This window comes from Molossus molossus, unplaced genomic scaffold (genome assembly GCF_014108415.1).
Source record: "Molossus molossus isolate mMolMol1 unplaced genomic scaffold, mMolMol1.p scaffold_m16_p_13, whole genome shotgun sequence".
NCBI lineage: Eukaryota > Metazoa > Chordata > Mammalia > Chiroptera > Molossidae > Molossus > Molossus molossus.
Window position 1 is genome coordinate 84,561,840 of NW_023425348.1, and position 57,832 is coordinate 84,619,671.

General features: G+C 35.2%; 5 protein-coding genes and 1 pseudogene across 5 annotated transcripts; 5 read left to right on the forward strand and 1 right to left on the reverse strand.

Annotated features, from left to right (window-relative positions):
- The first annotated feature begins 2,912 nt into the window (after positions 1-2,912).
- LOC118628691 lies at positions 2,913-3,796 on the forward strand (annotated as a pseudogene).
- Positions 3,797-9,105: 5,309 nt separating this feature from the next.
- LOC118628692 (olfactory receptor 8K3-like) lies at positions 9,106-10,065 on the forward strand. The gene has a single exon (XM_036259627.1). It carries the CDS (start codon positions 9,106-9,108, stop codon positions 10,063-10,065), a length of 960 nt encoding a protein of 319 aa, XP_036115520.1.
- A 6,803-nt stretch (positions 10,066-16,868) lies between these two features.
- LOC118629006 (olfactory receptor 5J2) lies at positions 16,869-17,807 on the reverse strand. Its single transcript, XM_036260101.1, has one exon. It carries the CDS (start codon positions 17,805-17,807, stop codon positions 16,869-16,871), a length of 939 nt encoding a protein of 312 aa, XP_036115994.1.
- An 8,946-nt stretch (positions 17,808-26,753) lies between these two features.
- LOC118628267 (olfactory receptor 8K5) lies at positions 26,754-27,695 on the forward strand. The gene has a single exon (XM_036259109.1). It carries the CDS (start codon positions 26,754-26,756, stop codon positions 27,693-27,695), a length of 942 nt encoding a protein of 313 aa, XP_036115002.1.
- Positions 27,696-32,887: 5,192 nt separating this feature from the next.
- On the forward strand, positions 32,888-33,838 carry LOC118628219 (olfactory receptor 8K1). The gene has a single exon (XM_036259038.1). The coding sequence runs from the start codon at positions 32,888-32,890 to the stop codon at positions 33,836-33,838; it is 951 nt and encodes a 316-aa protein (XP_036114931.1).
- A 10,756-nt stretch (positions 33,839-44,594) lies between these two features.
- On the forward strand, positions 44,595-45,542 carry LOC118628371 (olfactory receptor 8J1-like). The gene has a single exon (XM_036259279.1). It carries the CDS (start codon positions 44,595-44,597, stop codon positions 45,540-45,542), a length of 948 nt encoding a protein of 315 aa, XP_036115172.1.
- The last annotated feature ends 12,290 nt before the right edge of the window (positions 45,543-57,832 follow it).

A 57,832-nucleotide genomic window follows, 5' to 3' on the forward strand; every position in this document is an offset into this window, starting at 1 on the left:
TGGGTGCACTGGAAAAGACTTCACCAAGAGAAACTGAGGAAGAGTAACTAACATAACTATCTTTGATGAGAATATAAAGATGGCCTGTCATTAGCAGATACGAATCCCATTGGCTTTGTTTGAACTTTCCAATGCTTTAAGCATAATTAACTAATTGTATCCTTTCTCCTCAGGGAGAACTCAAAGGACTAAAGAAACCCATAAATTCTTCTTGTTGAATTATGTTCAGAACACATGGGGAGCACAGAGAGATTCTTTATTAGAGGTGAGTGGACTGTGCCTGCTTCTGTAACCTGCACTGGAGTCCAGGGACTCTTCATGACCCATCTCCCTATTTTTTTTTTTTTTAATTTGATTTCCCTTTATTGATTTTAGAGAGAGAAGAAGTGAAAGGTAGAGAGAGGTAGAAATATCGATGAGAGAGTACATCGATGGGCCGCTTCCTGCGTGCCCCTCACTGGGGAACAGGCCCACCACCTGGGCATGTGTTCTGACCAGGTATCGAACCGGTCAACCACTGAGCCACACTGGCTGGATCCACCTCCCATTTTGACTGTTAATTTCCAATACCTCACCTCAGTGACTTAGCCATACCTTTAACCACCTGCTTTAATAACTGAAGGTTCAAGGGCTACTTGATGTTGTAAACATCTTTATTATGATTTGTGATGAAACCTAGACATTTACATTGGTGTCCTAAGTTTATACTCTTTGAATAATAAAAAAAATGGAACTTCTGAAGAGTGACTTAGCATTAATAATGTTCACCCTCAAGACTCTAAGATTTGTTTTAACTTAGACCTTTAATCAAGATACCAAATACGATATTGCTATTTAGAGTTAATTGGATGTGTTTCTGAATGTTGAACCTCAAATGACAACATATATTTATAATGTTTACCAGTTAGCTCTAAATTAAAAGTATTTTTTCAATATTTTTATAAACCATGTAATTTCTCTGTTTAAAATTTTCCATGTGTAGCCCAACTTTACAAATATCGTTGAAAAGGTCAATGTTATTTGAAAGGCACCACCTTTAGTGGGAAGTGAGACCAAAGCAAACTATCAAAGCATAAACTGCATTTCATTGTACCTCCGTCTAACCTGTCCAATAAGAGGATTTTCCCTGCCCCTCATATGCAACCTAGGAAGAGTCTTAGACATGCCATAAAACTGTATTTTGAGTGACAAAATGCACATCTAATGTAAATTGGAAATAAAAAATTAAAGTGTGCACAAATACAGATTTAAGTAAAGAACCGTCTTTGCAAAATAGAAACGCAGGAATGTGCATCATGCCTAAAACCAAAGTTTCTTTTCCACTATTTATTTACTAGCACTTTCTAAAACTTTCTTCCCACTCAAAAATAACATGGGTGTTTAAATAGTTGTATTTAAATTAATATTTTGTTGATCTCTCATTGTAGAATTTATTTATTGTCACTTATTTTAGTGTTGAAAGCTGTATTTGGTACAGAATTGGGGAATAATTTAACTTGTATAAACTCCTAGGATAGCTCTATAGTGAAGGTCCAACGCTAAGCTCTGTCTATTGCATTTGTTACATATTTTGAGTCTTGTGTAAAAACAAATTTAAGAGGTCAGAAACAAGTAATCTTTAATTATCATATAAAATAATAATATAAATATAAACAGAGATCCATGTAAAAAAACAGTTTAGCGTTTCACTATCTCCTATATTTTATCTCATATAGGGAAACTGATATTTACTAGCATAGATTTAGAAAACAGCCCACATTTTTAAACTCTTATATATTCCATGAGATTTATAATGCTTTTTATTTCCACTAAAAATAGGTCTCTACATATATTGTCTCTTGAGAATTATTTCAGTATTCCTGAACAAGCCACAAATATTCTGGTTTCTGTCTATGAATTTCCTGATTCTGGATATTTCATATAATTCGATTGTATAATATGTGGCCTTTTATAATTGGCTTCTTTCACTTAACATAATGTTTTAAGGGTTCACCCATGTAGTGGTATGTATTGATACTCTTTTTATGGTTGTTAATATTTCATTGTATGGATATACCATATTTGCTATATCTTTTTGCAAATTGATGAACTTTTAGGTTATTTCTACTTTTGAGTATTATGAACAATGTTGCTATGAACATTTACGCATACTTTTTTGTGTAAACTACCCAACGTTTTCCATGCTTTTGTGTATGAATCTAAGGGTGCAATTGCTGTGTCATACTGGCAATTTTTTGATGAGCTTATTGAATAATCTTTAAAATGTTATCATAGTGGCTATTCCATTTTAAATTGCCTACAAAAATGTTCAAAGGTTCTCATCTTTTCACACCTTTGCCAGCATTTGTAATTTTCCCTTAAAACAAAATCTTAGAGTATGTAAAATAGTATCTCATTATAGTTTTAATGTGTATGACTAATGTTGTTAAACAACATTTCATGTGCTTATTGACCACTTGTGTGTTTTTGTAATAAATGTCTGCTCAAGTTTTTTGCCTTGTCTAAAAAAAATATGTGGGTTGTTTACCTTTTTGTTACTGAGTTGTATAAATCCTTTGTATGTTGTATATACTAGAATCTTGCCAGATATATGATTTGCATTACCTTTTAATTCTTTGATCATATTCTTTGGTGCAGAAAGTTTGCTTTTTGATAAAACTTCAATTTATTTATTTTTACTTTTGTTGTTTGTGCTTTTTTGTCAGATCTAAGAAACCTGTCAAGAAACCTCTCAAGAGCTGAGAGATGGAATTGAGCTGCCAAGTGTCAGGGTAGCCAATGAAAGCAACAAGTCGTAAATGAAAGATTTAGGCTTTGAATCACTTATTACAATATCAATCTCAGTCATAGCTCATGAAATGTGTTGATTAGGTTTATCTTTCTGTCCATTATAGGTTTCCTGAATGGCTTGGATGGAAAAACACAATCGAACAACGTTGAATGAATTCATTCTAATGGGGATCATGGACCTCCCAGAGTTTCAGGCTCCATTGCTTGGACTCTTCCTCATTGTTTACATGGTCTCCGCGGTGGGTAACCTAGGCTTGATCTTCCTCACCAAGATAGACTCCAGACTACAAACACCCATGTACTTTTTCCTTAGACACTTGGCTCTCAGTGATCTCGGTTATTCTACAGCAGTAGGACCTAAAATGCTCGCAAATTTAGCTGTAAATCAACATACAATCTCTTATAATTGGTGTGCTATCCAACTCACTTTCTTCGGTATATTTATCACTTGTGAAATTTATATACTGTCAGCAATGGCCTATGACCGCTATGTGGCCATCTGTAACCCTCTGCTCTACACAGTCATCATGTCACAAAGATTATGTCACTTGCTGGTGGCAATACCCTATCTATACAGTATCTTTTTATCTTTGCTGGTCAACATTAAAATTTTCACTTCATCATTTTGTGGCTATAATGTCATCAGGCATTTCTACTGTGATATTTTGCCCTTGATATCTTTGCTCTGCTCAGACACACATGAAATTAAGTTGATCATTCTGAATTTTTCAGCTTTTAACCTAGTTTCATCTCTTCTGATAGTCCTTGTGTCCTACATTCTGATCCTGGTTGCCATCCTCAGGATAAACTCCTCAAAGGGCAGGCACAAGGCTTTCTCTACCTGTGGCTCTCACCTGATGGCCATAGTCATATTCTATGGTACCCTATTCTTTATGTATGTGCGGCCCAAGAGCAGTCATTCATTTGATACTGATAAAATGGCTTCTTTATTTTACACTTTGGTCATACCTATGCTGAATCCCTTGATTTACAGTTTAAGGAATAAAGAGGTAAAAAATGCCCTAACTAGAACCTGGAACATGTGTACAAATTTTCTACTTAAAATTCACTGTAACATACACTAGCAATAGATTATGTATAAACCAATGTAACTTATAATGTGATTGCTTTAACCTTGTACTGTTACCTCCGTGGGATGGGCAAGAATATATGTATAAGTCTAGAAATAAACAAAATTCTTCATTGTTGTCAAACTTAAAATGTGTCACTAATAGATAGCTATTTCCTGCTCATACTTCAGATATTAACCTACATTTATTTTCAAATCAGATTGATACGATTCCTCACATATAGCCAGTTGCATTTCTCTACTACTAAACATTTATTTTTATAAAAACAGGGACTCCAGATATTACATTCACAGTTGTATCTTTAGAGCCTAACATGGTAAAAGGCATTAAAAAGAATGCATAATAGAGTTTACATAAGTTGGATAACCGAACTGTACCATCCATCCCATGTAATACATACTCAGCAACAATACAGAACAAATGATACATACAAAATCATAAATAAATCTCCAAGATTGCAAGTGGTATGATATTATTTATAAAACATTCTTTAAGTGACACAATATAGTGATGGAATTAGATTATTATCTGGGAAATTGGCGTATCCTATTCCCCACTGAATGCTGGGGAGAATTTTCTGAGACTAGCACAAGAGAATGAGTGATTTTCATTTGTGTGGAACTACATCTCTGTCTTTTTAAAGTCCCATTCCAGTCATAGAAATGGAGCTGGGGTTTCACTGGAGGTAGAAGCAAAACCAGTGTCCCGAGTTTTCTTTCCATCTCGCAGTTGGGTCCAGTTCAACATCAGGCTAGTTACAGTCCATTAGTCCATTGCATTTGGCATCCACATGACCGTGGACCATGTGGGAAAATTCAGTGGAACCCAGAGAGTATACCCTCTGAAACAAGAGTCCCAAGACAGCCAAGAACACAAGAGCACAAAAGAAAAAACCTTTGTTCAGGGGTTTAAGTATCCCAAATTTCTCACTTCTGCAGTGGCCACGCCCATTCTCGCCAAGAACCTTTTCCAAGTACCTTCCCAATGTCACCTCAACTTTACAGGGCATGCTTCTATTCTCCTCTCTTTCCAGTCCCTTCTCCCAACAATCTCCTGGAATAAAGTGGTGGCTCCCTGTGGAAGGTAAATCTGTAGCTTCCTGGTGAAGCTGATCCAAATGACATGCCTATCATAGTTGGTCTTCCCTTTGCTCCTTGTTATTAATAATTAGGTTAATTACAGCACTATCAAGATTAGTGATTGCCAGGATTCAGAAAAAATTGGAGAGGAGTAGTAGGAAGTAGGCATAGTATAGTGTAAATCCTGGATTTTTTTTTTCTTTTTTCTAAACAATTACCTGATTTAACCTTTGATTGCCCCAAGCCTATGTTCTCTTCTTTGTCTTCCCTTTTCTCCCTCCTCTCCTGTCTCCTCTACTCCCCTCCCCTTACCTTCGATTATCTTCTCTTCTCCTCTTTCCTTCTCTTCCCTCCCTTTTCTTCCCCTCTACTTCTTTCCCGTTCCCTTTCTTTCTCTCCCTACCCTTCCCTTTTCCCACCTTCCCAGAACTTACTGTATGGCCCAGGTATGCTGTGTAATTTCCAGGTTTTGTAAAAAATAAATCTTTATCTTTTCAAAGTTTCCTGGAAGTTATTGTTGAAGGATGTCTCGAAATCAATCATAAAAACGACAAGGGCTAGTTCAGCCACAACACTGATTATTAATAGGCTGAGACCACTACAAACATGAGCTTATAAAGGGTAGCCAGAGGGTACTTTGTGGTGATGGAATAGATCTGTATTGGAGTGTGTTTGTACAAAATGGAATTACTGAAATGGTTCATGAAGTTGTAAAATAAAAAAATTTTAAAAATTAGCAAAAGAGAAGTGTTGAACACTCACAATGAAATGAGAAATAACAGTAACTAGTTTCTGTTCCCAAGGTAAATAAAAACAAACACTACATTGTAACAAAGTGAGTACTGTCTCTCTCTGATACAGTCTCATTCAAGCCTGCTTTGTTCCCATGGTCTTCAGGTGAATACCTCCTGCTTTGTCTTGCATACAGACATGATAATAATTAGAGGAATCCTGTTTGAGGCTTTAGTTTTCCAAAAACAGCTGGTTTTATCTTCTCTTTCTTGACATAAAATAAGCCTGAACCCTGTACTTTCTTAAGTTGGATCTGGACTCCTATATGCTCAGTGACACCTTCTCAAGCAATAAAACATCCTTACTCCAAACTCTGATGCTTTGAGTTGTGGCCTTTAGAAGTGTCAGGCACATAGACTTTAGCAATAACGTGAGCAATAAATCAAGAAAGCAATGTACTATTTTAATTCCCTAAAAGTTTTAAAACAGTAGAACAGTATCTAAACATTTCTACACCACACTGTCACTCATTCAAGGAGACCACTGTGTAAATGCAGACTCTTGATGGGCATGTCTATAGATACAATATTGTGGTCAAGAGTCCTGTGTGCTACAAAAGGAAAGTTATCCAAGAGTGGAAAATGGAAGGAAGGAAGGAAGGAAGGAAGGAAGGAAGGAAGGAAGGAAGGAAGGAAGGAAGGAAGGAAGGGAAGGGAAGGGAAGGGAAGGGAAGGGAAGGGAAGGGAAGGGAAGGGAAGGGAAGGGAAGGGAAGGGAAGGGAAGGGAAGGGAAGGGAAGGGAAGGGAAGGGAAGGGAAGGGAAGGGAAGGGAGGAAAGAAAATCATGGGGAATGTAAATTATCCATGACAATTAAAGGACAACCTCCAGGCATTTAATTGTGCTATTAAATATTGTAGGGACAATCAACAAATTGCTTGGCATCTCCTCAGGGACAGCATCAAAAGGTGAAAAAAATCCATAAATTGTTCTCACTCAGCCATGTAAGAAACACATGAGGGAGTCAAGAGAGAGGCTTCATTGAAGGTAAAAGGATAGAACATTTCATGTGGTGTTTTATGTTACCAATATTGACGCTGCTTCAGTGATACATCCAAAGTTTCACTTTAATTAAATGACAAAGCTCTAGCAAAATGTTTGCAATTCTGATTTAGTTCTTTTTGCTTTCCACTTCTCCTTAATACCTGAGCTCGAAGGGGACCCCTCCTCATCTCAGCATACTAATGTTTTTGAGTATTTTCACATGAGTTGACAGACTAAATATTCAAAAGCATCTTTGAGATACCATCATAGTATTGCTTATAAAAGGTTTATTTTATATAAGTAATTATATCTGTAATACAGGCCAAAACAGTGCAAATGAAGCCTAACTAAAAAGACATAAAATTTTAAAAATCTGCAGTTACAAAGCTGCAGATATTCAATCTATCATTTTTTAAAAATCAATCATTTTAATGTCCTTTGAAATTTTAGTTCATTAGTGGTTCTAGGCTCTTTTTTGTGACACTCTAGATGTAATCTAAACTTTAATAATTATTTAAATAAATGTATAAAATTGATTTTTCCCCCTCATGTTGAGATGTGAAAAGCATTATGTGGATATTAGAAGACTTTTAAGTACCCAGTTTTATAATAATATCAAAATATTCAGCATGTTTTTTCATTTTAAGTGGAATCTGATAGAAAGCTATAATTACCTCAAACAGTATAAGTTAAAAAAAAAAAGTAACCACAGAACTTATATGTATGTATGCATGAACAATGGACATGGACAACAAAGCTGTGGACAGGGCGGGGAGGGAGAGGGAGTGGGGAATCAGTGGGGGGGGGGGGGAGGAGAAACATCTGTAACAAAAATAAGTGAATAAATAAATAAATAAAAAGTAAGTTGGTATTTAACAAAGATGTGAACTATGAAAAAGCAATTTGGTTCTTTCCATACAACATTAGAGCCTGTGAGAATAAAAGTCTCAAACACTTTTATCTTTTCTTAGAGCACAGAAAAATTGGAACTTACGAAATATAATTTCTTTCCTTTTTTCATATTGGCAAAAAGAAACAAAACACACAAAAATAAGATTTATGTCACTTCTTACTAAATTTACTGAGGATATCTTTCTGAAATGACTGTTTACTGATCCACATGTCCATCTTTCTGACATGAGGAAGGTGTGTTCATCACAGCAGGGTATACTCACGGAAGTGACAGAATCATAAACAGCATTTTAAATTATTTCAATGCAAACTTAATGTAATTACTTTATATTTAATGTTATAAAGTTACAGTTTTATTTTTTAGACCACTCAGAAACTGCTGTCACTGTAATTTTTATTGTAACCAGTATTATTTCTGGTTTTTAAAGGTAGCATTCATGCTCACAATGTTTTACATCTAATAATTTTTTACCTTAATCTGCCACTCAGCACTCACCTGGTATATCCTTAATCTGTGTATTATTAGGAGCATTCAGATACATTTTTATTTGATTATATAAAATACTTAGGTGTGTTTTATATTATATCGTAGTTTGAAGGCATTCCTGTGGCCTTAAGGTGTAGAGGAATTTAAAGTAATATCCAAGAATCCATGGATGTGTCACCTTTAGTGTATTTTATTTCACCTCTATAGTACTGGGTAACATAGTGACTTTAAACTATTATGCTCGATGCACAGGCCTTTAAACTTTCATTAAAGAGTATAATATCTCTTTATCCAAAAAACATTTTATAAAACTTCATTATATGAAAGCAATGCCAATACTTTCCTACAGGCTTGTGGAGAGATAAACAAAGATTAAATGATCCAAAGTATTGGATTTGTATATGAGAACAATGAGTTTTGATTAAGTTAAATCGTTGGCCAAATTCTTGTATGTAACTTAAATGAAGATATAACTGACATTATAAAATTTCTGTCCATTGTATGAACTGTTTCACTGTTTCAGCCTGTGTCACCTATAGGCATAAGAAAGTTTGCAGGACCAAGTGCTGAAGTAGTAGGTTCTACACATTGTTGGAATTTATAATTTAAAATTATTATATTTTGGATTAGATATTGGATATTGTAGGATATTTAAAAGCATAACTAACTTCTAACCCTACACACCAGTCACACCCTTCCTCTGAGTTGTGACAACCATAGTGTCTTCTAGATATTGACCAATGCTCATTGCTCAGTAAAATCCCCTCCAGTTGAGAACCACTGGCTGTCTCAAGCTCTATTTATGAATATTATTTTTGTAGACATAAGTTACTTTTCATATATTTTAAATGGTAAATTTGGATGTATCTTATTTATATTAGCGTTGCAGACTAAAAATCTCACAGGTAGAATACATGAAACCTATTGACTATGCTGATGTCTCTTTCCAGAATAGGTTTCCTGAAAAACCTGCATGGAAACACAAAACCTAACAGTGTTAAACGAGTTCATTCTCATGGGGATCACAGACCGCCCTGATCTGCAAGCTCCATTATTTGGACTCTTCTTGATCATCTACATGATCTCAGTGGTGGGCAACTTGGGCATAATCATCCTCACCAAGGTGGACTCCGGCCTCCAGACACCCATGTACTTCTTTCTCAGACACCTGGCTTTCACTGATCTTGGTTATTCAACAACTGTAGGGCCCAAAATGTTAGTAAATTTTGTTGTGGATCAAAATACAATCTCCTATTATTTCTGTGCTCTACAACTAGCTTTTTTTCTTGTGTTTATTGATGGTGAAATTTTTATTCTATCTGTCATGTCCTATGACCGCTATGTGGCCATCTGTAACCCTTTGCTCTACCCAGTCATCATGACACAAAGGCTATGCCAGCTGCTGGTGGCTGTCTCCTATCTCCACAGCACATTTGTTTCTCTTCTAATCACCATAAAAATCTTTCGCTCATCTTTCTGCGGCTATAATGTTGTCAGTCATTTCTACTGTGACACTCTCCCCTTGTTACCTTTGCTCTGTTCAAATATGCAGGAAATTGAATTGATTATTCTGATTTTAGCCAGTTTTGATTTGATTTCATCCTTTCTGATAGTCGTTGTGTCTTACCTCCTCATTCTTGAATCCATTCTGAGGATGAACTCTGCTGAGGGTCGGCACAAGGCTTTTTCTACCTGTGGATCCCACCTGATGGTGGTCGTAATATTTTATGGGACGTTGATATTTATGTATGTGCAACCTGAGTCCAGTCATTCCTTGGACAGTGATAAAGTGGCTTCCATAATTTACACCCTCGTTATTCCCATGTTGAATCCCTTGATCTATAGCTTGAGGAACAAAGATGTAAAATGTGCACTACAAAGAGTCTGGGAAAATCCATGTAATACTTTTTTCCTTAAGGTTTACACATTATAAGATTTGTATAAGCTAGGGTATGGGCTTTAAATCATGCTGTATGTGCCTCCACAAGAGAAATAGCAAGCAGAGATGAGGTCAATAGGTATTCATCAACTGTCTTATAGATGCTCAGCACTTCTAATTTCCGTAAATAGATTAATGAACAAAATAATAAAAGTATTTTCTTTTCTTGAGGGGAAAGATAGATTATACACTTCAATTACATAATTGTTATAGCATAGTAGAATGTGTTAGGTGAATAGAAGGAAAATCCTGTCAAGGATTCTGATGTTGCATCTATAAGAATAAAATCACAGCGTGTTTATGTGTGAGTGTGAGTGTGTTTGAGTCTGTGTGTGTGTGTGTGTGTGTGTCTTTTTCTTTGGTTTTTACCCTTAATACTCTTCCTGATATGTTTTAGAATTTCACTTGTTAATGGCTGTGTCTATGATATCTAATGTTTTGACATACCAGTCATATTACTTTCCTCAAATACCCTGTCCGAATGTTGGGGTTCCACTTTTTCCTCGTCATTGGCTCCCTTCCATATTTGAGTCTATTAACTGAACATGGTTTGCAATTCGGCAATCCAGAGCTTCTGATTGGCACCTAATTTTGTCTTAATTAGTCCATTTTGTTGATATCAGATGATACTCAAGTTGAGAGAAATTTCTGAGGCCACCTAGAAGCTTTTAGGTTTGTACTGTTTTCCCTCCCAAATAGTTGTACTTAATAACTGATTGTTTGATGTTTGAGATTGTAGCATTTTCTTATCTCTGACTTAAAAAAAAAACTAATTTTCCACATTTAAAAGTTGTTTTTTGTATCCTTGGGTAAGAGGACTATCCCATGATAAATTAACTGTACTATCTCTCTTTTCTCAGGTCATTTCCCAGTTTTTATCAATATTGATTATGCACTTTGTTTTAACAGACTTCATTGTTTAACATTGATCATCGTAATTGTGGGAAGCAAAGGGAAAGAATCCTGTTGCTCACACAATGCCATATTTCTAATGTAAGTGAATCCTGATACATGCCAAGGACATAGTTATCTTGCCTTTGTATATAGTTGTTCCAAATCACTCTCTACATTTTCCTATGAGCTTACTTTTATTTTTTTACTTTTATTCTTCTTAACATTTCTGGGACATTATTAAAGCTATTTTTCTACAATATTTGCTTTGTTCACTATCATACAATTAAAATTGTGTTCAGCCAATGAAATAAAATGAAATAAAGTATTTCATTGGAATAAAATTTAGAAAGTGCATAATATAAAGCAACCAGGATGTCCTTCAGTAGGTAGAGGGACAAATAAACTATAGCACATCTGACAATGATATTTTATTCGACACTGTAAAGAAATGCACTATCAAGCATGAAAAAATGTAGTAAAACCTTAAATGCTTGCTACTAAGTGCAAAAAGTTAATCTGAAAAGGCTACATACTGCATGATTCCTACTATGTGACATTCTGTAAAGTGCACAACCATGGAGACAGTAAAAAGTTCAGTGGTTGCCAGGGGTTAGGACATAGGAAAGGATGGACAGGAGGAGCTTGGAGGATGTTTACGGTAGGGAAAATACTTTGTATGAAACTATCATTGTGGTTACAAGTCATTATATATTTGTTCAAACCCATAGAATGTACAGCACCAAGAGTAAACCAAATGTAAACTATGGAACTTGGGTGAAAATGATGTGCCAATGTAGACGCATGGGTTGTAATAAATATACTACTTTGTGAGGGGCTGTTGATAATGGAATGGGGGAGGATATGCATGTGTGAGTCAGAGAATATGTGGGAAATCTCTGCACCTTCTTCTCAATTTTGCTATGAACATAAAACTTCTCTGAAAAATAAAACACAATCTTATAATACAAAAAAGTACATGATACAATGTCATGTGAAGACAATTATCAAAGTGTTAATGTAGCCAACAGTAATCTTTAAGATAGTCATTATTACTACCAAGTAATAATATCTCAGACTCTTGAGCATTCTTCATGTCTTGATGAAGTTGATTATCACAAACAACTCTGTGAGATACGTTCTATTAAAAAATCTGTTTTTTAGATTAGAGAAAGGTGATTCAGAGAGACTGAGTAAATGGTCAGAGTCCACCAAGGTATTAGGTGTTAGAATCAGATTTCAAACCAGATAGTCAAGGTAATGCTTAAGACTTTGTACTCTTAACAAGGTCCCTAAGTTGTTTCTAAATATAATTTGTATACTTCACTACTATAATCCAGAGATGACAGGGAGTAAAGCTTCACTTTGTCAGATGCAGGATAGAAGAGGAGATATAGCAGAAACATTAGAACAACAGTGAAAGTCATGTCTGGTACAGAAAATAAACTCAAGAAAGATATAACTGTTCAATTATATATAAAGAAACAAATTCACATACATATAAATTATTCAGTCCTCTTTTAATGAGTGATTTTAGTAAAATAGAAAGTCAAAACAAAGTGAAGGCAGGGCATAGTGTGAGAAATAAAGATTAAGGAGAAGCAGTATTCCAAAAAAACCCAAATGTCCATTGCTAATGATTTGCAGAAGGAATTCTTCCAGGGAAAATATTAGATAAGTGTTCTTTCAAAAAAAGAAAGGAGGGGGTCTATGAGGGAAATATTTATTCTCTATTACCTTCTGCTTCTCAGACTTTTAAGAACCTTTCTATGAGCACTTCATCCATTTGGAAAATTACTGTAAATGCAGTAGAATACATTGACTCTGATATTGTTGAGCTACTGAACCAAGATATGCCATGAGGGACAACATGTGATTATTTTCTATTTTAAATTAAGCCCTCTTTTTTGCGGCAGTGTTTGTTTTTTTACCTCTTACATGCATGAGAGAAAATATCCTTAAATGATACAATGAAAAACAGTGGAGCAGTTGTGAAGGTTGAACACCATGTTATTTTAGGGTGTGCCATTCACATGGACAAAGATGTGAAAAACCCCTCCCCAAAGACATGTAATTTATAGAGCATTGTCTTGATTCTTGTACACACTCAATGAATGCCCATCCACAGTGATAAGACTGATAAAAGGAAGAACAGACTTCTCAGGAATATGTGTCAACCCTATGAGGGTAAACTTCACTAATCAACATCTAGAGTTTGTCATTGAAAGAGCTCCTGAAATACAAGAGAGAGAGGATACTAATTGAGAAGTATGAGTATGAAAATTAAATATCATCTTTAGAATAAGGAATGATCTGTGATTCAGTGAATCTTTAATTATTCACAATAATCATAATATTACCAAGTGTCAAATTACATATGCATATGGTTTCTTCTTTTTTTATTCTCACCCGAGGACATTTTTGCATGTATCTTTAGATAGAGTGGGAGGGAAAGAGGAAGGAAGAGAGAGAGAGAAACATCGATGTGAGAGAGACACATCGACGTGAGAGAGACACATCGACTGGTTGCCACCCACACGACCCCAACAGGTGCCGGGGACAAATTGCAACCTAGGTACATTCTCTTAGCGGGAACCGAACACTGGACTCTCTGGTTTGTGGGACAACACTCTAACTGCTGAGCCAAACTGGCCAGGGCTGCATATGGTTTCTTATTGGAGAAAGGAATCATTGTAGTCCCTGGAGAATATCTCTGTCATCTCTAACTCTATCTCTATCTCTGTCTCTGTCTGTGTCTCTATCATCTATCTCTATCTTTGTCTCCATCATCTATATCTATTATCTGTCTATCTCTATATCATCTATAGCTCTCTATTTCTATATCTATAGATTCCCTGGTGAAGTAACCACTGGAGAGCTTAAAAGAAATGCTATGAGGTAGAGAGGTCTCAGAAGTCAGGTAACAGGAGGAGCTATATTCTAATGTCTAGTGTGTGAGTGGTACACGCTGAAACAGTGAGGTCCATGCCCTTCACAAAGCCACCTGGTGTTTCTCCCAATCCCTGTTGTGTCAGAGTTGAGACAAAGTTTACAGTCAATCTTGCCTTTATTAGCTCCTTGATGATAAGTATTAAAATATTTTTATATTATTCTTTTTTTTTTCTTTTTTGGTACGTGCCCCGAGAGGGAACTGAACCTGGGACTCTTTAGTCCACTAAGCCAAACTGGCCAGGGCTTATGTTATTCTTTAAATCACAAGTTTGTATGACATAAAACATGAGATAATAGCAAGATATATGATGCAGTGTATCTGTCTATTTATGTGATTCATAGCTCAATATATTAGTTTATACTTCAGAGTAATGGAAATCGGTCAATCATAGAGTAGAAAAGTAAAATTCAGTATTTATTCTGTCATAGAAAATGTTGACATTTAAAGAATTTACCTCTTCATGGAATTATTTCTTAGCTATCACAGTCAACTTTAATTCTATAGAAATGATAAAATCATTTTTAAAAATTGATTTAGAAGTAGAACAATACAGAAATTTCTTTCAAGGCTTTAGTTTATTATTCATTAAATTTTATATATTTTGTGTAGCCGTAAAACATTTAATACCTATTGAATAAATGTGGTCTCTATCTCTTGTATAGGTGATTATACATAGATTAAACTCCTTATTTCATATCTAGTAACAGTCACATAAATTGATTTTTTCCTTGTTGTTAGTTTTAATTTTAATTGTATAGAAACATTCACAAATTATATATGAGGTTTATCTTAGAAATACAATCCCACCTCAGCATTCAAATACCATTAATATAATTTATCACATCAACAGAATTAAGAAGAAAAACTATGGATTTATCAATTGATATGGGAAAAGCATTTAATGAAATTCAGTATCAACTTATAGTACATAAGTAAACTTTCAGCAATCTAAAAATGAAAAGAAACTTCCTAAAAATTGACAAAAGGCATCTACAATAAAACTTACTGTGAACACCATATTTAACCATGAAAAAATGAATGCCTTCTCACTAAGACTGAAAGAAGAGAAGACTTTGTTTTCTCACCACAACTATCATATATCATAATGGAGATCCCAGCCTATGCAATAAGATGAGAGGAATAAATATAAGACATAAAAAATTTTTTTTAAATAAATAAAATGGTCTCTATTTGAAGATGATACAATCATTTGTGTAGAAAGGGAATCAGCACAAGTTACTATAACTAATAATTGAATATAATAAAGTCACTGTAGGGCAGGCCAACACACAGAATTCCATTACACTTCAGTATATAAGCAATAAACAGTCGGAAGTTTGAATAAATATATAATTTATTACTCTAAAAAAACAAAAAAAAACGTGAAATATATATAAAGCTTAAAGTTTACTCCTTGGTTACCAGTTTATTACAAAGGATATCAAAGAAAATGAATCAACAACCAGATGAAGAGATACATAACATTAGTTCCAAGTGCAAGAGCTTCTGTCCTTGAATTTGAGGGCCAGCAGGGTGGCACATGGAAGCATACCCCTCCTTGTGGGTTTTTATGGAGGCCTCATTACATAGGCATGATTGATGAAATCATTGGCCACTGGTGATTGATTCAAACTCCAGCTCTCTCCCCTCCCTGGAAATCAAGGGGTGACACTAAAAGTTCTGACCACCAATTCATGGTTGGTTCCCCTGGCCACCAGCCCCCATATATATGGCCTTTCCAAAAGCCACCTCATTAACATAAGACAAGACACTTTCAAGGCTCTCCTCAGTTAGGAAAGTCCACCCAAGCTTACTGTGTGTGTTAATGAGTTAATTGTTTTACATATCCATGACCTAAGGACCAGCCCTACACACTTCCTCTTAGGGCCACACTATGCAGCAAAAGATTTGCAGTAGCCACATAACAATCATATGCCATTACCGACAGCAAGAAATCGTCTGTGGTAACAAACACCCCAGAACACAAATGTTATACCATGCAAGCGAAAAAAGACATGGCTCCCTTCACACCGGGACTTTTATCAGCATTTTGGGTGATAAAAAGATTCTAAGAACTATGCCAGGACTAAGACCAAATATATGTTTCTTATTATAAATTTCAATGTCATAACCACTCTTTAGACCAATTGAACTGTAAGTCAGTGAAAGCAAATGTAATAGAATATACATGTTCTTGGAAATCTGAGAACCAATTACTTTTTTCTTTGTAAGTACCCTATTTTTATGTCATTAAATGCAAGTATTATTCTATAATTGTTTTCTCCAAATAACAGAAAAATATAAATGTAATATTGAATTTTGTATTGATTTAGAGAATAACAACCTGGAATATCGGGAAGACCTGTGAGATAGGCTATCGATTCTGCGATGCAGCTACATGGATTAAACAACTTTCCCTTTCTGGCCACCTCCTCACGTGACAAACAAGGGTATAGAATAGAAAACTGTGCAGGTGGGTGCTTAGGGAAGCGGTGGTCCACTTTGTAGAGTGCACAATTTTCCAGGCACTTTGTTGTACATCTGAAATTTGCGCAGAATGGTATTGAAGGTGTATTATGTTTGAAAAAAATTTTTAAAAACTACAAGAAAAAAATAAAATTAAATAAAACTCTGTACATCCTCAGAAGCTTTACATTCACAGAATTTTTAAAAATGAGAACCAACTGGTACAATGTGGTAGGATTTACAATGACTTTAAACTAACAGGGGCCAGTTGGTCTGGCTCAGTGGTTGAGCATCAACCCATGCACCAAAAGGTCACCAGTTTGATTCCCAGTTGGAGCACATGCCCAGGTTGTAGGCCCAATCCCCAGTAGGGAGCATGCAGGAGGTGACCAATCAATGTTCTCTCTCATTAATGTTTCCATCTCTCTCTCTTCCTCTCCCTTCCTCTCTCTCTAAAATCAATAAAGAAAAAAATATTTTTAAAACACTAACAGGAAAAATGTTTAATTTCCACGGCCCTTTTTACAGCATCTTTTACCTCTTTGTTTCTCAGACTGTAAATCAGTGGGTTTAACATGGGAATCACTAGTGTGTAGAACACAGAAACTACCTTCCCCTGTTCCACAGAATACTGAGAGCTTGGCTGAATATAACTAAAGCTTAGGGTACCATAGAATATGGTCACAGCAGTCAGGTGAGAAGCACAGGTGGAGAAGGCTTTCTGCCTGCCTGCCGCTGAGCGGATCCTCAGGACAGCGAGAACAATGAAAATGTAGGAAATCATCACGGCCAAGAAGGTAGCCACAACAATGACTCCAGAGAAGATTAAGAGCAACAACTCATTCATGGAGGTTTCAGAACATGACAGCTTTAGAAGTGAAGGAATATCACAGAAAAAGTGGCTGACAACATTCAGCCTACAGAAGGACAGTCTGCTTAAGCTTACTGTATGTGTTAATGAGTTAATCATTCCACACGTCCATGACCCAATGACCAGCCCTACACACCTGCTCTTAGACATGACCACGCTGTAAAGCAAAGGATTTGTAATAGCCACAAAACGATCATATGCCATTACTGACAGCAAACAACCTTCTGTGGTAACAAATACCCCAAAACACAAATGCTGTACCACGCAAGCGGAAAAAGAGATGGTTGCCTTCACAACCAGGAGATTTATCAGCATTTTGGGAGCAATGGCAGACGCATAGCAGACATCTACAAAAGAAAGGCAGCTGAGGAAAAAGTACATAGGTGTGTGGATCTTGGGAGTGATTCGGATTAAGAAGATCATGCTCAGATTTCCCACCAAGGTAATGACATAAATCACCAGGAACAATACAAAAAGTACGATTTTCAGTTCAGTGTGGCCTGTCAATCCCAGAAGAATAAACTCAGTCACAACTGTAAAATTCTTTTCAGTCATCTGTTTGTTTCTTTTCACAAGATCTGTTGAGAAAAAAAGATACAGAGATTACATTAGGAAAATTACATATAAGTATGAACACAGATACTACCATTATTGATGTCAGTCTTTGAATAAAAAACATATCCCTTCTTTGAAGCTGAGATTTTTCATCAATAAAACTAGCAAGTGGACTCGGTGGTCTCTAATTTCATTCCAGTGATGTTGTTTTATATGATTATATTTCATAGAAACCAAAACGTCAGAAGTTTGTCTCTCACAGCTCAGTCTGCCTCTGAAATGCCCACTTCAATTCCAAAGTTATACTGGCCCTAAGAAGACACTAATGATGATGGAAACTAATAGCATGTAAAACTTATACCATTAGACAAGTAGTCATTCTATGATATTCTCTTCTTATTTATTTGTTGGTCTATTTTTAGGTATGAAATTATTTAATGAGAAGGGTCTGTAAAATTCTATTTATTTTGAAGTTATATGTGGCAATGAACTACAGGGACATTATTATAGACAGCAAAGTGGCCACATCATGAAGTAAGAATGCTCAGGTACTTAGAGTGATGATTTTAACAAAAGTCAAGGATTCTGGCTTTTGTGACTGTGGGAGGCATTGGGTGCCAGCACCTAACTCTGAATCTTATGAAGCAAAAACCTGTCTCTTGCATGATACCTATTAAAAGTAGCCATGAGTCTTGATTCAGGATAATTTTCCCCATGTTTATGGTAGAAGATTATCCTTGAGAGGTCATTAACTTTGACACCTAGAACACAGAATCCCATATCTTATATATCTGGATCATATGGAAGCTTTCAGCTTTTCCTGAGATCTCAAATTATTTTAGAAAATTTTAAAAACACACTATTTCAGAATATGAATATATGTGTATGTATATTTAACAAATGCTCTATGATACTTCTTCATATTTTCCATCCTATAATAGATAGTTTAAACAATTTAAGTCTTTCTAAAAATATAATTTCCATTGGATGGTTAAATACCTATACTTTATATTCAAAACTGTTCATATTTGTTTTAGAATTTACTGTTTCTTATTTTCTATTAAATTGTCATTTTAGAAATTATAATAAACAAATATTAATGATTTGGGTTTATCTGTGATTTATACCATTTATCTATTGTAATTAAAACACTTTAGTTGCCACAATGATAAGGTAGGAATCCATTTATCTTGGGTCAAATCCTATTGTTGACAACAATTGGTTTTATTTCATTGAACAGGTTACTTAACTTCCCAGATCCAGGGTGTAATTATATTAAGATTGCTGAGGGGACTGAAGAAAACAACACTAATAAAGTCATTACTGTCCTTTGAGTATAAATTAAACACTTAACAAACTAGATACATAGTTGCATAGCTATATGAAATACAGCTAGATAGAATAGTAATATACATTTAGCATCTGATATCTTTTGGTACATGGTGATCAGTATTAAACTTTAAAATCATTGCTATTGAACAATTCCTTTTTGGAGTATTTCTGAAATACTTAAGCGCTATTTAGTTTTATTTATTTGTTTTAATAATCAAACATATCAAAGTTATTACCTACAAACTAGCCTTGTTAAATGTGAGATAAAGAAAATAAATACCTATGTTTTTTTTCATGATATCTTATATGCTCTTTACAGATTACAACAGACCTGACAATATCGAAGAACACATTTAATATTCAAAATTGCATTTTTTACTCGTAGATCTATCTCACACATGCTCTTCCTTCTACTACTCTTAAAGACTTAACTGAAAACTTTTTGTTAATAAAATATCACTTATAGATATGTATTTTATTATATACTATAATTTAGGAAATAGCATATTTAAAAGGTATTAGAAATTAAATTAACGATCCAAATATAAAACTAATAACTTTAACAGAAAATTTTGATGGCAACATTGTAAACTGAATTATAAAATAAGATATGGACTTAAATTACATGAACTTTAAGAATCAAAATATTGATAGGATTCTACCACACTTGAAATTTTCAATTATTAGTCGAATGAATGCTAAATATAAAAATTGAAAGAAACAAAAAGACATTAAAAAGAATGCATTTAACTTACCAGATATTAAAAAGTTTAGAATATTAGTTTCTTTAGAATGCTCATATCTATCTTCAAGTTTTCTTACTCTCTTCTTAGAAATAAAATTAGTTAATATATTTTTCTGAGATTTAGAATAATCAATATTTTAATGGTAGATAACTGATTCACTTCAGTATATATATATATGTATATGTATATATGTCAAGTAAAACAACACAAACAAATGAAATTTTAAAAAAATAAACAAACAGTGGCGTTACATCTGTAATTCTTTCCTCAATGAAGACAGATTTGAAAGAAGATCAAGTATATATATATTTTATTCTAATGAGACCAGAATCCCTATGGTTTAGACACTTATTATACTAAAAAAAACAACAACAAAATTACACTCTAGATTGGATTCTGGTTTCTCAAGAGACTCTCTAAGTTACCTCAATAGAATTGGTTTCTCTAAGATGTGTAGTATAAAAAATGTTACAAAGCATAGAAGGCAATATACAGTCAAGGGTGAGAAAGCAGTAGAAATATTGGTTGTAAATATACAAAATTAGATAGTATTTTATTAAGGTATAATATAGACTAGGCCTGGCCTTGTGAGGCAAAAATGCATTAAGTGAAATCCAGTTTGATAATGGCTGTTATTTCTAAAATGTTGGGAAGTAACACCCTGCCTCCTTTATCCACACACTTCTGTTCAGATTCCAATTCTGCATTCTATCTAACTGGTAAAATGACCATGTGTTACTCCTATTAGATATTACATTTAGTTCTAATATTCTCATTTATTTAATGAATAATTCTTGAAGAACAGGACAAGCTAGACAGTGTATTCAGCACGAGAAAGAGAAAGATTTCAAAAACAAGCAAACAATCAAAATGGTTAGACTTTTATTTCTAGCATATGGAAGACTAGATAGAGCTTTACCTTCCTCAATAAAACATATATTAAAAAGAATACATTGAAATAGTGACTATAAAAATAAAACATATTATAATAATTGTAGATAACACATAAATAAATAAATAGTTTTTCACAAAAGGAAGAAAATCAGAAGTAAACATAGACACTGACACCATGACTCTCACAGGGGCATTTGCAAAACTTTGTGAGATTCAAATTGTTTTAAAAAAACAAACAAAAACAAAACAAACTTAAGCCTTTGGGCCCAGAAGCAACACAGAATTCCACTAAAACCTGTATATAAATTTAGTTTCTGAAAAACTGGCATTCTCATTAAAATCCTAACTAAATAAATCTGCTTATCAGCAAACATTATAAATAAAGTTGCCCACCATGATATGGCATCTTGTTAAAAAAATAAATAATAATAATAATAATAATAAGAAGAAGAAGAAGAAGAAGAAGAGGAAGAAGAAGAAGAAGAAGAAGAAGAAGAAGAAGAAGAAGAAGAAGAAGAAGAAGAAGAAGAAGAAGAAGAAGAAGAAGATAGAGGAGGAGGAAGAGGAGGAGGAGAAAGAGAATTGTCCCTCACATTTTCTCGCTAGGGAATGTGTAGGGTGTCCTGGGTAATTCGCAGGCAGCACAAGGAGAAGAAAGAAGAAGGAGGGGAGGAAGGAGAGGGTGAAAGGGAGAAGAAGAAGAACAAGAAGGAGAGGCTTCATTCTTGAATCAGTAACCACAACCTTTCCTCACGTGGGTTGAAATTTGGATTTTGCTGTCTGCACAAGTAAGGAAGCTTCAAGCTAAAAAATTGACATACATTGGTCTAAATTAGTAGCACTGTGGCTACCAGAAGTGACCTTTCAGAAAAGTCACAGAGAAGGTTCTATTAAAGATGAACTTACCATCCAATTTCAAAACATAATGAGAAGGAACATCTCCATAATCAAGACTCGAGAAAGCAATAAATACATTTTAAATATTTAAAAGAATAAAAGTCAAATGAATAAAAGGAAAAAGGGCAAAATGGATAAGCCCTTTACCAAAAAGACCAGGGTTATAGGCTGACTTACTGACAATGATCTAAGTAAGGGATCAGGAAGAATGAATGAATAATGAATGAATGAATGAATGAATGAATACCTATGAAAAAATCTAGCTAGTCAAAAAGAAGCTGTGTCTTTATATGGGAAATAAACCTAGCCCACTGTTACAAGGGGATTGGGTCATAAGAAGTAACTATTTGAGGAAGAGATGTTGAAGCCAGCCACTAACACTTTTTTTAAGAATCCTACAGAAAACGAGGAGCAGTTTCTTATCCCTCCACAAGTGCCCACCACCAACTAACACCTGAGTCTACCCAGCTGGCAGCCAAATGAACCTAAACTGACCTCCAGAGCACAGTGGAACCATGGAACTCAAGTAAAAGAGGTGCTGCTGTTTGCCATTCGGAGCCCATTAGAAAGGGAAAGGTCCACCAATAAGGAAGATCCAGTGCCCAGACCAAACATGTACACATATAGGACTGACCAATCAGACTCTGCTAGATTGAAATTCCTTTGTGCCTTATAGTGCTCTTTCACATTCCTTACCTTAGGTAGCTTAGTTCCAAGACTATCCAATCAGAACCCCTGAATTAGAATTAATAAATATGTATAACTCCTCCTCATCTTAATTTTTGAATTTGGCTCAAGGCTGATTTGGGTTTTCTTCCAAGCTCCAGGTTGTCTGCCTCATTAAATAAACCCTTACCTTGCTTCATACTCAGTGCTTTGTTGATTGGCTTCACATCCCATTGGGCATACAAACTTGGATTCAACAACAAAGTTAAGTTGTTTATTTTTCCCCCGTCCCAATTCTCTTGGCAGTATTATTATTCAGTTTATCACCACTGATTCTGATATCAAGCATGGCTAACCTAGTTTCTGCCAAGTATGGGAAAAGTTGCTGTTATTAGCAAAAAATTTTAAATGAAACCCAAAACGAAAACATGAAGGAAGATGGGGAAAAAAGCTTTCTCATATTTCCATGGTCACCCGAGTAGATGCTGTTAGACTCATAAGAGATGCAACTGACCATTGATCACCAGGAAGTCTACAAAGGCAGACAGAGTCACAGCTAACAAACCATAGAATACTGAGGCTATATTGTTAAGGAGGTAGACATTTCTGCAACTTAGATCTATGTTTAGCTGAAAATTTCCCTCAATCCTTACACATATGAAAATCATAGAGGAGGAGGGTATGAGTAACATTTATGAGAGATTGATTATACTATTTTAAATTAGATTTTGCTCTCAGTGAGGTTGTACTGAACACTATCCAAGAGTGCTGAGATCTCAACTCAGAAAACACTGCAGTCGAGACAATCATTATAGTAATACATTGCATTACGATCATTGTTACAGGTTTGTCATATGAAAGAACAAGGCATATAGATCACTCATTTAAAGATAAGGTGTTAATTTCAAATGTCCTTATCAATCATGTGACTGAGCAAATCACATGGTTTATCTGAGCTCAGTGTCCTCTGAATATGAGAATAGATTATCTATCTCATACAAGTCAGTGATCTATCTTTAACCTAGTGCTTACTACATATTTTTATTTCAATAATGAATTCAAAGAAAAATTCTATGTAATACAGTTTATAAGTTTATCATGATTCTTGGAATTGTGCTGGTTTCTTCGGGATAAGGTAGACGTCAAAGTGTTTTCGATGGTTACTTTAATCATTGACTCTGTGAGTGAGTACCTTTACATCATGTAGGTCTTCAGGGACTGTTCAGATCATTTCTGTTGTTTTGTTTCTTTCCTTGAATTGTCCCTCACATTTTCTCACTAGGGAATGTGTAGGGTGTGCTGGGTAATTAGCAGGCACCACAAGGCAATATTTTTAAAATCTCTCAGATGATTTGAACATAAATAACATACAACTTCTTCAGTAAGCATCTCAAAGAAGGATAAGCATAAATTTTCCCTACTTAAAGTTAAAGTAAGAGTAATTTAGGAGAAGAAAATTCAATTCTTCATTAAAGGTGAGTAGATAGGAATTGTGTTTCATTATTACCTGAGTGTTGATAATTTTTCATGATTCCTGTCTTATAATTATGAACCTTCTTATGGTCACTGACAGCTGATTATAAAATATCACAAAATTAATTTTCTTCTTTGTTAGCTGGGATTCCCTGGCATAGAATAGTATTTTTAGGGTCTTAAATCTTATGAATTACCTAAATATCACAGATCTATTTGATGGTAGCATTTGGGTATTGCAAGTAAAGAGGAAGTTAGGATTTTCAATAAAAATACAGATTCCCAACTACACTGCATTTCAGATTAAAATTACAAATAATTTTAATATGTAATATTTGATAACTTATTTTATGTAAAAATATTCTATGTGATTTTGGGGAAAAGTATTTTAATATATGTATTACCCATGCAAGATTTTATAAACTGCAGATAATTTTACTACAAAGATTTATATATATATATATATATGTATACAGATAAACTCCCATGATAAACTTGCATATTGTTTTCGTTGTTTGCTTTTTTTCCCTACTGGCTGCTTACTACTCAGTTTGCTTATTTTCAAAGTAGGCTTTACTCACTGACTATATTGTACATTAAAAGTCTTTAACAGGGTATATTCCATATTAAGTGTTCTTACCACAGTAAAATTAAAATGTAAATTTCAAAAACAAAAAATGAACAGGGTCAAGGAATCTGGACATCTTCCAAGAGAGGTAATGACTGACCTTAACAATGGAGATAAACTCAAATGACACTAGAATCATTCTTAGCAAAGCAGCGAAGACTTCAGTGTGGTAGGATTGGCACTGGAATTCTGAATTCTTTTGCTTAAGCCAGTGCATCTCTCATTCTATAAAAAAACCCACCTTACCAGGTCCTGCAATAGTTCTTATTTGGAGAGAAGAAAGAACTTGAAAGCAGAATGGGATCAATGGAGAAAGAGCGCACACCTTCATCTAGGAAAGAAGGCTAGAAGTAGGAGGGGGCTCATAAATGTCCATAGCTTCCTCCCCCAGCCCCTCCCATTTGCTACTCTTTAGATCAGACTGGCTAAATGGACACAAAAAAGTGATAGAGTCCTAGAATTCTGCCACCAGCCAGAGGGTGGCTCCTGGCTCAGCTGCTTTAAATTGTAGGTTTGGACTTTGTGCTGGGCTCCCAGAAGTTTCTGCCTACTAGTTGTCCAGTCTAAAGCTGAGCATCCCGTTACATAATTCTGTTTTGTATTTTGACTGGCTGAATATTTTGAATGCCATTTACTCTTCCAATTGAAAATCATACTTACAGAGTTCCAGATTTTCACTGACGAGAACTCAGTGGGAGAGGAAGAGAACACAAGTGGATGAGCTGAAGCAGCCTGGCTGTCTTCAGTCAGGGCAGTTCCATGTTGTTTTCCTGACTTCCCAGGTCAATTGTATGAAATGAAGAGGTCAGGACTTACTACCAAAACCTTTGAAAATCACAGTATTCTACTCTATATATATTCCACTGTGCAATTGAAGAAATAAACTGATAGTAAGATGAGCTATAATAAACGCTCAAATAAATATTTTAAATGCTTTACATACCCTATCATATTCACAATGGAGGAATAAATAAATGCACATAAATAGCATGTTAGAAGAAAAGGCCATATAAAATTAAATATTTAAAATGCCTAAATATTGATATAAACCATCTATTTTAGCAGAAATAGATCCAGATCTTATGCTTCTTGAAGCATAGACTAATTTGAAGTTTTTTTTTTTTTAAAAAAAGGTCATGCATGTAAGTTAAGTCATTAATGTGAATATTTATTTAGAATGGAAAAAGAATTTAAAAAATGTTAGTTGTCAATAAACAAGTAGTCACAAATATAAAATTTTAAATATAATATTTTTATTAGTAAAAAATATTGCATCTCAGTGTATTGGGTGGTAAGAGAGTTCTTAGAAGCCATTCCAACACCAGAATACATAGCATCACTCAATGATAAATTTGACTCTTATAAATACACTCACTAAACATCAAATACAGTATTATTAACTCAGTATCTCCTTCGCTAGACCCCACAGGTTTGTACACAGGGCATTGCACTATGGTATTAGTTGAATATGATGGAGTCAAAGTTGGAATGGAAAGGGAAAGTAAGCTTGATTGAGGTTAAAATATCTTCTTACATTTGCAACTTTTACAAAGATGGACATATCACTTTGTGAGTGTATTGCTAAGGCCCCAACTAGAAAAGAGCAAATGAGGGACCCAAAATCTTAAACTTTATTAATGTCATATTATTTGTCTCTTTTTTAAAAATATGTTTTTATTTATTTTTAGAGAGAAAAGGAGAAGAAGAAATAGAAACATCTATGAGAGAGAAACATCATTCATTGGCTGCCCCCAATGCACCCCCTACTGAAGATCGAGTCTGAAACCCGGGCATGTACCCTGAACCAGAATCAAACCAGTGACCTCTTAGTGCATGGGTGATGCACAATCCACTGAGCCACACCTGCCAGGCTGGTCTCTCTCTTTAGAAAATAAAAATTCCACAAGAATTCTCAGACAGAAATGTAAGTATACTAAAGAAAAATTTTGATGTCATTGTATAGATTAAATAAATGTGTATATATATATATATATATATATATATATATATATATATATATATATATATATGGCTTTTTAAAAAATCAGTGGATATGTTCCAAATATTGTTGACTCCAGTTAGAGTATAATCTGTCATAACAGTGCATGCGTTTCATGTACATCTCTTCCCTTGGGAAGTAAAAGATTCTATCACATAATTTAATTTTAAAATCAGATGTGGGAATTATTTTCTATCCCCTATTATCAAAAAATTGTTCAATCTGTCTGCTAAGATTATAATTATGTTTAGATGACATTACATGAAAGCTAATAACACCCCTCTGTTTCTTTATAGAGCTATCTGCACTCAATGAGCCAACAGAATCTAACATCACTGACTGCATTCATCCTGATGGGAGTCTCAAGGCAGCCTGAGCTCCAGGTTCTGCTTTTCATGGTCTTTCTCATCATCTATACAATCACAGTAGTAGGCAACCTCGGCATGATCATCTTGACCCAGGTAGACTCCCGCCTGCACACACCTATGTATTTTTTTATCAAACATCTGGCTTTCATTGATCTTGGCAATTCTACTGTCATTTGTCCCAAGATGCTGGCGAATTTTGTTGTGGATCAAAATGAAATTTCATATTATGCATGTGCCACACAGTTGGCTTTCTTTCTTTTGTTTATTATCAGTGAATTTTTCATCTTGTCAGCCATGGCCTATGACCGCTGTTTGGCCATCTGTAAACCTTTGCGCTACAATGTTATTATGTCCCAGAGACATTGTCGTGTGCTGGTGGGCATTCCATACCTCTATAGTACCTTTCAGGGTCTTATGTTCACTATTAAGATTTTTACATCATCCTTTTGTGGCTCTAATGTCATAAATCATTTCTACTGTGATGATGTTCCTCTGTTACCTTTGCTCTGTTCAAATGCACAAGAAATAGAATTGTTGATCATACTATTTTCAACATTTAATTTGCTCTCCTCCCTGCTGGTAGTTTTGGTATCTTACATTCTGATTCTAATTGCCATATTTCGAATGCATTCTAGAGAGGGCAAGAGGAAAGCTTTTTCCACATGTGGTTCTCATCTGACAGTAGTGGTTATATTCTATGGGTCTCTACTATTTATGTACACACAGCCCAAATCCACTCACTCCTTTTATACTGATAAAATGGCCTCTGTGTTTTATACTTTAGTGATCCCTATGCTTAATCCCTTGATATACAGCTTAAGGAACAAAGAGGTAAAAAATGCCTTCCATAGGGTCTTTAAGAATCAATGCAAACTTTGTATTTAATATTCAAAATGGAATATTGTTCTAATAAACTCTGATAAAGGTAAATGTCACTTAATATTTCATATGTCTATATAATTACATTCTTTTTGACTGCAGAGCAAACATTAATTATAATGCACAGATTGTTTCCCTAATATTTAGCCAAATTAATCCTCATATTTTAGATCTCAATTAAATGACACTTCCTCCTTAGCATTTCTTGTATTTGATTCAATGTTTCTTTTAGTAATCTCATAGAACTTGACTTGTCTCCCAATTGAGACACTTACTAAATTTTTCCTCGGTAAATTATGTATTCATCTCTGCCTTTTTATTATTATATTTCAGTCAAGGATTTTTTCAATTTTGTTTTTATTCTGTTTTCCGAACCTAAATCAACAGTGTAAATAAAGTAAGTGTCTTGCAGGCAGCATATAGTTGGATCCTGATTTTCTTTTAAATCTATTCTGCCAATCTCTGCCTTTGGAGAGTTCCATTCATGTAAATTTAAATTAGTTACAGAAATGATGACATACTTCTGGCATGCTGCTTTTTGTCTCCCAGACAGCATCTCTTTTTCGTGTTGCTCATCTTTTCCTCCATTACAAGGTCTCCTTGAGTTTGTAGCTGAACACTAAATTGGTCACAAGTAAGTGAAAGTCCACAAGGCTGTTAAGAATGATCAGGGAGCCCTGGCTGGTTTGGCTCAGCGGTTGGAGCGTCGGCCCACAGACCATAGAGGCCCCAATTTGGTTCCCGCTAAGGGCATGTATCTCAGTTGCAGTTTGTCCCTGGCCCCGGCTGGGGTCGTGTGGGTGGCAACCACTCGATGTGTCTCTCTCACATGGATGTTTCTCTCTCTCTTCCTCCTTCTCTCCCTCCTGCTCTATCTGAAGATAAATGCAAAAATGTCCCCGGGTGAGAATAACAAAAAAAATGAAAAAGGAATGATCAGGGAATTGTAAATTGAACAATTCCAGAGATCACACAAGGCAGGCAGATATCAGAGTTCTGAAATACAGAGAATAGAGTCCTTGTTCAACACCCAGGCATCTAGTAGAGATCTCAGAAATAAAAGTTACTTAAGACTGCTACTCCTATAGTTTAAAAATAAGCCTCGAAAAGAACTATCTGATCCTTGTTTAAAACATTAAAGATTCTTTTAGGAAGACAGAGAAATATTACAGCACTCGTTAACATACAATTCACAAAATTCACCATCCAATCACAAATACTAGATATATGTGAAAGCAGGAACATGGGGTCTCACTCAGAAGATGATTAACATAGATCTTGAAATAACAGTGATGATGGAATTATGAGGCAAAGACTTTAAAACATACATAAGTTTGTTGTGTAAGCCCTGACATTTGCGTTTGTTTTTCATCTTCTTTTTGTAATGCAAGTTCCTGATTAAGGTTTTTGATGTCCATGCATCAATTTCAAAAAGGCCTCCATTTCAGAAACTGCTATCTTTTTTTTTCCCAATTACAGTTTAGTTTCAGGTGTAGTGCATAGTTTTTAGATCATTACATACTTTACAAAGTGGCCCCCCTAATATTTCCAGTACCCACCTGGCACCATACATAATTATTGCAATATTATTGACTATATGCCATATGTTGTACTTTACATCTCTGTTACTATTTTGTGACTACCAATTGTACTTCTTAATCCCTTCACCTTTTGCAGGGACCCCTTGTGCACGATTGGTGGGAATGAAGATTGGTGCAGTGACTATGGAAAACAGTGTGAAGGTTCCTCAAAAATTTAAGACTATAACTGCCATATGACCCAGCAATTCTACTTCTGGGTATATATCTGAAGAAACACAAATTACATATTTGAAAAATTATATGCACCTCTATGTTCATTGCAGTGTTATTTACAATAGCCAAGCTATGGAAGCAACCCATGTGCCCATCAGTACAGGAGTGGATAAAAAGGGGTGGTACATATATATACAATGGAATACTACTTGGCCATAAAAAAAGAATGAAATCTTACCATTTACTACAGCATGTATGGACCTAGAGGGTATTATGCTAAGTAAAATAAGTCAGACAAAGACAATGTCATATTATTTCACTTATATGTAGAATGTGAAGAGCAAAATAAATGGACAAACAAAATAGAAACAGACTTATAGATACAGAGTCAGACTGATGGTTGCCAGAGAGGAGGAGGTTTAGGGGGCCAGGTGAAAAGACTACTCTCTTTAAGAAACAGGTTGCCAGCCACACAACTAGATAGAGTCAGGTTGCCTCCCCACCATGGAGGTCCCTTGGTGTTTGGCTCCAGATGTGCTGTGTAATTTCCAGGTCTCGTGAGTAATAAAGTATATTTCTTTCAAGTTTCCTGATGGTTATTGCTGAAGGGCACCTCATGATCATAATAACAACTACAAGGGCTGGCCCATCCACACCACTGGATATCGACAGGCCGAGACCAGTACAAAATAATGCTCAATATCATTGAATGATGCAATGACAACACTAATTTTTTGAGAAGACAAATAAAAGATTAAAAAGTAACCTAATGGGACTTCTAGAGGTTAAAAATGCAATATTAGATGTGAGCACATATTTATTGAGTAAGAGCGATAGCAGATTATACACTGAAAAAGAAATGATAGCTACACTGAAACATATCACAGTAGATGCTACCCAAAACGAACCCAGAGATAGAGCAAAATACAAAGTAAACATCATGAAAATAGTCTCAGTGATCTGTAGAACAATAACAAGCTACATACCATACATTTAAATGTGGGTTCAAGTTGAAAGAATGAACGACAATTGGACAGACAAACCATTGGGAGAAATGTGTCCAAAATTTCTTCCAAATTTATTTTTGTAAAAAAACCTCTATACTCCCAAAGATATTAGGAGCTAAGATAATGCTAAGAAAAATAAACAGAAAGAAAATTAAACCAAAGCACATCACTATTAAATGTTTGCAAACCAACAATAACAAAAAATACTTAAAAACAAATACTGTAAAGATGAAAGATACTTTATAAACAGAAGAAAATATTTACTATTGATTTATTGGCAGATACAAGTCATAAGACATGGTTTTATGTCAGCTGAATGTTGCATAATTTTTTAAGAAGTCAATTTCATTTACTCATACATTGTATGTGTGTATAATGTAACTAATATGTGCATGATTATTATGCAACTAAGATACTGACAAAGGCATAGTTATAATTTCAGTGCGTAGTGATACTGCATAATTTATTTTTTTCAGTTAGACCCAGGTACAACATACTTTCAACTTTTCTTAGTGGGATATTTTGAGAATAATTAACAGAAATCCAGGGTATTCTTTCCCTCAGGTAATTACATGCAATCCTTTTATCAGATTCAGACTTTAATAAGTGAGTGTCAGGAGGGTAGAAAAACACTTAAATACATCCTCCTACAAGTGGAGATTAAAGCAGTAGGAAGTCAGAGCAGGTTCTCCACTCAGGTGAGTAGAAAACACTGGTCTGGAAATTTCCCAGGGCAGGCAGCTTAAACTGGATTATCACCGAAGATCTTGAAGAGCATTATGCTCTGCAAAACTGTGTTTTCTTTTTTCTTTGCAATATACATTTCTGTCATCAGTAGAATTAATGTGTAGGACAGACCTGACCCTTTGTACTGTCCATTTACATCATTTCAGTTTTCAAAAGAACTTACTGTGTTAGTCATCTATGGTAACAAGGGTTTTGTCTGTATTTATTTAGGAAGTGTTCCTTTTGTCCCACTTTTCATTTCCCGTCAATTCAGGGAGACCTCAATATAAAGGAAGCATTGTGTTTATAAAAATATATTCCAAAGACATATGAATTTATCGGAATCCTGCCTCCATCATCTACTATCTGAGTGACCATGGTTAATTTATTTCACTCCCTGTGCCTCAGTTTCCTTGACTCTCACATGGATATGGTTATACTATCCACTCCCTACAGCTATTGTGTGGCTCATATGCGTTTATATATGTAAAGTGCTCAGAAAAGTGCCTGGCACACAAGGAGTTCTTTATCAGTGCTTGAGGGTCATTTGTATTTTTCTTTCCATGCATTTCCATTAAGCGTTCATGAATAATCAGAATGGCCAATACATTTTTGCAGAACAGGGATATATGATTAGAAAATCATCAGAAGTGTTTCTATAGGCAGAATCAACAGATGTGCCAAATGAGAACTAAGATGTTAATAACAAAATCCTAAAATTAACTTATGGCCTTACATTTTTAAAAATATGTTTTTATGGATTTTTTTAGAGAGAGAGGAAGGGAGAGAGATAGAAACATCCATGTGAGAGAGATACATCTATTGGCTGCCTCCTGCATCCCTCCTACCGGGGATCGAGCCCACAACCCAGGCAAGGGCCCTGATCAGGATTTTTGTCAATCACTCTACAAACAGATTAGAAAGTCTTTTGTCTTGCTACTTGAAACAGACACAATGATTGTCAATAACATAAGGTATATGGTCTAGGTGTCTATGTTTACAAATTACTTCAAATATTTAAAAAAGCTGAAATAGAATGGATAGGTCTTATGACATACTTAAGGTGACTTTGGATCAAAAATAAAATATATGTATCATAATAGCTGTCTCAAAACAACCACTTCGAAATAGCATGCCCCTTTTAAAAGCATAGTTTACCGAAGTTTCAATGGATGTGTATGTTGAGTCAGCCTCTATCAATAGTGATGTTATCAGCCAGAAATATTTGAGGACACATCCCGGGGCCTTACTCTTCCCAGCAAGCGCCCAGATACTCCCCTACCAAAGCCAACACTGCAGCAGAGCAAAGGAAGGCAAAAGCAGGGCTATTCAAGCAGTTAGTTACCTAGGTCACCCAGGGCTTTGCAAAAGGGAACTTTAGAGGTGAGGCAGCCTAGCTCTTTCTCTCATTGTGTAGCTGTACTACTTTATTCAAGATGGAAGTCATTGAAATGGACGACTTGGCAATCAAAAAGTTATTGTCAGAAACGTACAGTAGAATCACAAAAGCTAATTGCCAGGCACTGACCAACCCTACAATGTGAGTGTATGTATGTATAGTTTGGGCCTGATGGGAAGAGGAATCTCTATAATTTAAGACGCAGAAAATGTTTTTGTATCTTATTCATTATGTATTAATTTCTCTGAGAAGATAGCATCTCAAATACAAGCATTGATTTTATACCTTAGCCAGGTTACCTAGAAGAGCTACATGGAGAACCAAAATCATACTTCAGTGACCGAGGTGACTGAATTTATTCTCATGGGGATCACTGACAACCCTGGGCTGCAGGCACCTCTCTTTGGAATCTTCTTGGTCATATACTTGATCACAGTGATGGGCAATCTGGGCATGGTTATCTTGACCCATTTGGACTCCAAGCTACATACGCCTATGTACTTTTTCCTTAGACATTTGTCAATTACTGATCTTGGTTACTCCACGGTTATTGGCCCCAAAATGATGGCAAACTTTGTGATGCATAAAAATACAATTTCCTACAATTGGTGTGCCACCCAGCTGGCATCATTTGAAATTTTCATTATCACTGAACTGTTTATTCTATCAGCAATGGCCTATGATCGCTATGTAGCCATTTGCAAACCTCTTCTCTACGTGGTTATCATGGCAGAGAAAGTGCGTTGGGTGCTGGTATTGACTCCTTATCTCTACAGCACATTTGTGTCACTATTTCTAACAATTAAGTTATTTAGACTGTCCTTCTGTGGCTCTAACATCATTCGTTATTTTTACTGTGACAGCGTCCCTCTGATATCCATTCTCTGTTCCGACACACGTGAACTGGAATTGATCATTTTGATCTTTTCAGGCTGTAATTTGCTCTCTTCCCTGTTGATAATTCTTGTATCCTATATGTTTATTCTTGTGGCCATTCTCAGAATGAAGTCAACTGCGGGGAGGTACAAAGCCTTCTCCACCTGCAGCTCCCATCTGACAGTGGTGGTTGTGTTCTATGGGACATTATTGTTTATCTACCTGCAACCCAAATCCAGCCATACTTTTGATATTGATAAAATGGCCTCTGTATTTTACACCCTGGTGATCCCTATGCTGAATCCATTGATCTATAGCCTAAGGAACAAAGAAGTAAAAGATGCACTGAAAAGAACTTTAACTAATCAGTGCAAAATCCCTACTTAATACCTTAATATTCAGTTGCAAAAGTGGGTCTTTGTTTAATATTGTAGGTCTAATTACAACATCAAAAGGCAGAAAGGGTTTACCAAGCTGTGTTCTTCATCTGGATAAAACATTTTCTCTGATGACGCCCTGTATTCTTCTTCACTTCAATTAGATAAATACATATTGTAGTCAAACAATCTAAATTTTGAGTTATTTTTCAAAGTCAGATGGGAACTTATATTATTTAGAAATAAGGCAAATCACATAAAATTTTTGGTTGAACTTAGACTTGCAGAAGTAAACAAAAGAGTCTTAAATATTTTAAATGGTGTGAAATTAACCAGAAAATTAGTAATATATATATTTTATAGTAGTCACTGTGTATTAAAGGTAAATAAGATTAAACCAAGAAGAATGTGTGGACAACACAAGAGGCAAGAAAGTAAGTAAACGTGTGATTGATCATAACACAGCATGAACAACTTGTTTCAAGAATGTAGGCTTATTAATCATTGTCAGCCTAATAAATTTGATTTTAAAAAAGAATCTAGGCTCTATAGGAAATAAACCATGTCACCTCAAAATGAAATTTTCATATCAGATTACATTAAAAATTATTATCTCAAGGGTAAAGTGGACATATGGGAAGAATTTTTCACTAGGAACCATAAAAAATGTTGGTTAATTCTGGGTCCCCCTTAACAGATCCTCACACTACGGCTAACTTTGATTTATGAAAGCCCCCTGAGAAACAAGTTGACTTTGGATTTGCAAACTCAAGAAAAATGAGTTAACTAGTCATCTGCTGGGATGACATTAATATTTTGACCAATCTATAGCAGTGACAACAAAGATTAAAGATAACTGATACTACACAGGGTTAATTGCATTTTTACTCATATCTATTTTGTCTTCTTCATTAGCTTGTGTACAAAATGACAATATTTTGCATGGTCTCTGCTCACACAATGCTTCATTCATATAATGCACCCACGCAGCAAATGTCTACATTCCTTACAACTTAGTATTCTCCCTGTTGTTCAAATAGAACATTTTAAAACTTTAAAATATATACACTACCCCAATTATGCTTGTTTTAACCTACCCTTATATTCCAAGTAAAAATTGTGGGTAATTAAAACAGTACGTGAACCGAGTTCTCTTTATCTCAGACCCATGCGTATTATTTCCCGTTTACTGATATACTGGAGTTTACTTTATTAAGCATTGACCTTAAGTTTTCTTGCCACACACACAAAAATATGATATAAACAATGTGAGGTGATGAATGTGGTAACTAAATTGATTACTATAATAATTTTATAATATACACATATATCAAAATGTTATGTTGTAAGCCTGAAATATATACAAATTTTATTTATAAATTGTAACATCAATAAAGCATTTTTAATTTTTTTAAAAATAAAATAAAACAAACTGAAAAAACTAAATATAATATAAAATTGCATTCTCTAGTAATATCTATTTTGTTTACCATGTTAGCTTCTGATCTGTCCCTAAGCGTATTTATTGTCATGAATGCATTTTATTTTCTAGAGCAACATTTTACACTATGCTGCAAAAACTTGGTCACGTATATTTTCTCCAAATTCTGTTATTTCCACTATTTTTCACAACCTAAAGTAAAGTTAAATGGTATTGAGAGCATTCTCCAGTATCATCCATATAGAAAGGGCTTTAAAAAATTGTAATACATACAAGAACCAAACTGTTAATGTCAGTTACCTTTGGGAAGCAGAGTGGGGTTGGTTGGGAGGGGGGATTATTTGAGGGGATGGTGCACTTTCACTTTTTAGCCTACATTATTCCAGCTGGTTTATACAGTGATACCTCGGTTCTCGAACATAATTCGTTCCAGGAGGACGGTCGAGAACCAAATTGTTCAAGAACCGAAGCAATGAAACCCGATAGGAAATAATGGAAACTGGATTAATTCATTCCAAGCCCCAGAAAATGCCTATTTACTGGCCTAATTTGTATATAATATGTAGAAAAACATAAGTCTCAACAAGAAATAAAAGTGTACAGTATGTCTAAGGGTTAAATTCAGTGTAAAGCGTGACTCTCTCCACAAAGCGTGACTCTCTCCACAAAGCGTGACTCTCTCTGCACTCACACTGATGACGCAAGCAAGGCGCGCTGGGCCGAATGAACGCCATTCGGCTCAACTCGGCTCATCTCAGAAGTTCGAGTTCCAAATATTTGTTCGGATTCCAAGACAAAAGTTTCTCGAATCTCCTGGTCGAATACCGATTTGGTCGAAAATCAAGGCATTCGAGAACCGAGGTATCACTGTATTTTTATCAGCAAGAATGTTTTTATTGTATAATTTCAAAAGGATGATTAAATGGTTTGTTTGTTTTTTTAATTTTTTTATTTATTTTTTTGTTACAGATGTTTCTCCTTTTTTACCCCATTGGTAGCTCCCTCCCCACCCCACCCCCGCCCTGTCCCCCGCTTTGTTGTCCATGTCCATTGGTCATGCATACATGCATATAAGTTCTGTGGTCTATCTCTTCCCACCCCCCCCATCCCTTTTCTGAGGGATGTCAATCTGTGCCCTACTTCCATGTTTCTGGGTCTACTGTATTCCTCAGACTGTTATGTTCATTATATTCCGTATATAAGTGAGATCATGTGGTATTTGTCTTTTTCTGCTTGGCTTATTTCACTTAGAATAATACTTTCCAGGTCCCTCCATGTTGTCTCAAAGAATAAGAGATCTTTCTTTCTTACAGCTGCATAGTTAGTACTCCATTGTGTATATGTACCACAGCTTTTTTATCCATTCTTGTACTGATGGACACTTGGGCTGTTTCCAGATCTTAGCTATTGTAAATAGTGCTGCTATGAACATGGGGGTACATGTATTCTTCCTGATTGGTATTTCAGGCTCCTTAGGATATATTCCTAGAAGTGGGATCACTGGGTCAAATGGAAGTTCTTTTTAGAAATAAACTGCATTGTACAAAATATCTATCAGAACTAATAAACAAATTCTGTAAAGTTGAAGGATAAAAAGCCATCACAGAGAAATCAGTTGCATTTCTATATACTAACAATGAACAATCTGAAAAGACAACTACAGAAAAAATTCCATGTATAACAGCATCAAAAAATACAATAAAATACTTCGGAGTAAACTTAACCAAGGAGGTGAAAGACTTGTACATTGAAAACTACCCAAAACAATCTATAGATGGAATGTAAATCTCTATCAAGATCCCAATTACATTTTTTTTCAGAAGTAGAAAAATTCATTTTAAAGTTCATATGGAACTTCAAGGGACCCTGAATAGCAAAAACAAAGATGAAAAAGAACAAAGTTGGAGTTCTCACACGTCCTGATTTCCAAACTTACTAAAAGTACAGTGATCAACACAGTGTAAAGACATATAGACCAATGAAATAGACTACAAAACCCAGAAATAAACCCTCAAATATATGGTCAAATGATTGCCAACAAGGGTGCCAAGACAGAGGGCAAAAGACAGTATTTTCAGCAAGGATGCCGGGGAAACTGGATTTCCACTTGCCTAAGGATGAATTTGGACTCTTACCTTATACCATTTACTAAAAGTTAATTCAAAGTAGATCAAAGATATAAATAAAAAACTAAAACTATAAAACTTTTAGAAGAAAACATTGAAAAATATTCCAAAACAATGATTTTGACAATGACTTTTTTGATATGACACCAAATTCAGAGAAAACAAATGAGAAATGGGTAAATTGGACTTAATAAAATTGAAAAACATTTACATGTCAAAAGACACTGACAAAAAAAATGAAAAGGCAACGTATAGAATAGGAAAAATATTTGCAAATTGTATATCTGATAAGGAGATACTATGCAAAATATTTAAAGTTATCTTACAATTCAGTAACAGAGAACAAACACTTGAACTGAAAAATGGGCAAAGGACTTGAATAGATATTTCTCTAAAAATGACGTATAGCCCAGGCTGGTTTGGTTCAGCTGTTGGAGCGTTGGCCTTCGGACCAGAGAGTCCCAGGTTTGGTTCCCACTAGGGACATGTACCAAAAAAAATAAAAATAAAAAAAAAAAATACATATACATGCCAATAAGCATGTGAAAGATGCTCAATATCACTAATTATTATAAAATGCAAATCAAAATCACAATGAGATACCATTTCATACCCATTATGTCTATTATGGGGGAAAAAACAAAAAACAAAAACACAGGAAAGAACAAGTGTTGGCCAGGATGTGAGAAAATTGGAAGCATTGTGCACTGCAGGTGGGAATGTAAAATGGTACAGCTGTGGTGAAAAGAGAATGACTATTCCTCAAAAAATTAAAAATAAATTTATTATATGATCCAAAACGTAATTTCTAGGCATTTTACCCCAAAAAATTAAAAGTGGAGATTCAAAAGATATTTGTACATTCATATTTATAGCAGCATTGTTCACAATAGCAAAAGGTGAGAGCATGTTTTTGTCTATTGATGGATAAACAATACGGCACATACATACTATAGAATACTATTCAGCCTTAAAAAGGAAGGAAATTCTGACCCATGCTACAAGACTTAGTGCAAGAAGCCAGGCACAAAATGTCAACTGCTGTGTAATTCCACTTATGAGGTAACTAGAAGAGTCAACCTCAAAGAAACAGAAAGTAGAATGGTGATAGCCAGCAGTTGGGGGCAAGTGGGAATGGGGAGTTATTATTTAATGGGGACAGAGCATCAGTTTGGGAAGATAAAAAAATGTTTTGGAGATGGATCGTGGTGATGGTGGCACATTAATGTGAATGTAGTTAATGCCACTGAATTATGCCCTTAAAAACTGTTAATATTATACATTTTATGTGACACCTAATTTATCACCATAAACAAAGTTAACTGCAAATATGTTCGGGAGATATGGTGGTTGCTGGAAAATAGCAGAGCTGTTAATATGCTTGAAAACAATGCACATTTAAACGTAGGAGAAAATGAGACATCGCAAGATTTCTCACTTTGACAAAATTCACAAATCTAAATGGCATTTGGATTATTTTGCACCAAATATTTCATGACTGATTGATTCAAGATTTAGATAGACATGCATTTAGCCAATTAAGCCCTGCATTCATGCTCTGTCTGGAAGCAAAGTAGCCAGGTTTGAAAAATTTTGGTAGCAGCAAGCAAATAAAATTCTGTTGCTCAGGAAAAAAAATAAAAAAGAATTGTAATACAGTATGTTCCTTGCAACTTTCTTATCTGAGAATTCATCAGCATTTTTTTTGTTGTTCAAGAAATATTATTTTATTGTTTTACTTTTTAATATCAGCATACAATTGTGGAGTGCAGGTCAATCACTTTGTATTTGGTCATCCTTTGATTGGTATAGTTTTGATCTTTGCAGATTTTTATTTATTTTGCCATTATGAAAAATGTTGTAATAAGTAGCCCTGTGCTTATAACATGATAGAGTATTGCTTTTTATTTCTGAAATAAATTATGTGCTTTTTCACATCCTAATAATGTGCTATTAGACAAGTGTTTTACATATATGCATAATAATTTGAAATAAAAAATTTAACACTAAGAAAAAAGGCATGCATTGTTACTTTTTTTCACTTAGTATTTTCTTTTTTTCCCCAAGAAAGGATATTAACATTTATTTATCATTTTCATTGTGTGATAATAAAATTTCAAAATGACAATAATAGATGAGTAACTTCAAAAACATAAGTCCAGACCTCCACAAAGGTGCTGCAAGGGGTGTCCGATTGAACTCCTAGAGGGAGATCTGGTTAAGGAGCCAATCCCAGGTGGCATCTTCACCAAGGATGTAAGAGCTAACCTCAGCATCCCAGAATCACCTGTGCCTCAGAGTTGGGGCCTCAAAGGTTTATAGAGCCCCATAAACTCCTACTGCCACAGCCACACAGAGATCCTCCACAAACCTGAAGCAGACTCTCCATTACAGGTGGGTAGAAAACACTTATCTATTTTTTATAATAGCCTTTAAATGATCCCAACCATTCCTGAAACTGAACCACACAACTTTCATTTTGGAAAGAACTGGACATCATGTATAATCAAATATTTAAAGTAAAGTTTGTTTCCAAGATTTATAACTCGTTTGGGGAATGCAAGGTGTTAAACATGATCCAGCTATTGATGTTTCCAAATGAGAGATGACACCATTATGTTTTATACAGTTAGATAAATTACATCACTACTGAAGAAATGGAATTTTGCTCACTTAAGTGATTTATATCAGAGTTTTATTTCTGCAGTATTAGCTAAAATGAAAACTGCATATTTCACAGGATAGTTTATAAAAGAAAACTGGATACACAACTACCCAAACTCCAAATGATACCCATTTTTGAGAATATAACCATTCAATCTGATAACATACAGGGTGGATAGATAGATGATAGATAGATAGATAGATAGATAGATAGATAGATAGATAGATAGATGATAGATAGATAGATGATAGATAGATAGATAGATAGATAGATAGATAGATAGATAGATAGATGATAGATAGATGATAGATATACACACATATATATATATGCATAATGTGTCATCAATGCAATAGTAACACCTATTTGGATAAACCATCTATCTGATAGTGAAATAAATATGCAAACAATTTAGTTGAGAAGACCTCAAAAATAAAGACGTCTATTTGAGGAAAGACACTGAATAGCAGAAGCAAGACTTTAGGAAACTACAGACCACTAGATTCCTGGTTTAAAAGGATAAAGCTTTCTACCATTCTCAAGGACAAAATAAAACCCAGGAAGAAAATATTTATAGGGTTGCATTCAAATTCACTGACCTAAAAGAGAATGTTCAAAATGAAATACATTTTCTTTATATACAGCCTTATAATTTTATAATAAAAATATTCTAAGTACTTAGAAACTATTTCTACATACATATTTAAAGACTATGATAATTACTCATCAGCAATAAAACATTGGTGATATGAAGAACTCACCTATTTTTTTACCCTCCCAGTTACTCATTAGTATTCATAAGAAGATTGAAAATGCCTACAGTATGATCAGAAAGGCATTCTTAAAACCTGAAAAATTCAACTTTGTGAGCCTCATTTCATACCATGTTCATTTCCAGTTCCTGGTTGCATAGAACCAGTGCTACAGGTGGTGGGCAGACTTCTTGCAGGTAACCTGCCACCTCTCATTCACACACAAAAGAGGAGTATCTCAGAAGAACAATATGAGTCAGGAATAAAGGGCCAGAGATAAAAATGTGTCTTCAATGCATTCCTAGTAGATTAGTATGACTATAAAAGTGAAATGGACATGATTGTGAAATACATTGAAAATGAGGCTAAAGCATATCTCGATTATTCTTTTAAAAGCTCAGATTACCGATCTTAATGACTCAAAAAGCTTTAATAACTGCCACTTGCCTCCCTGCTAATCTGAGAGAATCGTGCCATGCAGACTAAGAAGGATACAATGGTCAATGACAGTGTTAATGAAAGCCTGACCTAAGAGGCAGAAGAGGGGAATGCTAAGGATGGGAAAGTGTTTACGGAAATGGGCAAATAACACAAAATGGGGCTTGAAACAGAATATTTAGGGATGAATATATTTGTAATTGTATATGGTTGCTCATTAAAATGTATTATGGCAGTTTAAATAAAGAGTGTAATCAGGAAAGCCCTGGACTTCAGCAGAAATGGCAGAGCTGATATAGGTGCTTGTGTTGCTCATCAGTGATTTGTTTGCTGAGGGAGACAATGGAAACAATGAAAACTGTTGGGGAAAGATTCAACACTGTAAACACAGAGAATGCAAGGTAAGAAAGTTGGGTACTGGAAACATCAAGGGAAATGTTATGTCAAGTACACAGCTGCCTAACCACTAAGTTGTACACCTGAAACCAACACAAAGTAATATTGAAAGTAAACTGTGATGGAAAATGAGAAAGAGGGATAGGAGGGAACATGGAAGCAACATCCTGCAGTGTAATGTTTGGGGGTAAAGGAAAGCTAGACTCTCAAAACAGAGTGTATTCCTCCATGGAAAAGGATGGAGATGGAGTGAGCTACATGTTAGGAATTTTTGTTACAAAATTTGAAAAAAAAAACACCTTGAAATTAATGGAAAGAGATGGTGTCATCATCTAGGCTGATGTTTCTTACATATCTGCAAGTCTAACCACAAGATGTGCTTCAGACTTAAATATTCTCTTGCCTAAATGACTATTTAAATGACTCATTAACACCTACTGTTTACTATGTTTACAATATCACTTTGATCACCTCAACTTAAATCATATCCTCTAAAATGCAAAATATATATGTATACATGGTTATTGAGCCAATTACAAAAAAAAAATCACACAATTTTATCTTGGTCTATAGCCCTAAATCTGTCATTTCCTAATACATACCTTTTATAATTCATAGTATGAATTATGTTGGAGGTATCGCCTTGTGACTGCTCCCAACTACTCAATTTACCTATCTCTACTCCAGATTCTCCACTTTGTCCCAATCACCAGGAATCCTGTAACAACTGCTTAATTCATTTTTTGAAATTCCAATAATAATTTCTGTCCTTTTTCAAACTCTATAATATATTATCATTGCAACTGCAAAAGCTGATTATGTTATTCATCTACCTTAAGACTTCTCAATGAATTACAATTCACTTAGGATACCATAGGAGTATATATTGTAGTCTACAGGATTTGATTATCCTAATTCTCAACCTCCTCATTGTTACCCAGTCACACTAGCCTCCATTAAGTTTCCCCTCAAAAACCAACAAACAAAAAACTGAGTTATTTCCTATCCCAGAGCAGGATTTCTGTCTGGAATCCTGGAATGTTCTTCCCGTAATTTATTAAATAGTAAACTTCTCTACATGCTTTAGGTTTTATTCACATCACCCTCTCAGAAAGGCTTTGTCCTAATATCCCATGTGAAATAATTCTCCCAGGTTACTTACTACAGTCTGCAATGATATTGCTTATGTATTTATCAGCCTTTTTTCTCTTCCTTATTATTATTGAAATAGTCTATAACGTGAGAAACAAGTAATTTCTCTGAAGCTTGAACATTGCCTGGTACAAGTATGAAATCAGCAAATACTTGGTAAAATAAATAAATAATACCTAAAGAAACCAAGGTGAAATGTTGTGGTGTCAGAATCAGATATCCAAAAAACCCAAAGCAAACAAATGAAAGTATATTAGATGTTATATTTGTTTCAATTCTTCAATTCTTTTTACATTGTCACTATAAAATAGTTTCTATGTCTTTTTCTTTTGTTTTTCATATATAGAATGTCAACACTGAGCTTTTACAGTTTAGGTATTATGATACAGTCTTTTTAAAAACTCACTTTACTTATGTTTGATTGGATATAAAAAGTTTAAAGTACATGACTTGATGAATTTGGAAATAAGGATGCATTAGAGACCCATCACTACAATAAACATCCATCCTATCCAAAACTTGTTTCCTGTCCTCTTTATTATTATTTTGTGAGTATATATAGTTAAAATTTAGCTAAACAGCAGATTTTATGTTAAATAATGATGCAGTCTGGTTCTCAGAACTTAACTCCAAATCATCAGATAAGAGACTTCTTTGGGCTTCTTTGAGCCAGTTTCCTATCACATGTACTAACAGTTGTGAAGGGAAGAAACGCTAGTTGACTAGTAAGGAGCAGGTGATCATCCCTAACGCAATATTCTCTAGAAAAATATTCAGTCATATTATTATTATAACATGTGATTTTTTGACAAATATACTCAATGTCAATATCATAGAAACTCTTTAAAATGAATTTTTTCTACTATTATGATAACAAAAAACTATAAAAATGTTTTAAAATATTAAGAAAAAGATTAACTAAAAATTAGGACCAGATATACTTTATAAAATTTAAAAATAATGTTATAAAATTATATAAATAAAAATACTCGTTAAAATAAAATCAGTGGAAAGAATACGAGGATTTGCATAAACTTGTGGGACAAGAAGAAAAAGGGTTATGAGGGAGAAGAAAATAAAAGTTGTACCCATCAAAGCACAGTGGATTGAATTATAAAAGTGACAAAATTTTCACAGAGATTATTTTTTAAAGTTGAAAAAGATAATCAATAACCTGAAAAACAGATCTGTGGACATACAACTATGTATTTCTGACTGAGTTAATAGAATGGAAAATGAGAAAAAGCAGTTAACAGAAAGCGATGGTAGAATATGAAAGTTCAATGTGCTATCTAATAGAAGTTATAGAAGATAGAATAAAGAGAATGGGACAGAATAGTGACTAGAATCTATTCTGAAAAAACAATCAAGAAGTCTCAGATGAAGAAATCATAAAAAAGACATTCAATTATTTGGGACATATACTTTCTCAAGCCTTTCTCCCACTCAATATAAGAGACATACAATGACTCATGTCTTCAAATGTTTGTTTGCAAGCTGATAACATACTCATCATTTCATAAGACTGTAGGAAGCAAATCCTCAAAGTTCACGGTGCTGTGTTTTCTATTTAAATTGCCACACTCGCTTTTTTCTCTCTCAAATGATTGGAAAATTTGTTTATTAGACCTAGAATCTTGAGTTTAATAACTAAGTTAGAATAATATATGATCCTGGGAAATCTCACCCAAAGTATTAATTGCCTTTGCAAACTAATGGTAGTCCCAGAAAATCGTTCCTTAAGCTTCCTAACCACTTCTTTTCTTTCCCAAAGAGATGAATTTCCAAACTCTTTCATGGCTCCTGGAAATATCACCTGGGTCACTGAGTTTATTCTCATAGGTGTCTCGGGCAGTCCAGATCTCCAGATTCCACTCTTCTTTGTCTTTCTGGTCATCTATGTGCTGACCTTGGCTGGGAACCTGAGCATCATCACCCTCACCATTGTTGACTCTCGGCTTCAGACTCCCATGTACATTTTCCTCCAGCAGTTGGCCATCATCAATCTTGGCAACTCTACTGTCATTGCCCCTAAAATGCTGATCAATTTTTTGCTAACAAAGAAAACCATCTCCTACTATGAATGTGCCACCCAACTGGGAGGGTTTTTGGTTTTCATTGTAGCTGAGGTTTCCATGTTAGCCGTGATGGCCTATGACCGCTACGTGGCCATTTGTAACCCCCTGCTCTACATGGTGGTTTTATCTCGCCAAAACTGCCTTTTGCTGGTATCCCTTACTTACCTCTATAGCTTTTCCACAGCTGTTGTGACTTCATCTTTTGTATTCTCTGTGTCTTACTGCTCTTCCAACATAATCAATCATTTTTACTGTGATACTGTCCCTCTGTTAGCATTGTCGTGCTCTGATACTTACCTTCCAGAAACAGTCATTTTTGTATCTGCAGCTACAAATTTGGTTTGTTCCATGACAATAGTTCTAGTATCGTATTTCAAGATTGTTCTGTCCATTGTAAGGATACGTTCATCAGAAGGAAGAAAAAAAGCCTTTTCTACGTGTACTTCGCATATGATGGCAGTCACAGTTTATTATGGGACACTACTATTCATGTACTTGCAGCCGGGAACTAACCATTCACTGGACACTGATAAAATGGCTTCTGTGTTTTACACACTTGTGATCCCCATGCTGAATCCCATGATCTATAGCCTGAGGAATAAGGATGTGAAGGATGCCTTAAAGAGATTTCTGACAAATGTAAGCTTTTCTTTTAGATCAATGTAATTTTAGATCTCTATAGGTAGGTGAACAGATGGGTAACATTGGCTGTATTGTGTCAGGTCAGGTGGCTGATTTATAGGTTTCCAAGTAATCCTGGGCATTAAAAGGGGCTACGATTTAGGAATTACAAAAAAACTAAAGATCTTGTAGTTATGCAGTTAATATAGAAACTAAACGTTATTGCCCAGGCAGGTGTGGCTTAGTGGGTTGAACATCGTCTGGTGCACCGATGGGTCACCTGTTTGATTCCCATACCCAGGTTGCAGGTTCAATCCCTGGTCAGGGTGTGTATGGGAGGCAACCAATCAATGTTTTACTCTAACATCAATGTTTCTCTCTCTCTCTTTCCCTTTCTCTCTAAAAAAAAAAATCAATAAAAATATATTTTGGGGAAAAAAAGATACTAAGCATTATTCACTAAGTTTGCTAAGGTAGCTAGATTGAAAGAAATATTTCCAGGAGTCAGGAGAAAAATAAGTTAATAATGACTAAATAAGATAAAACTGAGCAGTAAAATATAGATGAGAGAAATAAGTTAATCTTTCTCTCTCTCTCTCTCTCTCTCTCTCTCTCTCTCTCTTTTTTGGCTTTTTAAAAATTCCTGGATATCCTTGGGTATAACAGATTGTTTCATCTTTCAGAACTGTAATTTCAGATGGCTATATATCTTTTTATAGCTAAGTTAACAAAATTAAACTGACAAGGATATTTAAAATAAAATTTCCTAACTCTTTCTTATATCATTTGAATGAAGAAACAAACATCAATGGTGAGTTTATGGACCTAGAGATAATGAAATAAGCCAGTCAGAGTAAGACAAATACCATGTGATCTCACTTATAGGTGGGATCTAATGAATAGAATAAACTGGTGAACAAAAGAGAAACAGGCATGGATACATGGAACAGACTGACAGCTGTCAGAGGGGAGGGGGATTGGGAAACTGGATAAAAGAAAGTGAATGGATTAAGCAAGAAAAAAACAAATATACATATATAAAACAGTGTGGTGATAGCCAGAGGGAAAGGATGTGGGGGTTGTTAGAAGTGGGCAAATGCAGGATAAATATGGGGAGGGAAAGAGCTTTCACTTGAAGAGATGGGAACACGATGCAGTGTGCAGATGATGTTTTACTGAGTTGTACACTTGAAACCTTATGGTTTTGCAAACCAATGTCACCCCAATAAATTCAATTTAAAAGCAGAATAAGGTTAGACCTACACACACAAAAAAAGTTGAAACAATTTCTAAACTGGGGTCAAATATCATCACAATTCCTAAAACAGGAAAATAATAAGAAAAGCTAAGAATGAAAAGTTTTATATCATCCACTATGACCACAGTTTTGAGACAAAGAATTCATGTCTGATTTTTTAAATAAATTTATGTGAAAAAACTTAATTAAAATAAATATTAAAGTGGAAAAGATTTAATTTGTGACTGTTTTAATTTTTATATAACACACTATTTCTGGCAGTGTGCTAAGCAATTTATAGGTATTATTTTTTAAACCCATTTTTTAAACTCAATTCAAAATAGCATTTGTATTTTAAGCTAATTTTCACATAAGGTAACTGAGCCTTTGAGAAGAGTAAATAAGGTATAAAAGTTTCTGGCTAATAAATGACAGGGCTGTGATTCAAACTGAAAATTTGACTCAAAAGCCCACACGTCTAACCACTACGTAAAACTGCATAACATCAAATCGTGTTTGGGTCATATTTTCATTGTGAAAAATTCAACTAAATTTACATACTTGTAACATGTTCAGGAAAATTAATGATGCAACAGATTTTATAACAGTAGATAAACTGGGTCATAGCCGCAACATGAAAATATATATATATTGTTACCTGAAGATGGTTCTAACTGTTTCATTGAAATATAATGTATATACCATAAAATTCATCTACTGTAAATATATGGATTGTCAGTAAACTGATTTTAGTAATGTTTTTAGTTTAGTAAATTTAGAATTATGTAACCATCCCATTATGCAGATCCAGTTCTAAAGTTTACAAAGTCATTATTTGTAAATAAATTCATACAGTTCTGCAAACATAACCTTGATGCAGTAGTAAATATCTGCATCACCACAAAAAGTTCCTTTGTGCCCATTTCTGGTTAATTTTTACTCCCACCCATAGCTCCATGTAACCAGTAAGCTGCATTCTGTCTTGTATATTTGTCATTTGGGAATTTTTGTATAAATGGAATCATACAATATGTAGTTTTTTATGTCTGGTTTATTTTTCTCAGCAAAGATTTTGTGTTTCTATTCATGTTGTAGCAAGCATTAGAAGTGTTTTCCTTTTTATTACTGAATAATTTTTCATACATGGATACACCACATTTTGTTTATTCTTTTACCACTTGATAGATATCTGGGTCATTTTATTTTTTGCCTTACAAATTATGCTGCTATGAACATTTGTGTAAAAGTCTCATGTTAATATGTATGTTTTTATTTATCTTGGATTGATACTTAGGAGCAGAATTGCTGGGGTGATTGGAGAGTTTATGTAAAACTTCTTATAAATCTATCCAAAAGTTTTCCAAAGTTTTTATTTCCACAGCAATATGAGAGTTCCAGCTTCTTCACATCCCCACTAACACTTGGTAGTGACAGTCCTTTTGACTGGAGATGCTCGGTAGCACCATGCTGTGGTTTTAATTTTGCATCTCTTTAATGGCTGATGATGTTGATATTGATCTGTTAAATTTTCAGCTGATCTACTATTCTGCCAGCTATATCAACCAGTACTGTGACCTCTCAGTATCTACAAATTTGGCTGTTCCAAAAAAAGCCACCGAGATCACATTTGTTTTCAAAATATCTCTGGGAATGGATGTTTTAAAGCTCCATTTTGAACCAAATTAGCCTATGTCTGAAAGCAAAGGTGCAGACCCTTATGACTGCCCAGCAATCATACTCCCAGATATCGACCAAATTGATTTGAAATATGCAAAATAAAATTGGGTTTATTGCACTCATAATCATAGCTGACAAACACTGAAAGAACCAAATATCCCTCAATATGTGAATGGATAATCAAATTGCGATACATCCATACAATGGAATACTTTTCAGTAATAAAAGACAACTAAAATAATAACAAATTGTCAGGAAAAACTAATTGAAAAGCAGCTGGCAAGAACCTGCATAACCAGGGACAGAAAGAAGATGCCAAATGGAGCCTGGTTGGAACTGCAGAGGTGTGTGGGGGCAGGAAGGGAGCCCATGGACAGCACCAGAAGGCTGTATTAATCGCGAGCACTTCCTGCTAAAAAAGTGGGAGTTTTAAAAAGCACCAAATCAGCAACAGCCACTCACCTTGGACTCCAGCAGAGGAAGGGCAGACTAGACTGGAACTGTATGGAAAGAGTCCAGGGGTCCTGGGTCAAGAGAGCTGGAGATGAGGACATTGTGAGTTGTGTGCTAAATCACTCCCTTACAGGACAATAGATATCTTACTCAAAGAGCCCCTTCCCAAAACCCTGGGGAGAAGCAATAGCCCCTCCCTCAGGAATTCAACACCACCAAGCCAGGCCAGAGAAATAAAAATTGAGGTTCATTACATACAGATTCTGACAGCAAGCACTGGAAATCCTCTTACACCTGAGGAATTTTTTATTCAGCTGAGGGTTACAAATCGAGGCTCATCAAGTAACTGAGACTAATAGCCTCCAGGCAAAAAGCTAGAGGATAACTGAACCTTTCTTTGGATTGCAAATCTATGAAGGAAAGTAATATGTGACAATGGTGTTTAACATGGGTCTTCCCACACTCATCCAAACCCAGTAGAGGGAGCCACAAACAGTGGAACACCAACCCCCACAAGAAAAATTTGTCAGGATCCAAAACCCACTGAGATATCCAAACAAAGAAACAAATTGCAAATGAAAGAACAAGAGAATTATAGTGAAGATGAGATAAATGAAATGCAGTTAAGCAAGTTATCAGAGGTAGAGTTCAGACCGATGACCTTGAGGAAGCTCAACAGCAGGAATAAGAAGCTCAACACCATAAGTAAAGATATAGAAACATTAAAAACTTACCAAATGGAAATGAAGAATGACATAGCAGAAATTAAGAACACATTGGAAAGGAGATTCTAAAATGGTGGCAGAGTGAATGGAAGCTACACAGACCATCTCCCAGGGCCAAACTGGAATTACAACGAAAATAAAGACAAATTGTCAGGAAAAAGCAACAGAAAAGCAGCTTGGAGGACCACATAATCAGGGACACTGACTCAATCCTGGTAGGATTATAGAGAAGCGAGAGGGGGGCTGGAAGCCCATGGTCGGCAGCACCCTGAGCTGTGGGCAGCACCCTTAGCTCTAAGCAGCACCCTCAGGTTAAAGTCCCAAGCGGCTCCACAGCACAGAGCCAGAACAGAGGCTAAAAGAGCCACAGTCACTTACCTTGGGCTCTAGCAGAAGGAGGGCAGACTGGACTGGAACTGTGTGGGGAAACTGGGTTTTGGAGGGTGCTCAGAGCTTTTGCTGAGTTGCGGCCACACAGGACAGTGGTCATCTTACTCCTTCCCAGGGCCACTGAAATGCAAATTGAGGCCCATTAACAACCAGCATCTGCCCCACCCTCAGGAAATCCCCTTACCCTGTGCACCTGAGGAAGTTTTTATTTAACTGAGAAGCCAAGGTTCTTCAGGTAACCGCAACTGATAGCCTCCAGGCAAAAACCTAGACTATAACTGTACCATCCCTGGGCTAGAAACTCTAACCAGGAAAGTAAGACTTGACAGTGATGTTTAACGTGGGTCCTCCCTGACTCATCTAAACCCAGGAGACAGAGCCACAAACAGCAGAACACCAACACCCACAAGAACAATTTTGCAGGCTCCAAAGCCCACTGTGATAGCCAAAATGGTGAAACACAGATACAAAAGTCAAATGAAAGAACAAGAGGCCTCTACCGAAGATGAGATAAATGAGGTGCAGTTAGGCAAGTTAACAGAAATAGAATTCAGAGCCATGATCTTGAGGAAGCTCAACAGCATGTGTAAGGACATGAGCACCATGAGTAAAGACATAGAAATGTTGAAAATCAACCAGTTGGAAATTAAAAACCACCAAGAAGAAATGAAGAATGACAGAGCAGAAATAAAGAATACATTGGAAGGTCTAAACAGAAGAGTAGAGGAAGCTGAGGACCAGATCAGTGAATTAGAAGATAGGGTAGAAAATATCAACCAATCAGAAAACAAAAAGGAAAAAAACGATTAAAAAACAGGAAGACAGCTTAAGAGAACTGTGGGACAACTGGAAACATAATAACATTCACATCATAGGAGTCCCCGAAGAAGAAGAAAATGAGCAAGGGTTAGAGAATATATTTGAAGAAACAGTGACAGAAAACTTCCCTAATTTGGTGAAGGAGGAAGGTATTCAAGTTCAAGAAGCACAGAGAGCCCCAAGTAAGAAGAACCCAAACAGGCCAAAACATATAGTAATCAAAATGCCAAAGACACATAGTAATCAAAATGCCAAAAATTAAAGACAAAGAGAGAATCCTAAAAGTAGCAAGAGATAAGCAAAAGGTTATCTACAAAGGAACTCCCATAAGGCTCTCAGCTGACTTCTCAACAGACATACTACAAACCAGAAGTGAATGGCATGAAGTAATCAAGGTCATGAAAAACAAGGATCTGAATTCAAGACTACTCTACCCAGCAAGGCTATCACTCAAAATAGAAGGTGAAATAAAGACCTTCCCAGGCAAAAAATGTCAAGGAATATATTAGCACCAAACCAGCGCTGCAAGAAATGTTAAAAAGACTGCTGTCATAAGCAGAAGAAATAGGAAGAAAAATATAACCACAATAAACAAAAGTGGCAGTAAATAAGTACATATCAATAATAACCTTAAATGTAAATGGATTGAACACTCCCATCAAAAGACATGGAGCAGCTGATTGTATAAGAAAGCATGATTTATATATATATATGTCTGTGTTTTTTACAAGTCCCACCTCACAACAAAAGACTCACATAGGTTGGACGTAAAAGGATGGAAAAAATCCAGAAAACAGAAAACAGAAAGAAAAAAAAGCTGGGGTAAAGTTGGAGGGATCACATTACCAGATTTCAGGTTATACTACAAAGCCACTGTAATCAAAACAGCCTGGTACTGGCACAAGAACAGGCATATAGACCAGTGGAACAGAACAGAGAACCCAGAAATGGACCCAAGATATTATGCTCAATTAATATTTGACAAAGGTGGCAAGAGCATACAGTGGAGTAAGGACAGCCTCTTTAATAAATGGTGCTGGAAAAATTAGACAGCTACTTGCAGAAAAATGAAACTAGATTATCAATTTACACCCTACACGAGAATAAGACTTCCAAACTTCTTTTGTGAGGCCAGCATAATTCTAATTCCCAAACTAGAAGAACACACTACAAAGAAAGAGAGCTATAGGCCAATATCCCTGATGAACATAGATGCCAAAATCCTTAACAATATATTAGCAAATCGGATCCAGAAATACATTAAAAAAACTATTTACCATGACCAAGTGGGATTCATCCCAGAAATGCAAGGCTGGTACAATATTTGCAAATCAATAAATGTGATACACCACATAAACAAAATGAAAGATAAAAACCATACGATCATATCAAGAAATGCTGAAAAAGCATTTGAAAAAATCCAGCACCCATTTCTGATAAAAACACTCAGCAATGTGAGAATAGAGGCATCATATCTCAACATAATAAAGGCCATATATAAAAAATGTACAGCCAATATTATATTTGATGGGTAAAAAATAAAAGCATTTCCCTTAAGAACAGAAATAACACAGGGATGCCCACTTTAACATAGTTCTGGAAGTCTTAACCAAACCCATTAGACATTAAAAAATAAAGGGGCTGGCCAGTTTGGCTCAGCAGTTAGTGTTGGCCTGCGGTCCAGAGAGACCTGGGTTTGGTTCCTGCTAAGGGCACGTACCTCGGTTGCAGTTTGCCCCCAGCCCTGGTTGGTTGTGCAGGTAGCAGCCACTCAATGTGTCCCTTTCACATTGATGTTTTTCTCTCTCTCTCTTCCTCTCTCTCCCTCCCACTCTACCTGAACAAAAAATGAAAAAGTGTCCTCTGGTGAGGATAAAAAAAATAAAAAATAAATAAAATAAATAAATAAAGGTGATCCACATTGAAAAGGAGGAAGTGAAACTGTCAATATTTGCAGAGGACATGATATTATACATAGAAAACCCTAAAGACTCTATCAAAAATCTACTAGTTAATGAATGAATTTGGCAAAGTAAAAGAATACAAAATTAACATCAAGAAATCAACAGCATTCGTATATACCAATAATGAACTCAGAGAGAGAGAAACCAGAAAAAAAATCCCATATACCATTGCAGCAAAAACACAAAGATACCTAGGAATAAACTTAACCAAAGAAGTAAAGGACATCTTCACAGTAAACTACACGTCATTTTAAAAAGAAATAGAGGAAGATATAAAAAAAGTGGAAGCACATACCTTGTTCATGGATTGGAAGAATCAACATCACTAAAATGTCCATACTACTCAAAGCAATCTATCAATTCAATGCAATCCCCATTAAAATACCAATGACATATTTCACAGAACTAGAACAAATACTCCAAAAGTTTATATGGAACCAAAAAATACCCTGAATATCAATAGTAATCTTGAAAAAGAAGAACAAAGTATGAGGGATCACAATACCAGATTTCAAGTTATACTACAAAACCATTGTAATCAAAACAGCCTGAAACTGGCACAAGAACAGGCATATAGATCAATGCAACAGAACAGAGAACCCAGAAATGGACCCAAGATATTATGTTCAATTAATATTTGACAAAGGTGACAAGAGCATAGAATGGAGTAAAGGTAGCCTCTTTAATAAATGGTGTTGGGAAAATTGGACAGCTACATGCAAAACAATTAAGTTAGACCACCAATGTAATTATAAACAAGAATAAACTCAAAATTAAAAAAAGACTTAAATGTGACTCATGAATCCATAAAAATCCTACAAGAAAATATAGGCAACAAAATTTCAGACATCACACGCAGCAGAATTTTCACTAATACCATACCTAAGGCAAAAGAAACAAAGGAAAAATAAATAAATAGGACTACATCAAACAAAAAAGCTTCTGCACAGCAAAAGAAACAAGCATCAAACTACAAATGGAACATACTATATGGGAGAGCATAAGTGCCAATGATACCTCAGATAAGGGGTTAATCTCCAAAATATATAGAGTACTTATAGAACTCAACAAAAGAAAGACAAAGAATCTAATTAAAAAATGGTAAGAGGATCTAAATGGACACCTGTCCAAACAGGACATACAAATGGCCAAGAGACATGAAAAATGCCCAACGTCACTAATATCAGAGAGATGCAAATTAAAATGACTATGAGGTATCACCTCACAACTGCCAGAATGGCCGCCATCAACAAATCATCAAACAACAAGTGTAGGCAATGGTGTGGAGAAAAGGGGACTCTAGTACACTGCTGGTGGGAATGCAGACTGGTGCAGCCACTATGGGAAACAATATGGTGCTACCTCAAAAAATTAAAAATTGAACTGCTATTTGACCCAGTGATTCCACTTCTAGGAATATACCCTAAGAAACCTGAAACACCAATCAGAAAGAATATATGTACCCCATGTTCATAGCAGCATTATTTACAATAGGTAAGATCTGGAAACAGCCCAAATGTCCATCAGTAGATGAATGGAAAGAAAAGCTGTGGATCATATACACAATAGAGTACTATGCACCTGTAAAAAAGAAAGATCTCTTATCCTTTGAGACGACATGGAGGGACCTGGAAAGTGTTATCTTAAGTGAAACAAGCCAAACAGAGAAAGACAAGTATCATATGATCTCACTTATTTGTGGAATATAATGAACATAACAGTGGGGTAGTTCCAGAGACGTGGAAGTAGGGTACAGACTGACAATCTGCAGGAGAGGTGGTGGTGGGGGAGAGATAAACCACAGAACTTATATGCATGTATGTATGAACAATGGACATGGACATCAAAGCTGGGGACAGGGCGGGGAGGGAGGAATCAGTGGGAGGAAAAGGAGAAACATCTGTAACAAAAATAAATTAATTAATAAAAATATAAATAAATAAATAATAAAATAATCATCATATTTTAAGAGTTAGGAGAACCCGAGAGCAATAACACAATATACTAAATGTAGAGCTCAATATGCAGTTCTTCAAAAATAGGGAATCACATTAATAAATCTTGATCCATCCTCAGCATCCCTGTGGAGCATGTAATTTTTCTGATAATTTTTTTTGCATCATGTTTTCAGATAAGATCCTTTGGGACAGAGACAGCGACAAAACCAATAGTCGTCTGCTGTCCAGACCCATAATGAGGAGAACTAAGAGCCCTCTCTACTCAGGTAGGTTAGCAAGTAAATTCTGAAATGGTGCCTTTGACTCAATGATGTATAATAACATTGCTATAGTAGCTCAAGATAAAAAAAAATTTTAATTAGAGAATAAATACAGTGGACTAGAATAAAAAAGTATGAAGTACATTTTGTAAAATAAAGATAAGCAATGTTCTTTTCTGATTGTATTAATTTTGATGAAAAGTATTAAGAAGTTTGAAACGGTAAGCACAATGGAGGAATGGAAGGAACTGAAGAGTTGAATCACTTTTTTTTACATAAGTACATGAGTAAGCTGGATTTCAAGTGATTTTCCCAAGTTCATGTAGTTAATTATTTTTGTTGTTGTTGTTAATCTTCACCCAAGGATATTTTTTCCATTGATTTTTAGAGAAAGTGGAAGGGAGAGAGAGAAAGTGAGAGAGAAAGAGAGAGAGAAATATCGATGTGAGAGAGACATTGACTCATTGCCTCCCTCACGACTCTCATCTGGGCTGGGGAATCAAACCTGTAACCCAGGTGCATGCCTTTGACCAGAATTGAATCCAAGACCCTTAGGTCCTCAGGCTGATACTCTAACTGCTGAGCCAAACTGGCCAGAACTCATGTAGTTAATTAAAGTTAGGACCAGGTCTAGAAGTTAAGGATGAATAAGCATGGCTCTTGACCGTAAACTGTCTAATGTCTATCAGGGGTAGTATGGAAACATATGTTTGTTATAAATATGAGTATAAATATAACTGAAGTATGGCTAAAGTGATTTTAGAACACAAATATGATATATGGAACTCAATGTGGAAAGTAGCTCTTCAAATACTTCAATAGTCCTTAAGGGATAAATAGAATTTTCCCTTCAACTATCGATTTCTTTTCTATTGATTTATTTTAATTTATTTTTATGGGAAGGAAGGAGACTGGGAATGACAAGAACAAAAGTAGAGAAGCATAGAAGGGAATGTTATTGACAAATGGAAATCAATTATATTAATTGTACCAGTGAATGTCCACTGATGTTGGAAGATGATGAATGGAGTGGAGATTATAAAATCGTTTAGATTGTGACAAGTCACATAAGCTTTCAAATGTAATTCATGCTTTACTTTTTATAAAGTAAAATAATTTGTATATATATATGTCAGAGTTTTGTTCTTTTTGTTTTGGAAATAAAATTTTTAAAAAATGAGCACAAAAGAGACCAGGAAAAAAAAAAAGGCAAATACCACATGATCTCACTTATATACGGAATATAATGAACGTAACAGTCTGAGGACTACAGTAGACCCAGACACATGGAAGTAGGGCACAGACTGACATCCCTCAGAAGAGGGGATGGGGATGGGGGGGGTGGGAAGAGATGGACCACAGAACTTATATGCATCTTTGCATCACCAATGGACATGGACAACTAAGCTGGGGACAGGGCGGAGGTGGGGTGGGGTGGGGGGTGCCAATGGGGTAAAAAGGTAAAGTATCTGTAACAAAAAAATAAATAAAAATTTATAAAAAAAAAAAAAAAGGAAATTTGGATAAAGTTTTCTTTCTTTCCAGTCTAGTCCATTGTCTGCCTTTTCAATGCTTTATCTTCAGACTCTGGTGTCTGGGAATTAATAGTTTCCAATATATATTATTAAATGCGGGAGTGAGATAATTGAAATAGGCTCCTAAGGAGGTGGAAATTAGACGTAATCAAGACAAATGTTAAGGATAGAATATTCAGATCAGAGTAGAAAGTGCCTCTTGGAGTTTATAGGTAAATTGCTTATCTACCTGAATTGGTGAAAATGGTGATGGTGTTCTATGGATCAAGTGCAGCTTTTGAAACTGTGTTTATAACTACTAGTAGATCATGAATTCATTTTTCAGCATCTTGATCAGTATTATTTGATTTAGTAGAGCACAGAAGAACGTACTAGATAGATGTATACCAGCTAATGAGAGTATTATTCTGAATATATTAGTACCGCCATGCTTTCAGACTCAAACTGTTTTTACCACAAACCACAGAAATATGTCTTCAATAAAAAATAGAAAAGTTGAAAAAAATTATATATTGGTTTTTAAAGAGACATACGTTTCTAAATGTTTGGAAAGAAAATATTAATTTTATTCTAAATTATAGTATATCATAAATTTATATGAGGATTAATTCTTTTTGATCATGTATCTTTAGACATAAACATGTTTTTTCAATACTACAGCAATCAAAACGTAGAAATAGTTTGTTTCTAGCAGCAGAATAAATAAGGTATGCAATACCGAGAGCATAGCGATGAGGTCTGTGCCCCCAAGTCAGAAACACATGGGCTTGAACACAGCTAACTTTTACACCAGCCACATGATTTTGTTTTGGGTGTTTCTTTTTCAATCTCCTCTTTCTCATCTGCAAAGTGGGCATAATAATGTGGTTTTTATTTAATATTCAGTGACATAAAATGATGTAAATTATTGCCTTATTATACCTTCCATACTTACCCATTTTTAAATTTTTTTCCTTATTGATATCAGAGAGAGAGGAAGGGAGAGGAAGAGAGAGATAGAAACATCAATAAGAGAGAACATTGATTGGCCACCTCCTACATACTCCCCACTGGAAATTTGGCCCACAACTTGGGCATGTGCCCTGACCGGGAATTGAACCAGTGACCTCTTGGTGCATGGGTCAGTGCTTAACCACTGAGCCACACCAGCTGGGCCATACTTACCCATGTTTAGTATTTGAATTATTAACATAATGATAGAGATTATTTTGTAAATTGTAGTGACCTTTAAGTGATAAATTATTACCATAAAATAGAAAAGAAAAAAAGCTATGTTTCTAACAGTATTGGAACACAACTCCACACAGGTACCATGAT

Coding starts and splice junctions, on each gene's coding strand:
- LOC118628692 (XM_036259627.1), top strand. CDS start 9,106: ATGGAAACACAAAACCTAACAGTGTTAAACGAGTTCATTCTCATGGGG.
- LOC118629006 (XM_036260101.1), bottom strand. CDS start 17,807: ATGACTGAAAAGAATTTTACAGTTGTGACTGAGTTTATTCTTCTGGGA.
- LOC118628267 (XM_036259109.1), top strand. CDS start 26,754: ATGAGCCAACAGAATCTAACATCACTGACTGCATTCATCCTGATGGGA.
- LOC118628219 (XM_036259038.1), top strand. CDS start 32,888: ATGGAGAACCAAAATCATACTTCAGTGACCGAGGTGACTGAATTTATT.
- LOC118628371 (XM_036259279.1), top strand. CDS start 44,595: ATGGCTCCTGGAAATATCACCTGGGTCACTGAGTTTATTCTCATAGGT.